The sequence below is a fragment of the Spea bombifrons genome, chromosome 1 (assembly GCF_027358695.1).
Source record: "Spea bombifrons isolate aSpeBom1 chromosome 1, aSpeBom1.2.pri, whole genome shotgun sequence".
In the NCBI taxonomy this organism is placed as follows: domain Eukaryota; kingdom Metazoa; phylum Chordata; class Amphibia; order Anura; family Pelobatidae; genus Spea; species Spea bombifrons.
In genome coordinates, this window is record NC_071087.1 from 121,411,616 (window position 1) to 121,483,704 (window position 72,089).

Below are 72,089 nucleotides of genomic sequence, written 5' to 3' on the forward strand. Positions count from 1 at the left end.
TGTCTTTATAAAGCGACCCAAGTCAAATTAAGCTTTAGGGGAGAAGTTGGTATTCGGTATCACACTATATAATAGGCAATAGCTGGGATGCAATGACATCATTTGAATAAAGTGAACTTGTGAACAGAAGATGTTTCCTACTTATAGGTACAATTTCTTTTTTCTGAGGTTTGGGTTTCCCTTCTTTCAAGCGCTACAAGCTTTTCAGGGGAATCCAGAACATGGGACATCTTCACCCTCAGTGAATAGTGTTTAGGGAGCACTTGTATGCTACCTTGAGTTGAATTTTACTTGTCCATGTTTGTGCAAAAAGAAAGCTTGACTTTAAAAGTCCACGGACAGCCTGGGGAAAGTGGGAGGACAGTTTTACCAATATTCTGATAAATCTGCCATCTTCCATAAGGACAGCACTATTTCAGTAAGAGGACACATGCATGAAGCAAAGATAAAACAAAACCACACTGCAAACCAGCTGCTTCTTTGTGTCGTGTTTTTCTGCTTCAGTTATCGTTCCTATCACAGCTGTGACTGTCTTTCCTGACCGCACATCCAGTGTATTAATTCTTCCATTGTGCCCGACTGGGTTTTACTGGGATGTTGCAACAGGTTTCACTAAGTTCACGTCATATGGTTTTGCGACACCCTACCCACACAGGATTATATTACAAGACTAAATGTGCCGAATCCAAAGCTCTTCTTATTGAATGCTTATCAGGTGTATCTTATGAATAAACAGGATCTCCCACTTTTATATCCTTATGAAATGTGACCTTCTTGGTAATACCAACTGCCACACAAGTTGGTGTGCAGCCACCAAAGGTGGCCACAATATATGGTAGGCAAAGGCTGTCACCCTTTCATGTTGTGAGATAATTAAAAGAAGCATGTCCCAACACGATGAACTGGAAGCACGGGTCTTTCCACAGCTGGCTGACTCACAGAACTGTCACTGCATGGCTCTTCTGGCACCTCAGTGTCATGTACAGAAATCTTCCTGTAGCACTCTGAAAGCCAGAAAAGGGGCTGGAGTCTGAAGAGCAGCTGGACTTACGCACAAATGCTATTCTGTAGTGCGTACAGTCTGCGCTCAATGCAAAGTTTGCCTTCAAGGAAAGTGAAAGAAAACATACCGTTAGCAGGTAATATGACGGACACAATAAACTATATGGTTTTGTCATAAAAAATTAACTTGTTTCATAGCTACCACCCATATGTAAAGTGAATAATGTAAACATGTACACTGTGAACATTCAATGATTAAATGGGAAAATACTGGTTGCACTCTGATATATATCTAGTAACTCGTACTCAAATATTTGCTGCTGTCAGGTACGGATGCAGTCTGAGCAGATGCCTTCTTTAGCCTGCTGTCTCTGTACCTGAGTTTCAGAATAATGAGTGTGAGCTACGTCAATCATTTTTGTCTGTCAAAGAAATAGAATGCTTGACTTAAGGAGGGAGAATCCTGTGCGTGCATCATATAATTGACACAAAGTGACCAAGCTGATCAACTGAAGCTGCAGGGCAACATGCATAAACTGAATATGTTCTAAAACGTTTCAGTCATATAAACCAAAATACTTAACATACAATAGCAGCATTGTTACTATACTCAGAGAAGATACACTTGAAATAGAGCAAGCCTCTTGTGAGACGTACACAAATACTATGTTGCTAAGTAGTGAATTCCTATTGGCTCCCATCATTGTTTGTTTTGGGATAGTGAGCTCATCATAACACAGGCCAGCCAGTTCATCCTAGACCCCTCAGTTGATCAATCTTACTGGACAACACAAGTTCTGACAGAATGTTCTCTGCTTGAGAACTGGATGGGAGTAAATATCTTTATTGGCATAACTTAAAATATCCAAAATAGTTTGCTGTAACTATTTTTATCCATAGTAAGTGTAATAATAGTTCTTACACTTGGTGATGTTGTCTACGTCAGCTTGCTCAGTCATGTAATTTAGCAATCCATCCATAAGAAGCAGAGCTTTATGGTATCGATGAATACAGTCCTCTCGGTGGTGAAACATCTCATCCAAGGCTGCTGACTGCACCTATGGATACACAAGTAAAAAATATATTTCTTGTTTGTAACAGTAATAAACAATTAATACTGGTACTGTGCGTAAGGAAATGGACATGGCTGTCTTGGTCCAAATGAAAACCAAGTCTTTAGTTGGAGGTGATAACGTTTGTTACAAATACATTGAAAATAGAGTCATGTTAGCTTTCATGATCTCATATGTCTCCTCTCCACATACTTTACTAAGTTGGCCCAATAAAAGGTACCACCTTCAACGTTTTTTATTTATAGAAGCTGCAAAAGAATATATTTGTATTTGCCCGGAGAAATATACTTTGAGATGTGTTCATGATAGGCTGAGCTGCTCTAAAATACAAGAGTAAGTTCTGTCCCTCAAGGACACCTTATATTAGTTCCTATTTGACACTCATACAAAACAGTAGCAAGGTTAGCTTTGCACATTGGTGGGAGTTTTCTCTGCACTCTGAGGTGAAGATTGACCACTGAAGATCAGGTAAATTATAATACAAAGATATAGATTTTAAAGATCCTGTGGTATCTTTGGGTCTCACCATCTGGACAGCATAGCTAAAGATCAGTCTCTCTGCAGTGATGCTGTTGATTCGATCCATCAGCTTTTGCTTGTCAGCAAAGAACTTCTGGAGCTGTAAGTTCAGGCAGTGGCATGAAGACACGCTGGATTTGTACAGCTCATTTAGCTTCTTCACAACTAAGGAAAGAACAAATGTTCATGCAACACAGTTAATAACTGTTACATGCCTTATTACAGGTTTTAACATAGTAATAAAGGTTGGAAAAAAAGAAGATGAAAACCGCTGTTTTCATAAGTTTCAAATCCAGAACACATTTTCTCAAAAATACCTATATTACTGAAAAAATAGGAATTAATGTGGTGAAGAAAATATTTACTTTAGAATACTAGTTGATAATGTTTTAATTGTAGGAGTAAATCAATATTTTCCCCTCACGGTAAAGCTTTATAAGTCTGATTTGATATTGGAGACTTCCTCAACCCAAGACAGGTTAGAGAACAGCAGTGAATCCAAATATTGTTGAAATTTTCCATATTTTCTAAAAAAAAATTCTACCTCTTTGTAGTTCTGTTCTTTAGACAATACAATAATATATAGAATATTCAACTCTTAAAATATGCAAAACTTGAAACAAATCCCCCCAAAAGTATTTGAAACTCCAAGCCATGTTCATACAAACTAGAACATGAAATCATTACGTAAGGGGCTTCTGTCCTGATTTTGTGCTTAAACATTACTTCCAGTCAATCTCTCACCCTGTTTTACTGTGGAGGAGAGGCACAATTTGCCTGACTTGACTTGCTCCATGGCAGTCTGTAAACCAGAGGAAAGAAGTTCTGCCGCCTTGAGGTAGAGTACCAGCTGTTCTGCGTAACTGGAGAGGCAAAACATACATGCTTTAAGATTTATATAAAATATATAGAGAGAAATGCATGAAAGGGAGTGGCTCATAGAGAAAGACTGAGACAGATGCCCTGCTCACGACGAGACTGTCCCTCAGTTGGGCTCAGCTGGTCTGGCATAGGTTTTAGTGGGTGCACAACCAGGAGTGGTTCAATTGTGCAAGCTCACCTCCATTCTCGGCTCAGCAGACTGATTTGATCAGCAACAACACTCTCTTGCATCTGGTATTCTGAAGTCACTGAAGCATTTACATCCACTGAGCTCCCTTTGAGAATTGCAATCTCGATGACAGACTGGGCGAAGGCCAGCGTGAACCTCAGGCTGCGCAGCGTGTCGGTGTGCTCCTGCTGCAGATATAGAACAAAATATAAATGTTACAGACAACATCCATCAGGACAAAAAAAAATGCGGTATGGATTACCCAGTTTGGATAAATGTCAAAGGGTAGACAGGACATAACTATTAGTGAATAACATTAAAAAAAAACAACAACAGGTGAGAAGGGCCCTACTAAAATTAGCTTACAATCTATCAATGACACTCAATCATGAAATCAAACGATTAAACTATTAAACACAAAAACAAGGATCAGTTTAATTGATCAAGCTGGTTTTCCCCATCATCGTATAGCTTCACTGCTACCTGAGCTTTAAATTGGCTAATTCAATCTCACAGAATATCAGTAAACCAAAAGGAAGTTTCCACAGCCCAGCAAAAAAACAATAAAAACACAGAAAAGCCGTACGACTATGTAAAGCACATTTAAGTTAAGAGGCTAAGAGCAGAACTGGAACAGGAATTGTTTAACCCCTTAAGGACAATGGGCGGTCCCTAAACCCATTGAAAACAATGCATTTTGAGCCTGTACATGTACGGGCTTTGTCATTAAGGGGTTAATAAAGCAAAACAAATAATTATGTAAAATTGTCCGACTGTAAATAAATAGTATGCAGATTTCTTAACCAATAGCCATAAAATGTATTGCCTATCAAATTCTAACACTTTGTGTATAGCAATACAAAGAAGCCATAGATCCAAGTTCTGCCAGAAGTCTAAGTTCTGTAGAACATGTCCATTGTGTTAGTATAGTCACATTCTTATACATATCTGATCTGTTTTTTACACTACATCAAGACATGATAGTAAGGCAATAGCAGCAACTTGCATGAACCAGACTGGCTTATAAATTTGACTGATAACCAGTTTCATTAAAACCTCAAATTGAACGTTTTTAAGCCTCACCTCCATCAGAGTCTCTTCGGGTAACTCTGGAACTTCAAACACCACCACTCCTTCAACATTGGTAGCTTGGTCAGGGAAGGCACACCTGAGACTTGATGGAGCTTCAAAAGCTTCCCCACCAGCTCCAACCATAAGATGTCTACCAGTGAATGAACATACCGGACTCTGGGAGCTGGACGATCCCACTGCAGGAGGAGAAAAAAAACATTGGGAAGGGAGAAAGGTTTGTAAGACACGGCAAGAAAGGTCTATGCATCAGGAAGTCACACAATATAATTTATTTTCACATATACAACATCATAAATACAAAGAACAGAAATTACAGAATGAAGGGCAAACGTACTGTTAATAAAAGGCTTAATAAAAAAGTCACCTGAAAACAGCAGTGTCCGTGTGGTTTGGTGCGGTGTTGAGCCATCAGGAGGAGAACCAACCGTGAAGACCACTGGAGATGGGCTGATAGAGACCCCAGCTTGTGTCCCACAATGCAGAGTACCGCCAAAACCAATTAAGGGAGCTACAAGGATTAATGACATACTTAATTCATCAGGGTCATCTGATCCAAACAGCTTCACATTGTGACCAGACTGTGTGATATTATGTAAGTAATCGGCACTAATATCCAGGGACACAGCCTTGACTCTAATATCCAGGGACACAGCCTTGACTCCCCCCTGTCAGCAGAAGCCAGCATCGCTGGCTTTCTGCTGTCTGATCTCCTGTAACAGACTCTGGCGTGAATGCCTGAAAACTGTTACAGTTTTAAATGCCCGATCAGGTATTCCCTTCTGGGTCACATCACTGCTGATGTCATCCAGAAGGTCTGAATGCTGCATAAAACTATTATATATTGCCCCTCTAGATCTGTATTTACTTTAAATATGGAAAGGTCAAGATGACAGTGGAACAGGATAAACACCCCCTACCCCTATTTGGGCTCGATATTCCCACTACCTTCTGCACCCACACCCTTTGAAGTTTACTATGTTGCCCGAATCTGACCAAATCTCTTGGAGCCCCAAATGGGCCCAAAATGACCCTAAGTGATGAAGAACTTTAGTTGTTCTTACAGGATTAGAAATACCCTTCACATTCCTCAAATCATTCCATTTTCATCTCTTGGGAGAGTAACCTGGGACCCAAGAAGGAGGACATAAAGTCAGTGGTTGGTGGTGTAAGAGTTTGTATGCCTGTGCTGATGCCAAAGAATATAACAAAGCCACCAACTCTCCCAGCAAGGAGGCGATAGCTCGGTTCCTGCGTACTAGTGCCACTGATGAGAAGAGATGACTAATTTCCAGTGCAGCTTTTATCAAACTAATTTTGAAGGAGAAAGCAATAAGGACTATTCATTGTTTACCCCGCAGAGCATTAGGACATTGAGGATCCTGTAAATGGAGGGAAAGGCACACTATTGTAAAATACAAAAAACAAACTTTTATTGAATATATTCGTATTGGGTAATACAAATTGAAAGTATTAATTAAACTTCACACAGAGCATGCTTGATTACTCTATGTTAAATAAATGCAATACAAGTTATATTTTAAAGGTAGATTCAATAAAAGATGTTTAAATTCTGCATTAGTGAGACCTTTCCTGCCACTTATAGGATGTGATCCTCAATGTCCTGCAGAGTAAATCAACTGAAGATATACCCTCATAGAACGTAATTTACTATAATTAAAAGTAAACATTATTAAAGGAAACATTATTTACTTTTAATTTTTTATATATAAAATAAGAGTTTGTGTGTATTTTATGGCGAGGATACTGTAGATCTGTCATCTACTGTTTGATTTACTTGCTCTGATGCATATTTGTGTATATGAACATATGTAGCAATTTCCTGGCTACAAAAAATCATGTGACAGTAAAGAAACTTGTCTTTCATACAAGAGAGCAGGTAGTCATGCAATATTTTGGATGTTAGGTTGTGTGTGCTTTATTGTTGAGTTAAGTTGCATTACAGTGCAAGCTTTATTGATGATCTGTATTACACTAGAGTGCAAGCTTAATTGGCAAAATGAATTGTGAGCAGTGTGAGCCTTACTGGTGAAATGAATTGCATTACAGTGTGAGCTTTATTGGTGAATTCCATTACAGTGTTTCTAGTAGTGAGACACTAGAGGGTGTGGTGCTGCAGTTTTGTAATTGTACTGGGTGCAGCATAAAGGGAAACATGTTAAATAAACACCCTTTGTTTCTGTTATTCTCTGCCTGTGGTTACAATAATTACACTGGTGTAATCAACTAGCAAGCATGTCTCCTTCACACGTCTTGACTAAGGCTAAGCTAGAGCCTACCCTTACAGGATGCGGCCAGGACTGCCCACTAGCAATGGGCGTTCCTGCTGATGTCACTGGGCGTTCCCAAGTGGGGCGTACTAGGACACTGGTCCCATTACCCCGAGGATTCAAGTGTTGGAGAGTTCCCAGGTATGGACATAAGATAAGGCCAGGGACTAAGGAAATTATTCAGAGGTTGAGCAGACTAGATGGGCCAAATGCTTCTTATCTGCCGACCCTTTCGATGCCTCTATGTTTCTTGCCAACGTCTGGTAAAATGCATACCCAAATGTAATGAATCTACTTACACAGGCCATCAGTAGCATAGCAAAATGATACTGGAGACAAATATATGATTATTCGGTAGGGCTGCCTCATTTACAGTCTCATGTGAGAGCTCAAGGTGGTCTAAGAAGACCCCCACACACACACATGCAAGTGCAGAAAGCACTACCATTGATTTCAGTGGGAAATAATAGTGTTCATACAACTCACAGGGTTCATCAAAATTTACACCACAATTACTAAGCTCAGCAATCAGAGATAGGCACTCACTGAAGAACTCAAGTGTTTATAGACTTGTGTTGTCAACACAGGCACTCACACAACTTACATGTCTATATGATCCTTTTGCAGTATCAAGTACATGTTTTCGTATTCATAGACAACTCGCAGAGCACACACAAATGACAACATGGGCAAGAACTCACACAACAACACAATTCATAACACCCACAGATATAACTTACAATACTTTCACAATTCACGAACATTCCCACAACACATAACGATCAGGACATGTAAGAACACAATTCTGGAAGGGATCAGGTAAGCAGGTCAGGTAGGAGCCCAGTTGCAGGGTATACCAGAGGCTCAGTTTGTACCCCACAATGCATCCTTTATAGAAGGAAGGTACAGACAGTCAAAATGAAACACAAAGCAGGCTGGATCTTAATATGAGATGGTCTGTACTGAAGAAGCTAGCAAGACAGGGAAGCACAGACACTACCAAACAAGTCACAGGCACAAAGGCAGATGTACAGCGCGATAGCCCCTAGTCGGGCACAAGATAGTACGCTGTAGCTGGACTGGAGGGACTCGCTCTCTGAAACATGGCTGGAAGTCCTCAGGCAGAGTACTGGAAACACGGCATGGAGCCCTCAGGCAGAGCAGACGTAGTCAGGCAGGCCGGGTCAGAACCAGAAGGACGGTATTAATGCCAAATCGCAATCCAGGAGGAGAGTCAGAGCAAGCTGGGTCAACACGGTCACTGGAAGAGCTAAACCAGGAACCACAGAACAAAGTCGGAAGGAAGCCAGGTCACAACGGGCTAATCCAAATACTGCTAGCAGTAGAACAGGGCCAGATAAGCTGTAATGCAAAGGCCCAGAATGGAGGAATAAGCAGGTATTTAAGGGGAGGGCTGCAGGTGAGCAGATGCAGCTGGTCAAGGCCGTTAGCAAACACAGTACTGCGATCTTACAGGTGACTTCTTGAGGCTGCAACGGACAAGACATCTATTAAATAAATACAGAGTCCGGGCTGACGGGGGAACCCTGACTGATTATTTCCGTGGGCTAAGACCTTCCTTCTTGCGTATGATAACTGCCTTTTCCAGCTTACAAGACTTCACTTGCAATCCTGGTACCTTGCAATATCTCTCGGCATTCGTGCTGGTGAACAGACGGTATGCTCACTTGAAAGTGAGCTCTACACAATGTAGTGAGCACTTATATTGCCACTATATTTTTAACAAGTTACAGTATATGTATTGTTATATTTTTTATGGATATGAATATTCTACTAAATAAATCAACCATATATACGGAATATAATTATATTTTGGTTTTTTACACATTTTACACATAACGTGTAAAAACACGTGTATTTTTCCTTGTTTAGACAAACATATGTACCAATTTAACATGAATTAAATAAAAAATGACCTGCATTTTGCACTGTGACCACTGGATGTCCCCAAATCTCAACCCACTGTACTCAGTAGACTCCCTAAAACAAGGTATAAGAGGGAACACTTTAGTAATATGATCAGACCATTCACCTGTTGGCCAGACATTCTTCTTCAGGATTTTCTGCTAGGGAGCAAAATGTATTGTTCCATCAGCTATGACAAATCACCCAGATCCTGAAACAGCCCCAGACCATCAGACTACCACCACAGTATTTTACTCTTGGTGCGATGTTCTTATTGCGGCATGATGTGTTAATTTTATGCCAGATGTAACAGGACCCCCAACAGATGTAACAGGTCTTCCCAACAATTGTCACTTTTGACTCATCAGTCCACAGTATAGTATTCCAAAAGTCTTGGGGGTCATCAAGATGTCTTTGGCAAACATAAGACGAGCCTTTGTGTTCATTTTGGTCAGCAGTGGTTTTTGCCTTGGTATTCTCCGATAGACGCCATTTTTGCAGTCTCCTTCTTTTTGTGGAATTGTGAACACCGACTTTTACTGAGGCAAGTGAAGCCTGCAGTTCTTTACATGTTAGTTTGGCTTCTTTTGTGACCTCCTGGACGGCCCCTCCTGGGAAGGTTCACCACTCTTCCGTGTTTTTTTCCGAGGACCAGATAAATCAAGTATCCTTGAATGTAAATTCTCTAAATTGTGATTGAATCTCTGATCCAGATTAATTAGACTTTTGTGGCACTAGAATGCCACATAAATCAGCTATATTCACTGCACTTTACAGGGTTACTTCGCTAATGCTGGAGGATTTTATGGACTGCAGGCATGTTGCTGCTTGAACTCCCCAACTTCACTGACTATGATGATGGATCAGCCCTGACAAGCTTCTCTTGCACAAAATGTTGAAAGAGCTTTTTTTCTTTTCTTTTCCAGAAAACTGATTTATTTATCCACCCAAGCTCTATAAGTGTAGTTTACTTGGATTGAACCTTTAAAGTGCATAGTAAATCTGTGGATTAAACCTGCCTCTCTCTCTCTTTAGTGGATAAACCATTGAGTTTCCCCAAGATCATACAAGTTGAACGAAACTCTAATATTGTTCAGTGAAGTCTACACCAACTCTACTGGGCTACTTTACTCAAGATCCTTCAGAAGCATTGTGAAGTTTAATGTTAATTCTATGGAAAGGTGCTGGATTTCAAAGACTATCACAGTTCTTCTTGAAGCTTATTTGATCTTAAGGATACAAAAGTAGCAAATGTTATTCCTTGCGATTTTTCTGGTAGAGATCAGTCCCTCTGGATCTATATGGCCTAGTTTTAGTTACCTAAGAGCTCTTTTAATTTACCAAAATTTATATAAAGCTTCCATATAGGAGATTAAAGTTTAACCATTTGAGCAGTGTGTTTGCACATGCAAAATATCAATTAGATCTATGCATACATTTAGCCCCCCTACACCCCATGTTCAGGTAATCCCTACTTTTGGGCTGTCCTTTCATAGAGACAGACTTTGGTTCCTAACAGACTTGAAATAAGTGACGAGTGGACAGGACTGCTTTAACGTGACTGCTGTGCTGCATCTGAGAATTTTAGAGTGAGATTCTTCTGTGTGAGAATTGGTGAGCCTCAGTCTGTCATTTCTCACAGTGTCTAAGACTCTCTAGAGTTTTGATTTAATTAAGATCATTAATTAAGATCATTGAACCAGTCCACTATTATCCTTAGTCTTGATCCTATAACTCTAAGCTAATTTTGACCCTCTTTCTTCCATCAATTGGTCTCAAATTCCCTATTGAACTTCTTGTTTCCATGGTAAGCAGACAAACGAAGATGTCGGCCGAATTTTGTTGAATATGGACAAATTTCTTTGAATCCTAAGAAAATTTTTCCCACAAAAATGAACCGATAAGAGATCAATGAAATGACAGAACCGCCTCCTTCTATCTGCCTATATAGCTATACAGCTCAGCACCTTGTTTTTGCTTTTAGAAACTTCGTCTTCCTACCTTTGCATTTTCACAAACCATGACTGCAGAGTTCCTCTTCACTGGTCTCCCCGCTCCTAGAGTTAAATGTCCTTACGACTGACCAACAGAGTCGCTCATAAGGACCTTTAACTCTTGGAGTGGGGAGACTCAGGCCAAGATCCCCCACCAGGAGTTAACGGGAGCAGAAATCCGTAGGTTCGCCGCCAGGAGTTAAACTGGTTGATGCCAGAGGAGGCCCCTGCAGGCGACCAATAGAGTCGCTTGCACGGCCCTTTAACTCCTGACGGGGAACTTGGCCTGTCTCCCCACTCCAAGAGTTAAAGGTCTTTCCGCTCCCATTATCTACGCAGCTTCGCAGGGGTTAATGGGAGCAGAAATCCATAGGTTCGCTGTCAGGAGTTAAAGAGCCGTGCGGGCGACTCTATTGGTCGCCTGCAGGGGCCTTCTCTGGCATCAACCAATTTAACTCCTGGCGGCGAATCTACGGATTTCTGCTCCCGTTAACCCCTGCAATCCTGCGTGGATAAGGTAGGCTAGATGGGGAAGGGACCAGGGAGATAAGTAAACGAAGACGAACACGAAGATTCTTCTTGTTGTGTGTCTTCGTCTTTGTATTGCTGTCGCCATGTTTGGCATTTGGGCTGAACAACGAAAACGCACCCTGGTGTTGCTGCAATGTCGACATTGAGGCATCTAGCAACACCCAATTTGTTTTTTAAATGTAGGGGCCCGTATGATCGCTCCTAGGAGCGGTTGTAGTCACCATAATGAAAGGCTATATGCCTTTCAATTATGGCAGTGTCTGGCGGGTGAAACAAAAGTACTTAGGAGGCGGTTAATAATGTGCCTTTATAAAAAGTCAGGGGCCCCGTTAGATTGCTCCTAGGAGCATTTCAAACTGCCAACTAATGCCTCTAACAATATGGCGTTACCAAGTGTATGGAGAGGCGTGTGTATGGACAGGTGTGTCTAAAGGCTGTGTGTAAGGGTCCTGGGAGGGAGGCTAACATTAGCCTTTTTTTTTATTAAAAAAACATCTTTGCTGTTGTTGACTACTCCTCCAATGATACTCAGTCAGCATTATGGTAGACACCTGCCTGGCTGAGAGTCATAGGAATTGTAGTTCACAACTAGCATCTGCAGCTTTGTATTATACACAGGGACCGGCTCGCCAGTATATGTAAAGGAATAGCTGGCAGTCTTTAGTATTAACTATTCCTCATCTCCAAATTGTCCTTAAAATTTGGGTTCTGACGCGTATGTATAACACAAATACAATGTAAAATTAAAAAAAGAAACCAGCTATAAGCGGCAGCAGCAGCAGCAGCATTATCTTCAGCAATGTCTTTATTATGATGATGAAACAGCAATGTCTTATTATGTCATAGTACTGACTTTCTGTTAGAGTGTCTCTGAAATAATTTCCTGCACACAGACACGCCGGGAGCCCAACATATACACAGCTCTCTGTAACACACATACACTATTCATCTTCCAGAGAAAACACAGAGCGCTGACTCTTTGTAACAGTCTCAGTTATAATCTACACCTTATGTGCAGGGAGTCCAACATATATGTAGATCTGTCTGATCTTCAGGTAAAACACATTAGAACACATTTTAGGATTCATCTTACACACCGCTTAAAACATACAAACACTGCTTAACATTATACTCCATGACAGTTAAGGACAGCGATGGAGACTGATAAGGTACAGGTCGCAGCAGTTGGAGGCGGTTGAAAGTTACTTTAGCCAGTGTGAGCAGAATTTGCAGGGGTAGATGGAGTGATGATATGAGGATAATAATGAAAATGTTTAATAAAAAAACTCATAGGTATATCTTTAGACAAAGTGAGGTCTCTTAAATATATAGAATACATGTATTAGAATAAAAACATGGAAATGTCATATGAAGTTTTGGTAACGTGACAGGAATCCTATATCCATGTGTAATGTTATGTCCATAATTAATGCTATCTCTATGTGTAATGCTGTGTCCATGTTTAATGCTATGCGCATGTTTAATGCCATCTTCATGTTTAAAGCCATATCCATGTTTAATGCTATGTACAAGTTTAATGCTATCTCCATGTGTAATGCTATGTCCATGTTTAATGCAATCTCCATGTTTAATGCAATCTCCATGTTTAATGCTATATCCATGTTTAATGCTATATCCATGTTCAATGTTATCTCTATGTTTAATGCTACCTCCATGTTTAATAGTATGTCCATCAGTAGTGCTATGTCCATGTTTATTGCTATTCACATTTTTAATGCAATCTCCATGTTTAATGCAATCTCCATGAGTAGTGCTATATCCATATTTAATGCTATCTCCATGTGTAATGCTGTGTCCATGTTTAATGCAATATCCATGTTTAATGTTATCTCTATGTGTAATGCTATATCCATGTTTAATGTTATCTCTATGTGTAATGCTATGTCCATATTTAATGCTATAGACATGTGTAGTGATATGTCCATGTTAAATACTATACCTATGTTTAATGGTATTTCCACTTGTAATGCTATCTCTATGTTTAAAGCTCTCTCCGTGTTTAATGTTATGTCCAAGAGTAGTGCTATGACCATTTTTAATGCTATTTCCATGTTTAAAGCTATGTCCATGTTTAATGCCATATCTATGTGTAATGCTATGTCCATGTTTAATGCTCTGTCCATGCGTAATGGTATCTCCATGTGTAGTGCTTTGTCCATGTTTAATGTTATCTCTATGTTTAATGCTATGTCCATATTTAATGCTATATCCATGTGTAATGTTATATCCTTGTTTAATGCTATATTCATGTGTAATGCTATGTCCATTTTTAATGATATATCCATATTTAATGCCATCTCCATGAGTGGTGCTATGACCATGTTTAATGCTATGCCCATGATTAATGTTATGTTCATGTTTAATGTAATCTCTATGTGTAATGCTATGTCCATGTGTAACGCTTTATCCATTTTTAATGCTATATCCTGGCTTAATGCTATCTCAATGTGTAATGGTATCAGGGCCGGCCCAAGACATAATGCCGCCTGGGGCGAAGTTTAAAATGCTGCCCCCCCACTATCTACCCTCTCCCTCCCTCCCTATTATCTACCCTTCCTCTCCCTCCCTATTATCTACCCTTCGTCTCCCTCCCTATTTATGTTTAATGCTATATCCATGTTTAATGCTATGTCAATGTTTAATGCTATGCCCATAGTTAATGTTATCTCCGTGTGTAATGCTATGTCCATATTTAATGCTATATTCATGTTTTATGCTATCTCCATGTTTAATGCTATATCCATGTTTAATGTTATCTCCATGTTTAATGCTATATCCATGTGTAATACTATGTCCATGTTTAATGTTATCTCTATGTGTAATGCTATCTCCATGTTTAATGCTATCTCTATGTGTAATACTATGTCCATGTTTAATGTTATCTCTATGTGTAATGCTATGTCCATGTTTATTGCTATGTCCATGTTTAATGTTACCCTATGTGTAATGTTATCTCCATGTTTAATGCTATGTCCATGTTTAATACTATCTCTGTGTAATGCTATATCCATGTTTAATGTTATCTCCATGTGTAATGCCATCTCCATGTTGAATTCGATGTCCATGTTTAATACTATCTTCATGTTTAATGATAGATCCATGTTTAATGCTATCTCCATGAGTAGTGCTATGTCCATGTTTAATGCCATGTCCATGTTTAATGCCATATCCATGTGTAATGATATATCAATATTTAATGATGTGTCCATGTTTAATGCTATGTCCATGTGTGATGAAATCTCTATGTTTAATGTTAACACTATGTTTATTGCTGTCTATGTTTAATGATATTTCCACTTGTAATGCTATGTCCATGTTTAATGCTATGCCCATGTTTAATGCCATATCTTTTTGTATTGCTATATCCATGTTTAATGTTATCTTTATGTGTAATGCTATGTCCATATTTAATGCTATATCTATGTTAAATGTTATTTCCACTTTTAATGCTATGTTCATGTTTAATGTTATCTCCACGAGTAATGGTATGTCCATGTTTAATGTTCTGTCCAAGAGTAGTGCTATGACCATATTTAATGCTATATCTATGTGTAATGCTATGTCCATGTTTAATGCTTTCTCTATGTGTAATGCTATGTCCATGTTTAATGCTTTCTCTATGTGTAATGCTATGTCCATGTTTAATCCTGTGTCCAAGCGTATTGGTATCTCAATGTGTAGTGCTATGTCCATGTTTAATGCTTTCTCTATGTTTAATGATGTATCCACGTGTAATGCTATGTCCATGTTTAATGCTATCTTCATGTTTAATGCGATGTCCATATTGAATGGCATCTCCATGAGTAGTGCTATGACCATGTTTAATGCTTTGCCCATGATTAATGTTATGTTCATGTTTAATGTTATGTCTATGTGTAATGCTTTGCCCATGATTAATGTTATGTTCATGTTTAATGTTATCTCTATGTGTAATGCTATGTCCATGTTTAATGCTATGTCCGTGTTTAATGCTATCTCAATGTGTAATGCTATCACAGAGTGCTGACTCTGTCTCAGCTTTAATCTTCAACACATGTATGTGCAGGGAATCCAACATACATGTAGCTCTCTCTATCACATGTATTACTGATCTTTTGGGCAAAACACATTAGAACACATTTTAGGATTCATCTTACACACCGCCCAAAACATACAAACACTGCTTAACATTATACTCCATGACAGGGGTTAAGGACAGCGATGGAGACTGATAAGGTACAGGTCTCAGCAGTTTAAGGCGGTTGAAAGTTACTTTAGCCAGTGTGAGCAGAATTTGGAGGGGTAGATGGAGTGATGGTGTGAGGATAATAATGAAAATGTAAAAAAAAAAACTTATACGGATATCTTTCGACAAACAAAGTGAGGTCTCCTAAATATATAGAATACATGTATTAAATTAAAAACATGGAAATGCCATATGATGTTATGGTAACGTGACAGGAATCCTATATCCATGTGAAATGTTATGTCCATTTTTAATGCTGTATCTGCCTGGTAAGAAATAAATATTGGGGATTTCTTCATACTATATGGCCATATCTAAGGCTAGTTAGACAGCACTCGCCCACCTCGATGTACTACAAGGCCGCACGGTGAGCATCATCCTCTCTCCGCTAATACGTTGTAACACAAACCCGATAATAAACACACAACGTCCGGGAATTCATAAAACTATTTATTACACACAAACACACATTACAATATTGAATAATGTTTTAACTATTTATGTGCCTTGTGGAAAATTACTTCATGGGTATCCAGCAGGCTGATCTCCAGCAACTCTCATGATGCTCATCCAGGATGACCTGATGATGTCTCCATAAATAGGACGGATGAAGGACGGAAAACTACCTGCTGCCCCCCAGTGATGTATTTACATTCAGTGCTGACTTAGGCCTAAGTGGGATAGTGTTTCCTGCCACCCCTTCCCCTTCTGGGCACCAGGGTATGACATCATATCCTGGTGCCCCACTTTTAACAGAATCCAGGAAACTATGGAGGCCTGTGCCTAGGCCATAACCCGTCGGTGTGCCCCCCTCTGCTTTGTATTATATATAGGGACCGGCTTGCTGGTATATGTAAAGGAATAGCTGGCAGTCTATAGTATTAACTATTCCTCATCTCCAAATTGTCCTTAAAACTTGGGTTCTGACGCGTATGTATAACACAAATACAATGTAAAGTTAAAAAAAGAAACCGATTATAAGCGGCAGCAGCAGCAGCAGCATTATCTTCAGCAATGTCTTTATTATGATGATGAAACAGCAATGTCTTATTATGTCATAGTACTGACTTTCTGTTAGAGTGTCTCTGTAATAATTTCCTGCACACAGACACGACGGGAGCCCAACATATACACAGCTCGCTGTAACACACATACACTATTCATCTTCCAGAGAAAACACAGAGCGCTGACTCTTTGTAACAGTCTCAGTTATAATCTACACATGTATGTGCAGGGAGTCCAACATATATGTAGATCTCTCTAACACATGTATTACTGATCTTTCGGGTAAAACACATTTTAACATTCATCTTACACACCGCTTAAAACATTATACTCCATGACAGTGGTTAAGGACAGCGATGGAGACTGATAAGGTACAGGTCGCAGCAGTTTAAGGCGGTTGAAAGTTACTTTAGCCAGTGTGAGCAGAATTTGGAGGGGTAGATGGAGTGGTGGTGTGAGGATAATAATGGAAATGTTCTAAAAAAAAACTCATACGTACCAAACAAAGTGAGGTCTCCTAAATATATAGAATACATGTATTTGAATAATATATATATATATATATATATATATATATATATATATATATATATATATATATATATATATATATATCCAATGCTAATACTATGTCCATGTTTAATGCTATCTCTTTGCAATGCTTTATCCATGTTTAATGCTATATCCATGTGTAATGTGATCTCCATGTTTAATTCGATGTCCATGTTTAATGCTATATCCATGTGTAATGCGATCTCCATGTTTAATTCGATGTCCATGTTTAATGCTATCTTCATGTTTCATGATATATCCATGTTTGATGCTATCTCCATGAGTAGTGCTATGTCCATGTTTAATGCCATGTCCATGTTTAATGCCATATCCATGTGTAATGATATCTCCATGTTTAATGCAATATCCACATTTAATGCTATATCCATGTTTAATGCCATCTCCATGTGTAATGCTATGTCCATGTTTAATGCTATATCTACGTGTAATGCTATGTCTATGTTTAATGTTACCTCTATGTGTAATGCTATGTCCATGTTTAATGCTATGTCCATGTTTAACGTTAACACTATGTTTAATGCTATGTCTATGTTTAATGCTATATCCATGTGTAATGCCTTGTCCATGTTTAATGCCATGTCCATGTTTAACGCTATGTCCATATTTAATGTTATGCCCATGTTTAATGCTATCTTCATGTGTAATGCTATATCCATGTTTAATGTTATGTCTATGTGTAATGTTATGTCCATGTTTAATGTTATGTCCATGAGTAGTGCTATGTCCTTTTTAATGCTATATCCATGTTTAATCCTATGTCCATGTTTAATGTTATGTTTATGTTTAATGCTATCTCCATGTTTAATGCTATGTTTATGTTACATCCTATCTCTATGTGTAATGCTGTGTCCATGATTAATGCTATGTCCATGTTTAATGTTATCTCTTAGTGTAATGTTATGTCCATTTTAATGCTATGTCCATGTTTACTGCATATCTATGTGTAGTACTATCTCCATGTGTAATGCTATGTTCATGTTTAATGCTATATCCATGTTTAATGCTATATCCATGTTTAATGCTGTGTCAATGTTTAATGCTATGCTATGTCCATATTTAATGCTATATTCATGTTTAATGCTATCTCCACGTTAAATGCTATCTCCATGTTTAATGATATCTCCATGTATAATGCTATATGCATGTCTAATGCTATATGCATGTTTAATGTTATCTCCATATTTAGTGCTATATCCATGTTTAATGCTCTCTCCATGTTTAATGTTATGTTCATGAGTAGTGCTATGTCCTTGTTTAATGCTCTTTGTTTAATGTTATGTTTATGTTTAATGCTATCTCTATGTGTAATGCTATATCCATGTTTAATGTTATCTCTATGTGTAATGCTATGTCCATGTTTAATGCTATCTCTATGTGTAATGCTATGTCCATGTTTAATGCTATATCCATGAGGAGTGTTATAACTGTGTTTAAAGCTATATCCATGTTAAATGTCATATCCATGTGTAATCCTATCTCTATGTGTAATGCTATGTCCATATTTAATGCTATGTCCATGTTCAATGCTATATCCATGTTTAATGACATGTCCATGTTTAATGCTATCTCAATGTGTAATGCTATCTCCATGTTTAATGTTATGTTTATGTTTAATGCTATCTCTATGTGTAATGCTATATCCATGTGTATTGCTATATCCATGTGTAGTGCTATGACCATGTCTAATGCTATATCCATTTTTACTGCCTTATATATGTGTAATGCTATGTTCATGTTTAATGCTATATCCATGTTTAATGCTATGTCAATGTTTAATACTAGGTCCATGTTTAATGCTCTCTCCATGTTTAATATTATGTTAATGTTTAATGCTATATCCGTGTTTAATGATATGTCCATGTTTTATGCCATATATATTTGTAATGCTATGTCCATGTTTAATGCTATGTCCATGTTTAATGTTATCTCTATGTGTGATGCTGTCGGTTTAATTCTATTTTCTATATGTAATGCTATGTCCATGTTTAATGTTATCTCTATGTGTATTGCTATGTCCATGTTTAATGCTATGTCCATGATTAATGTTATCTCTATGTGTGATGCTGTCGGTTTAATTCTATTTTCTATATGTAATGCTATGTCCATGTTTAATGTTATCTCTATGTGTATTGCTATCTCCATGTTTAATGCTATATCTATGTTTAATGCCATGTCCATGTTTAATGTTATCTCAATGTGTAATGCTATGTCCATTTTTCATACTATATCCATGTTTAATGCTATCTCCATGTTTAATGCAATATCCATGTTTAATGCTATATCTATGTTTAATGCTATCTACATGTTTAATCTTATCTCCATGAGTAGTGCTATGGACATGTGTAATGTTCTCTCCATGTTAAATGCTATGTCCATGAGGAGAGCTATGTTCATGTTTAATGCTATATCCTTGATTAATACTATGTCCATCTTTAATGCCATATCTATGTGTAATGCTATATCCATATTTAATGCTATATCCATGTTTAATGTTGTCTCTATGTGAAATGCCAAATCCATGTTTAATGCTATCCCCATGTTTATTGCTATATCAATTTTTAATTCACTATATATGTTTAATGCTATCTCCATATGTACATGTTTCATGCTATATCCATGTTAAATCTCCATGAGTAGTGCTATGACCATGTCTGATGCTATATCCATTTTTACTGCCATATCTATGTGTAATGCTATGTTCATGTTTAATGCTATCTCCATGTTTAATGCAATATCCATGTTTAATGCTATATCCATGTTTAATGCTATCTACATGTTTAATCTTATCTCCATGAGTAGTGCTATGGACATGTGTAATATTCTCTCCATGTTAAATGTTATGTCCATGAGGAGTGCTATCTTCATGTTTAATGCTATATCCTTGATTAATAATATGTCCATCTTTAATGCCATATCTATGTGTAATGCTATATCCATATTTAATGCCATGTCCATGTTTAATGTTGTCTCTATGTTAAATGCCAAATCCATGTTTAATGCTATCCCCATGTTTATTGCTATATCAATTTTTAATTCACTATCAGGGCCGGACTGGGACTGAAAAGCAGCCCTGGAAAAATTTGGAGACCAGCCCCATATAGTTTATCTCACGGTCGCGCTCTTTAACCACACGCAACCCTTATACACACCCGAGTCACACTATTTGCCATTCTTTTTATCTCATTATTTGTATTAAAATGCCAGAAAGCAAAAGTGTTAAAAGGCCCTAATAAATTAAATACATTACACATAATGGGATCAAAACATTTGCTACAGCGAACATTTTAGATGAAAAAGTTCAGTGGAACAAAACAGTGATCACATTATTCTTCACGATATTCTGGTAAGAAACTTTTGTTTCTTCATTAATTCATGTAGACTGTTTTTTTCATATTTAATATAAGCTATGATTGAGACATGTTTGTTTTTTTCCCTTTTATTTGCCAACCATCCCCCGAGTTATGCACATCTGCCCCCAGGCTTGCCACTCTGCCCCCTGATATGCCTTCTAACCCCCTATATGCCACTCTGCCTCCAGAAATTCCTTATACCCCCTATATGCCACTCTGTCCCATGATATGCCTTTTAACCCCCTGTATGCCACTCTGCCATATAGGGGTCAAAAGGCATATCATGGGACAGAGCGGCATATAGGGGGGTATAAGGCATTCCTGGAGGCAGAGTGGCATAAAGGGGGTTAAAAGACATATCATGGGGCACTCTGCCTCCAGAAAAGCCTTATGCCCTCCTATATGCCACTCTGCCTCCCCGATATGCTTTATACCCTCCTATATGCCACTCTGCCCCATGATATGCCTTTTAATCCCCTATATGCCACTCTGCCTCCCTGATATGCCTCAATCCTCCTATATGCCCCTCTGCCCCGTGATATGCCTTTTAACCCCCCTTTTGCCACTATACCTCCAGATATGCCTTTTGACCTCCTCTATGTCACTCTGCATCCAGAAATGCATTATACCCCTCTATGCCACTCTGTCTCATGATATGCCATCTAACCTCCTATATGCCACTCTGCCATATAGGGGTTAAAAGGCATATCATGGGACTGAATGGCATATAGGGGGGTATAAGGCATTTCTGGAGGCAGAGTGGCATAAAGGGGGTTAAAAGGCATATCATGGGGCACTCTGCCTCCAGAAAAGCCTTATGCCCCCCTATATGCCACTCTGTCCCATGATATGCCTTTTAACCCCCATATGCCACTCTGCCTCCCTGATATGCCTCAACCCTCCTATATGCCCCTCTGCCCCGTGATATGCCTTTAACCCCCTTTTTGCCACTATACCTCCAGATATGCCTTTTGACCTCCTATATGTCACTCTGCATCCATAAATGCCTTATACCCCTATATGCCACTCTGTCCCATGATATGCCTTTTAACCCCCTATATGGCAGTGGCATATAGGGGGTTAGAAGGCATACCATGGGACAGAGTGGCATATATGGGTATAAGGCATTTCTGGAGGCAGAGTGGCATAAAGGGGGTTAAAAGGCATATCATGGGGCACTCTGCCTCCAAAAAAGCCTTATGTTCCCCGATATGCCACTCTGTCCCATCATATGCCTTTTAATCCCCTATATGTCACTCTGCATCCAGAAATGCCTTATACCCATATATATGCCACTCTGGCATATAGGGGGTTAAAAGGCATGTCATGGGACAGAGTGGCATATAGGGGGGTAAAAGGCATTTCTGGAGGCAGAGTGGCATATAGGGGGACACACTTACATACACACATGCTGATTTTTTTTGTTTTTAACACATACAAAAAAATATTATACATTTTGTACAAAAAAATACATTACTTTACTCACCTTCTACTTCTCTTGACTTCCGTGCTCTGGTAGCCGCACACTGTTCTCTTCTCTCTCCTGACAGGATGTCGCTGACACGACATCCGGTGCTGCAGCGAGGGGGCGGAGCTTTCACCCTTCACGCTGCTCCCATCACTCTGCGGCATCAGATTGCTGGGAATGTAATCTAAACGGCCGGTGCGTGCTGATGCCCCCGGCCGGAGCTACTTTAACACTTTTTTTTAATTTATATGGTAAGCTGGATCGGCTCGCCATATAAAGTAAAAAAAAGTATTAAAGCAGAGGCGGCCGGCGGCATCAGCACGCACCGGCCGTTCAGATTACATTCCCAGCAATCTGATGCCGCAGAGTGATGGGAGCAGCGTGAGGGGTGAAAGGTCAGTGCGAGGGGGCGGAGCTTTCACCCCTCACGCTGCTTCCATCACTAGGCGGCCATCGCACACGGCTGCTGGGTGCCGATGCGGCCGGCCGGCGACACTGTAATACATTTTTAAAATTTAATATGGCAAGCCGGACCAGCTTGCCATATTAAATTAAGAAAAAAGTATTATAGTAGTGCTGGCCGGCCGCATCAGCCCGCCCCTGGTCCCAGCCCACGGACCTGCCGGCCCACCGGGAAATTTCCCGGTATCCCGGTGGGCCAGTCCGGCCCTGTTCACTATATATGTTTAATGCTATCTCCATATGTACATGTTTCATGCTATATCCATGTTAAATCTCCATGAGTAGTGCTATGACTATGTCTAATGCTATATCCATTTTTACTGCCATATCTATGTGTAATGCTATGTTCATGTTTAATGCTATATCCATGTTTAATGCTATGTCAATGTTTAATACTAGGTCCATATTTAATGTTATCTCCATGTGTAATGCTATGTCCATATTTAATATTATATTCATGTTTAATGGTATCTCCATGTGTAATGCTATATCCATTGTTAATGCTATCTCCATGTTTAATGTTATCTTCATGAGTAGTGATATGTCCTTGTTTAATGCTCTCTCCATGTTTAATATTATGTCCATGTTTAATGCTATACCCGTGTTTAATGATATGTCCATGTTTTATGCCATATATATTTGTAATGCTATGTCCATGTTTAATGTTATCTCTATGTGTAATGCTATGTCCATGTTTAATGTTATCTCTATGTGTGATGCTATGTCGGTTTAATTCTATTTCTATATGTAATGCTATGTCCATGTTTAATGTTATCTCTATGTGTATTGCTATCTCCATGTTTAATGCTATATCTATATTTAATGCCATGTCCATGTTTAATGTTATCTCAATGTGTAATGCTATGTCCATGTTTCATACTATATCCATGTTTAATGCAATATCCATGTTTAATGCTATATCCATGTTTAATGCTATCTATATGTTTAATCTTATCTCCATGACTAGTGCTATGTCCATGTGTAATGTTCTCTCCATGTTAAATGTTATGTCCATGAGGAGTGCTATGTTCATGTTTAATGCTATATCCTTGTTTAATGCTATGTCCATCTTTAATGCTATATCCATGTTTAATGCTATATCCATATTTAATGCTATATCCATGTTTAATGTTGTCTCTATGTGAAATGCCATGCTATATCGATTTTTAATTCAATATATATGTTTAATGCTATCTCCATATGTCCATGTTTCATGCTATATCCATGTTAAATGCTGTCTCCATAATTAGTGATATGTCCATGTTTAATGCTATATCCACGTTTAATTCTATCTCCATGTTTAATTCTATATTCATGTTTAATGCTATGTCCATGCTTTATGCTATCTCCATGTGTAATGCTATGTCCTTGTTTAATGCTATGTCCATGTTTAATGTTATCTATTTGTGTAATGCTATGTCCATTTTTAATGTTATATCCTTGTGTAGTGCTATGTCCATGTTTAATACAATGTCCATGTTTAGTGCTATATACATGTTAAATGCTATATCCATGTTTAATGCCATATCCATGTTTAATGCTGTGTCAATGTTTAATGCTATGTCCATATTTAATGCTATATTCATGTTTAATGCTATCTCCACGTTAAATGCTATCTCCATGTTTTATAATATCTCCATGTATAATGCTATATGCATGTCTAATGCTATATGCATGTTTAATGTTATCTCCATATTTAGTGCTATATCCATGTTTAATGCTCTCTCCATGTTTAATGTTATGTTCAGGAGTAGTGCTATGTCCTTGTTTAATGTTATATTCATGTTTAATCCTATGTCTATCTTTAATGCCCTATCCATGTGTGATGCTATCTCCATGTCTAATGCTATTGATGCTATCTCCATGTCTAATGCCTTGTTTAATGTTATGTTTATGTTTAATGCTATCTCTATGTGTAATGCTTTGTCCATGTTTTATGCTATATCCAATGCTAATGCTATTTCCATGTTTAATGCTATCTCCATGGGGAGTGTTATGACTGTTTTTAAAGCTATATCCATGTTAAATGTCGTATCCATGTGTAATGCTATGTCCATGTTTAATGCTATGTCCATGTTCAATGCTATATCCATGTTTAATGACATGTCCATGTTTAATGCTATCTCAATGTGTAATGCTATCTCCATGTTTAATGTTATGTTTATGTTTAATGCTATCTCTATGTGTAATGCTATATCCATGTGTAATGCTATGTCCATGTTAAATGCAATCCCCATGTTAAATGTACTCCCTATGTGTACTGCTATCTCCATGAGTAGTGCTATGACCATGTCTAATGCTATATCCATTTTTACTGCCATATCTATGTGTAATGATATGTTCATGTTTAATGCTATATCCATGTTTAATGCTATGCCAATGTTTAATACTAGGTCCATATTTAATGTTATCTCCATGTGTAATGATATGTCCATATTTAATGTTATATTCATGTTCAATGCTATCTCCATGTTTAATGCTATATCCATTTTTAATGCTATCTCCATTTTTAATGCTATCTCCATGAGTAGTGATATGTCCTTGTTTAATGCTCTCTCCATGTTTAATATTATGTCTATGTTTTATACTATATCCGTGTTTAATAATATGTCCATGTTTTTTGCCATATATATTTGTAATGCTATGTCCATGTTTAATGTTATCTCTATGTGTAATGCTATGTCCATGTTTAATGCTATGTCCATGTTTAATGCTATCTCCATGTTTAATGCAATATCCATGTTTAATGTTATCTCCATGTTTAATGCTATATCCATGTTTAATGCTATCTACATGTTTAATCTTATCTCCATGAGTAGTGCTGTGTCCATGTGTAATGTTCTCTCCATGTTAAATGTTATGTCCATGAGGAGTGCTATGTTCATGTTTCATGCTATATCCTTGTTTAATGCTATGTCCATCTTTAATGCCATATCTATGTTTAATGCTATATCCATATTTAATGCTATATCCATGTTTAATATTGTCTCTTTGTGACATGCCATGTCCATGTTTAATGCTATCCCCATGTTTATTGCTATATCAATGTTTAATTCAATATATATGTTTAATGCTATCTCCATATGTCCATGTTTCATGCTATATCCATGTTCAATGCTATATCCATGTTTAATGACATGTCCATGTTTAATGGTATCTCAATGTGTAATGCTATGTCCATGTTTAATGCTATCTCCATGTTTAATGTTATGTTCATGAGTAGTGCTATGTCCTTGTTTAATGTTATATCCATGTTTAATCCTATGTCTATCTTTAATGCCCTATCCATGTGTGATGCTATCTCCATGTCTAATGCTATATCCTTGTTTAATGTTATGTTTATGTTTAATGCTATCTCTATGTGTAATGCTTTGTCCATGTTTAAAGCTATATCCAATGCTAATGCTATTTCCATGTTTAATGCTATCTCCATGGGGAGTGTTATGACTGTGTTTAAAGCTATATCCATGTTAAATGTCATATCGATGTGTAATGCTATGTCCATGTTTAATGCTATGTCCATGTTCAATGCTATATCCATGTTTAATGACATGTCCATGTTTAATGCAATCTCAATGTGTAATGCTATCTCCATGTTTAATGTTATGTTTAATGCTATCTCTATGTGTAATCCTATATCCATGTGTAATGCAATGTCCATGTTAAATGCAATCCCAATGTTAAATGCAATCCCTATGTTAAATGCAATCCCCATGTGTACTGCTATCTCCATGTGTAGTGCTATGACCATGTCTAATGCTATATCCATTTTTACTGCCATATCTATGTGTAATGCTATGTTCATGTTTAATGCTATCAATGTTTAATACTAGGTCAATATTTAATGTTATCTCCATGTGTAATGCTATGTCCATATTTAATGTTATATCCATGTTTAATACTATCTCCATGTTTAATGTTATCTTCATGAGTAGTGATATGTCCTTGTTTAATGCTCTCTCCATGTTTAATATTATGTCCATGTTTAATGCTATATCCGTGTTTAATGATATGTCCATGTTTTATGCCATATATATTTGTAATGCTATGTCCATGTTTAATGTTATCTCTATGTGTAATGCTATGTCCATGTTTAATGCTATGTCCATGTTTAATGCTATCTCCATGTTTAATGCAATATCCGTGTTTAATGTTATCTCCATGTTTAATTCTATATCCATGTTTAATGCTATATCCATGTTTAATCTTATCTCCATGAGTAGTGCTGTGTCCATGTGTTATGTTCTCTCCATGTTAAATGTTATGTCCATGAGGAGTGCTATATTCATGTTTAATGCTATATCCTTGTTTAATGCTATGTCCATCTTTAATGCCATATCTGTGTTTAATGCTATATCCATATTTAATGGTATATCCATGTTTAATGTTGTCTCTATGTGAAATGCCATGTCCATGTTTAATGCTATCCCCATGTTTATTGCTATATCAATGTTTAATTCAATATATATGTTTAATGCTATCTCCATATGTCCATGTTTCATGCTATATCCATGTTCAATGCTATATCCATGTTTAATGCTATGTCCATGTTTAATGCTATCTCCATGTTTAATGTTATGTTTATGTTTAATGTTATCTCTATGTGTAATGCTATATCCATGTGTAATGCTTTGTCCATGTTAAATGCAATCCCTATGTTAAATGCAATCCCCATGTGTACTGCTATCTCCATGAGTAGTGCTATGACCATGTCTAATGCTATATCCATTTTTACTGCCATATCTATGTGTAATGCTATGTTTATGTTTAATGCTATATCCATGTTTTATGCTATGTCAATGTTTAATACTAGGTCCATGTTTAATGCTATCTCCATGTGTAATGATATGTCCATATTTAATGTTATATCCATGTTTAATGCTATCTCCATGTTTTTTTTATTATTTAATAATTTATTACTGTTTTAGAATATATAAAAAAGACATACATTAACAAGCAATACCATACAAAGTTTGGAAAATATTTGCAGCATACAATATCGTACAGAAACGTACAAGGCGTAAAAAATATATACAAAATCAAGATTTACATCTCTTTGTATATTAAATTAATAATTGTACAATACCATACAAAGTAAAACGATATACCAAACGGAACCATTCACTACACTGACGAGGACGCATTCACACACATGTGGCGGTAAAATGGAGCAACAGAACATGGACATCGATAGCTATGATAGATTTCAAGACACTATACCCATTGGGGTCTTACAAGGTACACAGATAAATATAAATTAATGTGTAAAAATCAAGAGGAAACGTATACAACAATAGTATATGTAATGCCGAAAGAGAAATAATTGCTAAGAAGAGGAGTCAAAATTATCTAAACAAGACTCCACAATGTACTTAAACTATGGGGACCATACATGATTATATTTGGAGATCTTTTGGTTTTTCAAGTAGAAATATTTTTCCATCTTAGCCTGATGATTTATTTGCTCAATTATTTCCTTCCAAGTAGGAGGTTCGGCTTTCCTCCAAGCTCTCGCTATACATAATTTAATAGCCAATAAAATATTGACTGTTAATAATTTATGTGCAGTCTCTGGGAAGGGGAGGGACAAATGAAAAAGCCAGATATAAGAATGAATAACAAATTTATATTTAAATATATAAGAAAAAAGTTTCTCAACTTGCATCTTGATATTCCCCAGCTTAGAGCAGGCCCACCATATATGGAATTGAGTCCCCTCCTCATATCCGCACCTCCTACATAGATTAGAATTTAAATTGGAGAATTTGTTTAAGCGGGACGGAACTAAGTACCAGCGATGGAGAAGCTTAAAAAACATCTCTTGAATATTAATCGCGTGTACCGCGTTCCTAACTTGCAACCAAGTATCCACCCATTTTTCCATAGGAAAAGTAACATTGCAATCATTTTGCCATTTCCTTACTGAGAGAGGTAATACATCAATTTCTTGAGTATCTAAATATGATGATATCGAAGATATTAATTTTTTTTTATAATGCTTATTAATAAATATATCAAGTTCTAAAGGTGGGTAAACTATTTGAGTATTCAAAAAATGCATCACTCTAATATACGTGAATAATTCATTCTCAGGAAGTTTAAATTTAGATTGAAGCTCAGAAAAACTAAGGAATAAATCATTTGATTTTAGATCACCAAGTGTACAAATATTACTTAAAGTCCATTTATTAAGATTAATATTCTGAATATAATAATTAAGGACCTTTAAAGGTGTAAAAACCGTAAAATGCACATCTGGTTTTTCGGACCTTCTAAATTTATAGCTTGTTTTTAAGGCATCCAATATAACTTGGTTCGTAAAGTTTAATTTTTTCCAATTAGATGGTCCAAGCCAAAAAAGATTAAATAGATCTTGTTCATTTGTTGATTCCGTTCGCAGTATAACCAACCTAAATTGAGGTTCTTTTTAATATTCCAATGTAATACATGTGTAAACATTACAATTTCATGTAATCTTCTAATATCTGGGAACCCCAAACCCAAATGTCTATAACTTCTCTTAATTATTTTCTGGGTTATCCTAGCTCTGCCCGCTTTCCAAATAAAGGATAGGAGCATTCTTGAAAGTTTATCCAAAATTTACGCCGGGACCCGAAGTGGTATTATCCTAAGAGGATATAAAATTTTAGGAATTAAATAAGATTTAACCATGTTAACTCTACCCAGCCAGGAAAGTTCTATTGATTTCAATTTGCCTATTAAATTAACAAGATTATTCACTACAATCTCATAATTAATAGAAATTATTTTTTTTAAATTAAACATTAACTTAATTCCGAGGTAGTCCAAGGACTCCTTTAAACAATCCAGATGATGTTGTTCCTTAAGATAGGTCTTTTGAGAAGTTGACATATATGCTGAAATCGCCTGTGTTTTCTGAAAATTTAGTTTATAATTAGAGTATAAGCTAAACTCTCGAATAGCTGACAGAGCTGCAGGGACTGATACCTCTGGATTAGTCAAAGTGAGTAAAATATCGTCTGCGTATAATGTTATTTTAAAAATTTGCTGATTAATATTAACCCCTTCAATCTCTTGCACAGATCTAATTTGAATCGCCAAAGGTTCAATAGTTAGCGCGTAGAGTAAGGGAGCTAGCGGGCATCCCTGCCGAGTACCGTTAGCATTATTAAAGAATGTGGAATTCAAAGCAGGGCCTGTGACCTTAGCAGTAGGTATACTATATAAGGCCATTGTGCTTGATTTAAAGAAACCCGAAATCCCTACTGCATCTAAAGTTGCACTCAAAAAGTTCCAACTTACCCTATCGAATGCCTTCTCGGCGTCTAAGGCCAAGAAAACTGAAGGAGTACGAGTATAATGTATCTGGGCGATTAGATCTAATAATTTCCTGGTATTATCTTCCCCATTTCGACCACTAATAAATCCTGATTGATCAGGGTGTATCAGATCTGTTATTACTTTACTTAATCTTTTTGCTAAGATTTTAGAATAGATCTTTGTGTCAACATTTATCAACGAAATCGGCCTATAATTGGAAATAAATCAAGGATCTTTCCCTGATTTTGGGATTGGGCAAATAGACGCTTGAAGAAAATCTTTAGTAGCAGCACCCAATTCTCCAATCTTATTAAAAAATCTCAACAAAAGAGGGGAGATCAAAGGGTCTAAAACTTTATAAAACATTGCTGTGTAACCATCTGGACCAGGAGATTTCCCATTCTTTAAATTTAGAATAGCTTCTTTTATTTCACTTAATAGAAAAGGTCTATTGATCTCTTCTGCTTTTTCTCTAGATAATTTTGGTATTGGAAGCTTACTAAGAAAAAACTTAATGCGAGTAAGTGAAACATCTCTTGATCTAAGGTTGTATAAGGATTTATAGTAATCTCTAAATGCTTCTGCAATTTGTGAAGGGTCCAAAATTACTTCCTTATTTACTATTAATTTTTTTATTTTGTATCTTGGGACTACTGACTTAATTTTGTTTGTTATCCACTTATTCGGGCGGTTACTGTCGTAGTACCACCTCTGTTTAGTATTCAAGATAGTTCGTTCCAATCTCTCATCTAATTTAAGTTTGATCTCATTCTGAATTGATGTTATTTCTTTAGAAAGATCCGAGGTAGGATTTAATTTATTAATACGTTCAATCTTTGCAAGTGCTATGTATAGTTCAGCAATAGGTTTGCCTTTCTGTTTATTAATAAAGGCATCAGTTTTAATTAAATATCCCCTTAATGTACATTTAAATGCCTCCCATAGAGTAGATTCTTGCATGAGTCCGTTATCATTTATCTGAATAAATTGCTGCGCTTCTTTAAGAAGATTTTGTTTACATAAGTCAGATTTTAGATTAAATTCATTTATTCTCCATCCCGGTCTAGTTTTATAGTTAGATTGATCGTTTAGAGAGAAAATAACAGGTGCATGGTCAGACCAAGAGATATTTCTAATAAAGGAAGAATTGCAGTTTTTTAAAGATGATAAGTTAGTATAAACTGCATCAATCCTTGAGTATGATAGATGTCTTTTATCTTTTTTGGAGGGATGTTGCGTCCTCCATATATCAAATAGATAATAATTTTCAATAAGTGTAGACAATCTCCGGGCTATGGTCCCTGCAGCTCTGTCATAGGATCTACTATCGCTTGATCTCCTATCCAAATCGACATTTGGAACACAGTTCAGATCCCCACCAAATAATAGAATGCCCCTTTTGACTTCCTCAGTTCTTCTAATAAGTGACTTTAAAAAATTTTCCGGGTAGTCATTTGGGGCATAAAAATTAACCAATGTATAGACCATGTTGTTTAGTTTACATATAAGTATAACACATCTGCCTAATGGATCACATTCATGAAAAATATATTCAAAATTAATCTCGGCAGACAGGATTATCGCTGCACCCCTTTTCTTTTTAGATGGTAAATTAGATGAGTAGACAATGGGATAGTTTTTAAATTTCCAATAAGTATAACCCTTATGATCCTAATGAGTTTCCTGAACAAAACAGATCGATATTTTTTCTCTGACTAACATTTCAAATAGATATAACCGCTTTTGAGGTGTATTTAAGCCTTGAGTATTTAAAGTCACTAAGTTGATTTTTACCATTTTATTTTAAACTTTGCCCCATAGTGTCTATTCAGAAACGAAAAATTACCATAGTCCATCCATCTACCGCCACAGAAACTAACATAATTCACACTCATACACGAGAGATACAGCAATCTATGCATCTCCAGCTCTGATGCCAAAATAAAATCAGAGCACAATCAAGTGGAGGCGTAAGGGGGAAAGAGATAGGCGCAAAAAAAAAAAATAAAAAAAAAAATTAATCTCTATCATCTAAATTTAATATCATCCAAAGTTAGTAAAGCCTAATAACTAACTATTAATATGTCCAATATGTGTAGCATCCGTTCTAAGTATATTATGTAAAGTGCAATTGTCTAATCAAGATTTCATCATATCTTCTATAGTAAAGTAATATCATAAGGTCCCTAGTGCTCATGAATTGACAATAATAATACACTCTATTACTTAAGTGCTTAATTGTCAAAAAACAATAAATATATAAGAAAGTGCGTATTTATCAAGTGTAGGTAATATCCATTTTAAAGGTGCTAAAAAAAAAAATATTCTAAACTGTGAAGATTTAATCACATAAAACAGCAATCTTTTTCGGTTTCAGTGGCTGCTTTTGCAAAAAAAAAAAAAAAAAAAAAAAAGAAGCTATATATTTAAGAAATATACTATAATGAAAACATGTTTAGAATATAGTGCTTAATTTGTCAAGTGTATATGATATCCATTCTAAACATGCAGTATAATTAAATATATTCTAATGAAAAAAAAATGTTTTAGTGAATCATCAATCCTCAAATAATATGCTCTAATAATCGTGGAATATCAGTATGTATGCTATCCATTCTAAACGTATCATATAGTTATATAATGTTCAAAAAAAAAAAAAAAAACATTAAATACTATTGGAATCCATCAATAGAATAATAAAGGGAATTAAATATTCCGAAAAAAAAATAGAAGTAAATAGGCTCAATTGATTAAATAATTAGGTGCGAGCTCTTTTATGGACAATACAATATATTGAATGCATTTACCAATTGTTTGGTTGCCTTAATGCATATAATTTTACAATATATTCTCCATTCTAAGCATTATAATAGATTATATACTATATGAAAAAAAAAAAATGTAAATTAGTCAGGTGGTTGCGTATGTGTAATGCTATGTCCATGTTTAATGCTATGTCCATGTTTAATGTTATCTCTATGTGTGATACTATGTCGGTTTAATTCTATTTCTATATGTAATGCTATGTCCATGTTTAATGTTATCTCTATGTGTATTGCTATCTCCATGTTTAATGCTATATCTATGTTTAATGCCATGTCCATGTTTAATGTTATCTCAATGTGTAATGCTATGTCCATGTTTAATGCTATCCTCATGTTTATTGCTATATCAATTTTTAATTCAATATATATGTTTAATGCTATCTCCATATGTACATGTTTCATGCTATATCCATGTTAAATGCTGTCTCCATAATTAGTGATATGTCCATGTTTAATGCTATATCCACGTTTAATTCTATCTCCATGTTTAATTCTATATTCATGTTTAATGTTATGTCCATGCTTTATGCTATCTCCATGTGTAATGCTATGTCCATGTTTAATGTTATCTATTTGTGTAATGCTATGCCCATTTTTAATGTTATATCCTTGTTTAGTGCTATGTCCATGTTTAATACAATGTCCATGTTTAATGCTATATACATGTTAAATGCTATATCCATGTTTAATGCTATATCCATGTTTAATGCTGTGTCAATGTTTAATGCTATCTCCATGTTTAATGATATCTCCATGTCTAATGCTATATGCATGTTTAATGTTATCTCCATATTTAGTGCTATATCCATGTTTAATGTGCTCTCCATGTTTAATGTTATGTTCATGAGTAGTGCTATGTCCTTGTTTAATGTTATATCCATGTTTAATCCTAAGTCTATCTTTAATGCCATATCCATGTGTGATGCTATGTCCATGTTTAATGCTATCTCTATGTGTAATGCTATGTCCATGTTTAATGCTATATCCAATGCTAATGCTATTTCCATGTTTAATGCTATCTCCACGAGGAGTGTTATGACTGTGTTAAATGCAATCCCTATGTTAAATGCAATCCCCATGTGTACTGCTATCTCCATGAGTAGTGCTATGACCATGTCTAATGCTATATCCATTTTTACTGCCATATCTATGTGTAATGCTATGTTCCTGTTTAATGCTATATCCATGTTTAATGCTATGTCAATGTTTAATACTAGGTCCATATTTAATGTTATATTCATGTTTAATGCTATATCCATTTTTAATTCTATCTCCATGTTTAATGTTATCTTTCTGAGTAGTGATATGTCCTTGTTTAATGCTCTCTCCATGTTTAATATTATGTCTATGTGAAATGCCATGTCCATGTTTAATGCTATCCCCATGTTTATTGCTATATCAATGTTTAATTCAATATATATGTTTAATGCTATCTCCATATGTCCATGTTTCATGCTATATCCATGTTCAATGCTATATCCATGTTTAATGACATGTCCATGTTTAATGGTATCTCAATGTGTAATGCTATGTCCATGTTTAATGCTATCAACATGTTTAATGTTATGTTTATGTTTAATGCTATCTCTATGTGTAATGCTATATCCATGTGTAATGCTATGTCCATGTTAAATGCAATCCCCATGTTAAATGCAATCCCCATGTTAAATGCAATCCCCATGTTAAATGCAATCCCCATGTTTAATGCTATCTCCATGAGTAGTGCTATGACCATGTCTAATGCTATATCCATTTTTACTGCCATATCCATGTGTAATGCCATGTCCATATTTAATGTTATATCCATGTTTAATGCTATCTCCATGTTTAATGTTATCTTCATGAGTAGTGATATGTCCTTGTTTAATGCTCTCTCCATGTTTAATATTATGTCCATGTTTAATGCTATATCCGTGTTTAATGATATGTCCATGTTTTATGCCATATATATTTCTAATGCTATGCCCATGTTTAATGTTATCTCTATGTGTAATGCTATGACCATGTTTAATGCTATGTCCATGTTTAATGTTATCTCTATGTGTGATGCTATGTCGGTTTAATTCTATTTCTATATGTAATGCTATGTCCATGTTTAATGTTATCTCTATGTGTATTGCTATCTCCATGTTTAATGCTATATCTATGTTTAATGCCATGTTCATGTTTAATGTTATCTCAATGTGTAATGCTATGTCCATGTTTCATACTATATCCATGTTTAATGCTATCTCCATGTTTAATGCAATATCCATGTTTAATGCTATATCCATGTTTAATGCTATCTGCATGTTTAATCTTATTTCCATGAGTAGTGCTATGTCCATGTTTATTGCTATATCAATGTTTAATTCAATATATATGTTTAATGCTATCTCAATATGTCCACGTTTAATTCTATCTCCATGTTTAATTCTATATTCATGTTAAATGCTATGTCCATGCATTATGCTATCTCCATGTGTAATGCTTTGTACTTGTTTAATGCTATGTCCATTTTTAATGTTATCTATTTGTGTAATGCTATGTCCATTTTTAATGTTATATCCTTGTGTAGTGCTATGTCCATGTTTAATACTATGTCCATGTTTAATGCTATATACATGTGTAGTGCTATGTCCATGTTTAATGTTATGTACATGTTTAATGCTATATCCATGTTTAATGCTATGTCCATGTTTAATGTTATGTACATGTTTAATGCTATATCCATGTTTAATGCTATGTCCATATTTAATACTATCTTGATGTGTAATGCTATGTCCATGTTTAATGCTATATCCATGTTTAATGCCATCTCCATGAGTACTGCTATGTACATGTTAAATGCTATATCCATGTTTAACGCTATGTCCATGTTTAATGCTATTTCCACATGTAATGCTATATCCATGTGCAATCATATGTCCATGTTTAATGCTATATCAATTTTTAATGCCATATCTATCTGTAATTCTATAGCCATGTTTAATTCTATGTCCTTGTTTAATGCTATGTCCGTGTTTAATGTTATGTCCATGTGTAATGCTATATCCATGTTTAATGTTATCTACATGTTTAATGCCATATCTATGTGTAATGCTATGTCCACGTTTAACTCTGTCAATTTTTTACGTTATCTCTATGTGGAACGCTATGTCAATGTTTAATTCTATCTCTATGTTGAATGCTATGTCAAAGTTTAATTCTATCTCTATGTGTAATGCTATGTCCATGTTTAATGCTATCTCTATGTGTAATGCTATGTCCATGTTTAATGTTATCTCTATTTGCAATGCTATGTCCGTGTTTATTGCTATACCTATGTTTAATGCTATATCCACGTGTAATGCTATGTCCATGTTTAATGCGATATCCATGTGTAATTCTATGTCCATGTGTAATGCTATGTCCATTTGTATGGAACTGAGGATGTTAAGGCAGCCTATGCAAGGGAATGAGCTTGCGGTGGAGGCATTATTTTCCACTGAGGCTTTGTGCTTCTCTGTTGAGGAATTTGTCAATTACGTTTTGCCATTTCTTCTCTGCAGGTATAAATACACAGTTAACCTCTTAGTGTCCAGAGGGAAGGACAATCTTTCGAGCCATGGTTCCCCAGAGGTTTCCCCCTAAGGGGGTTTTTCCTCTCCTGTGTGCTGAAAGGTGACTCTTCGTGAGTCTAGAGGTCGCTGTCATCATGATCAGTTCTTTGTGGCCTAATTAATTGGACTATTCATTAATGTTGTAACAAAAAATGAATAAATAAAATTAAATGACCATTTTGTCTGTTGTGGTTTTTGATACTATTGACTAAATGTAGCTGTAACCATATGCAATAACAAAAAAAGAAGGGCGTTTATCCAGACCAATAGATGGGGCGCAACTAGTGTGTACGCTAAAGAGCTGCAGGGCTGGCTTCATTAGGGCCCTTTGCCAGGAATTTCATGCTTCTCACTGAAAAACACCAATGCACAATTGTACAAAAAGGACAATGTATGAATTTAAAAGGTTACAAAGTTGTATCAGTGCGTCTCACTAAATCAGTTAAATTGACAGAACCTATGCCCAACAACAATTCAGGTGTCCATATTTTATATGCATTTTGAGCATTTTAATAGCGCTTATACAACATGCGGCCTGCGGGACCTTGAGGTTCGGCCCACGTGAGATCGGCAGCCAGGGCAACCGGGATCACAAGGGCCCTGCTTACCTGTGGGAGGGTATTTTGTACTGCACAGAGGAAGCGGAACCTAGCAGAGTCACGTGAATGTACGTGACATCACATGACTCTGCTCCATACCTGTGCAGTACAAGAGAACGCAGAGGGAGGCCGCAGCCCCTACTGAAGTCTGAACGGCGTCGAGAGAGCTGCAGTGCAGGTAAGGGGATGGGGGAGGGTGTTTGAATGTGTATGCGTGATTGAGGGAATTAATCTGTGAATGAATGAGTATATGAATGAATATGTGTGCGATAGCATGGATGTGTAAGTGGGGGGGCATGGTACAGGGTGGCTGTAAGTGATGTGCATACCCAATATTGCTGGCAGCATCAATACACAAGGGGGCAGCTAGCCAGGTTGCAGTATGTACTTGCTGACTTGGCATGATAGAGTGTGATTGCTAACAGCTATCACAGTCCCATCATGCCTAGGTTCCAGCATTTACTCGTTGCCTGGGTATGATAGGAGTGTGATTGCTGTTAGCAATCACACTACTATCATGCCAAGCCATATTGTTGAATTTTTTGTCCAATTGTGGTGTTACTGACTTTTAATAAAAGTGTGGTTAACACACCAAAATTGGACAAAAAAAATACAATACAACAATATTAATTTATATATGATTGTTGACACCAATCACACTCCTATCATGCCCAGCCAACCAGTGCATGCTGGAATCTGAGTATGCCTGAGATTGCTGTTAACAATCATATATATATTGTATTTACATTTTTTGTACAATTTTGATGTGTAACTTACTTTTATTAAAAGTGTAGTTAAAGGTGTGGGGGGCATTTTCGGTTTCGGCTAAGTGAACCCTGAATTTTCTGTTTTGGGCCAGAACTTTCATTTCGGTGCATCCCTAGAATAAATAGAACTATTTCATTTTTACTTATCCAGAATCCTGGTCACAAAACTTTCTAGGCCCAGAAATCAGTGAGAGGAAAAGTAAAGGTTTTGTGTCATTTACTTTATTTTAATCTGCATATCTTATTAACCCCTTAATGACAAAGCCCGTACATGTACGGGCTCAAAATGCATTGTTTTCAATGGGTTTAGGGACCGCCCATTGTCCTTAAGGGGTTAAAGGCTATATTTTCTCACAGTGAAAAATGAGTGCGGCCCTCACACGTATACAATTCTGATGAAGTGGCCCACTGCAGAAAAAACTTGGACACCCCTGGCTTATACGGTGTATATTGCTCTTTTGGAACAGTTGTTTTTTACATTTAGTATGTTGGGTTTGTAATTGGAAATTTTAAAAAAAAAAAGGAGCCAAAAATACCACCCAATCTAGGATATGTCACTAGTGGCTTTGGGACACACATGCCAGGCAGCCATTTGGCCACCAATCACTGCCAAAGTTATCTATAGAAATAATTTCCTGACCTATTTTCATCAACGCTTCTGTGTTGTTTAGGTGTTACGGCAGAGAAACATGTTTTGGTTTTTTTTGGAATTTCCCTGGAACAAAGTTTTTGATAGCTGCTTAGAGTTTTTATGCAGCTTATGTGCCATCAAAATACCCCAACTTTTCCTCTTGTTTTACTAAGTTGCAACAATCCTACTGTTAAAGCAAAAACAGAACAATATATATTATTGAAAACATTTCCAATTCCCTACTTTTGTATGATACTCCGTGAAAAACAATTCTCAATACAGAGTTGTGGTAGAGTGGGGCAGGAAGGGCAGTGGTACCTAAGGAGTCTGTCCTAATACCTTTTTTAAAGCAGATTTTTTGTGCGTTTGGTGGGAGGATTGTACAAGGAAAATGCCCACCAGTAAGATATGACATTTTTCAAAAATATGGTTTGATGAGGGTAAATTGAACTGACCAGCTTAAAATAGCACATGGTTGCAAAATGACCAGTTTTGAAATACCTATATATTACTTGTTTTTATTGCCCTATATCTTGCAAAAAATAGCAAAAAACCCAAAACATAAACAACATTTGATATTTCGAAACTATTACCAGGTTTTCTGATTAGATTTTGTAGATGAGTAAAAGATTTTTCAAGTAAAAGTTAAAAAAGACCTTTTTGTCTCTATTTTTGCACCTCATTTTATACTTAAAAAATAATAAATTATATGATACAATCAAAATAATGGTATCTAAAGAAAGCCCTTCTTGACCTTAAACTGCGTACAGTAAATGAGAAAGAAGAAAATTACAGCTTAACACGAGCACCGCAGAAATGTTACGAAATTGTCACAAAGGGGTTAAAAAAAAACTGCAGAGGATTTCCCACGAAGAAAAGCTCTATATTTTTAGGGTGATCTGCTGTTAATACTTTGGCGTATGTTTACAAAGATTTCAATAAATACATGCAAAATAAACAATGGGCTATAACCCAAGATATATTTTTATATTTTTTTTATTTTTATTTAAGGTATACAAATAAAGAAAATATCAACACACAGAACAATGATAAAAACAATGAACTGGGAGGAAAAACACAAACAAAATATAAGCATTCCTATTAGCTCTCAAACACACTCCTCTGTGATCCTTTGGGTTTATTAATTGTATTAAGAATAATAATAATAAAAGCATACATCCTAACTAAATAATTTCAAATTTTCAACAGTTTTATGGAAAAAAGCCATAGATAGGCATTAGCAACTTGTAATTGTCTGCAGATTTTCTATGTTTGCATCATGGTTAGCCCTCGCACTAAAGAGGAACCCTCAACATAAGGCTGAAAGGGTCACATAGAAACTCAGGCCAGCAGAGTTTTTTTGTGTCTAGTCTATATGATAAAAGCAGAAAGCATTTGCATTGCATGTAGCAGGCTGAGGTTTTTTTTAACCACTGAATTAGCAGACAACATAACGTCCCGCATTATACTGCAAACTTGTATTCAATTGGCTTAAAACCTGTGTAGTCCTAGCCACAAGCTTTTGAGTAATAATTTTCAATAGGAGAAACTCACACAATACACACATTCACACCAAACAGACTGGCTAACCTTTGCAGAAACCTCTTGTCCATGAGGTTTGTATAACATTGCTTTAATGCATCTGCAATACTAAGCTAAAAAGGGCACTTTTTTACTTTAAGGTGTTTAGTAATTATTTTTGTGTGTGTGTGTGTGTGTTTTTGGCTATCAAGCAATAAATAGGCATTTGCAGAAGTATTCTTTTCAAAATTAAAATGTGATAAAATACGGTACATTCCAGCAGATGGTTGACAAAACATAACTAAAAAGACCTTTAGATGCTCCGTAGAGCCACAAAACTCCTTGATTCCTGGAAAATCGATCGCAAGGTCTCCAAATAGCATCAAAATATTTAAAGAGAAAGTATCACCTAATTAAATATATATGCATCAAGATATATTTGGGGTATACATTGGAGCGGCATTTCTGAAAGTATGTGACTGTAAAATTTGCAAATTTGCCTGCATCACTGACATCACAGCAACTGTGTTAATGCTACTATGTGCCAAAAAGACAGCATGGTCCTTGAATCAAACTTTACTAATCAAACATAGTAGATTTATCCCAATAGTATAAAGTAAAGCATTCCTGCTGAGCTGGAAAAGTCACAAGAACAACATTTTAAATGTTCACATTTTTTTTCCAATCAAGGAAACCCATTGTGACAAAACACTCACAGGATGCACTAAGAGGGATATTGAGACATCTTTAACATGTTCGTTTTTAGGGATACTTTCCAAGAAAACAACATTTCAATTATTGATAAGCAAAACAAATTTGTTAAAACAGCCATACATGTTCAGAGGGCTCAAATAAATAGCAATGGAAGGCAGTGGCGTGCTGAGCTCCACCTGACGGAAACATTAACAAACACAAATTATGAGGAGGTGCCACTAATATATTATATAATATATAGAAATCTTACGATTCGTTTTATCCCATAAAGATAAGGAAGATTCCTCAAGGAATATTTTCTCTCTTTCTCGCCTTCTGAACGTGACTAGCTGCTTTAAAAATAAAATTGTAAACCATGATTGATGGATTAATACTTCAGAAACTTCAGCCAAGAGTTAGCTGTGGCAGCTGATTCTACATCAATCCCACTATTTAATTTTATTGCACGCATGCTTTTTTAATGGGCTATAATAAAGTGGCCGTGAGCTGCGTCTTCTTGCACATGAGGTTCTCCATACTTGGAGTGTCCAAGCCTTGAAATGTAGGGGGGGGGCATGAAAAAGGAAGGGTGGCGACACAAACACTGATGGTAAATGTCCTCTGTGCCACAAGGAACTCTGTACGGTGTATTGTACCTGTGAAGACAGGCCCATGGTTATAGATCATTCACTTACTTTTAAACCTCAAGTCAGGAGTGGACTGGAAGAACATCTCGATACTTCTAATATAAGTTCCAATACTGCTGACAGCTGAAGAGTTACCAGCTAGCAATGCCACCACGCTTGTTACATCCAAATTATGTATTTTTATGTTGACATGCAAACAAAAGTGGGGAATGATTCAAACGACCGAATGACCCAAAAGTCACAATGAAACTGCTTGATGCGGGGAAGACAAGGCAGTAAAGTATATAAGGACAGCCACTCAGTCAAGGCTGCTTTCTTTTGTTGTTTGCTATGTAGCAATAGACAGTCCTGGGTAATGTACAATATATACATACCTATTTATATATACACAGACGTATATACATGTAGTGCAGTATAAAAACAAAGAAGATGGAACATAACCTTGACTGTTCATTTATCAAACTGGCACAGTTCAGAGACTCCACCTCCAGGAGTGGAATTATATTCATATATTTCCATCTTAAACGCTTTGCTGCACCAGTCTTTATGCGGATGTTCTCCTAACCATCACAGTCAGTAAAGTGCAGTTTGAAACTAAAATCAGTTTGGTTTCCTCAAGATAAACATGCAGCAGTGCAGAACTTTTCCAATCACTGTTGCACTGTGTAACCCATTAGTGCCCATAGAGTCAAGATAAAAAAAAAAAACTTCCACAGGAAAGTGATTTTCTTCAATTGATGCACCAGGGAGGCAAACACATTCTTCAGCTACCTTTATGGTAAAAATATAAACAAAAAGAGTAATTCCACAGACTTCAAGATCAGAACTGTGGTTTCACCTGTCTTTATAAAGCGACCCAAGTCAAATTAAGCTTTAGGGGAGAAGTTGGTATTCAGTATCACACTATATAATAGGCAATAGCTGGGATGCAATGACATCATTTGAATAAAGTGAACTTGTGAACAGAAGATGTTTCCTACTTATAGGTACAATTTCTTTTTTTCTGAGGTTTGGGTTTCCCTTCTTTCAAGCGCTACAAGCTTTTCAGGGGAATCCAGAACATGGGACATCTTCACCCTCAGTGAATAGTGTTTAGGGAGCACTTGTATGCTACCTTGAGTTGAATTTTACTTGTCCATGTTTGTGCAAAAAGAAAGCTTGACTTTAAAAGTCCACGGACAGCCTGGGGAAAGCGGGAGGACAGTTTTACCAATATTCTGATAAATCTGCCATCTTCCATAAGGACAGCACTATTTCAGTAAGAGGACACATGCATGAAGCAAAGATAAAACAAAACCACACTGCAAACCAGCTGCTTCTTTGTGTCGTGTTTTTCTGCTTCAGTTATCGTTCCTATCACAGCTGTGACTGTCTTTCCTGACCGCACATCCAGTGTATTAATTCTTCCATTGTGCCCGACTGGGTTTTACTGGGACGTTGCTACAGGTTTCACTAAGTTCACGTCATATGGTTATGCGACACCCTACCCACACAGGATTATATTACAAGACTAAATGTGCTGAATCCAAAGCTCTTCTTATTGAATGCTTATCAGGTGTATCTTATGAATAAACACGATCTCCCACTTTTATATCCTTATGAAATGTGACCTTCTTGGTAATACCAACTGCCACACAAGTTGGTGTGCAGCCACCAAAGGTGGCCACAATATATGGTAGGCAAAGGCTGTCACCCTTTCATTTTGTGAGATAATTAAAAGAAGCATGTCCCAACACGATGAACTGGAAGCACGGGTCTTTCCACAGCCAGCTGACTCACAGAACTGTCACTGCATGGCTCTTCTGGCACCTCAGTGTCATGTACAGAAATCTTCCTGTAGCACTCTGAAAGCCAGAACAAGGGCTGGAGTCTGAAGAGCAGCTGGACTTACGCACAAATGCTATTCTGTAGTGCGTACAGTCTGCGCTCAATGCAAAGTTTGCCTGCAAGGAAAGTAAAAGAAAACATACAGTTAGCAGGTAATATGACGGACACAATAAACTATATGGTTTTGTCCTAAAAAATGAACTTGTTTCATAGCTACCACCCATATGTAAAGTGAATAATGTAAACATGTACACTGTGAACATTCAATGATTAAATGGGAAAATACTGGGTTGCACTCTGATATATATCTAGTAACTCGTACTCAAATATTTGCTGCTGTCAGGTACGGATGCAGTCTGAGCAGATGCCTTCTTTAGCCTGCTGTCTCTGTACCTGAGTTTCAGAATAATGAGTGTGAGCTACGTCAATCATTTTTGTCTGTCAAAGAAATAGAATGCTTGACTTAAGGAGGGAGAATCCTGTGCGTGCATCATATAATTGACACAAAGCGACCAAGCTGATCAACTGAAGCTGCAGGGCAACATGTATAAACTGAATATGTTCTAAAACGTTTCAGTCATATAAACCAAAATACTTAACATACAATAGCAGCATTATTACTATACTCAGAGAAGATACACTAGAAATAGAGCAAGCCTCTTGTGAGACGTACACAAATATTATGTTGCTAAGTAGTGAATTCCTATTGGCTCCCATCATTGTTTGTTTTGGGATAGTGAGCTCATCATAACACAAGCCAGCCAGTTCATCCTAGACCCCTCAGTTGATCAATCTTACTGGACAACACAAGTTCTGACAGAATGTTCTCTGCTTGAGAACTGGATGGGAGTAAATATATTTATTGGCATAACTTAAAATATCCAAAATAGTTTGCTGTAACTATTTTTATCCATAGTAAGTGTAATAATAGTTCTTACACTTGGTGATGTTGTCTACGTCAGCTTGCTCAGTCATGTAATTTAGCAATCCATCCATAAGAAGCAGAGCTTTATGGTATCGATGAATACAGTCCTCTCGGTGGTGAAACATCTCATCCAAGGCCGCTGACTGCACCTATGGATACACAAGTAAAAAATATATTTCTTGTTTGTAACAGTAGTAAACAATTGATACTGGTACTGTGCGTAAGGAAATGGACATGGCTGTCTTGGTCCAAATGAAAACCAAATCTTTAGTTGGAGGTGATAACGTTTGTTACAAATACATTGAAAATAGAGTCATGTTAGCTTTCATGATCTCATATGTCTCCTCTCCACATACTTTACTAAGTTGGCCCAATAAAGGTACCACCTTCAACTTTTTTTTATTTATAGACGCTGCAAAAGAATATATTTGTATTTGCCCAGAGAAATATACTTTGAGATGTGTTCATGATAGGCTGAGCTGCTAAAATACAAGAGTAAGTTCTGTCCCTCAAGGACACCTTATATTAGTTCCTATTTGACACTCATACAAAACAGTAGCAAGGTTAGCTTTGCACATTGGTGGGAGTTTTCTCTGCACTCTGAAGTGAAGATTGACCACTGAAGATCAGGTAAATTATAAAACAAAGATATAGATTTTAAAGATCCTGTGGTATCTTTGGGTCTCACCATCTGGACAGCATAGCTAAAGATCAGTCTCTCTGCAGTGATGCTGTTGATTCGATCCATCAGCTTTTGCTTGTCAGTAAAGAACTTCTGGAGCTGTAAATTCAGGCAGTGGCATGAAGACACGCTGGATTTGTACAGCTCATTTAGCTTCTTCACAACTAAGGAAAGAACATATGTTCATGCAACACAGTTAATAACTGTTCCATGCCTTATTACAGGTTTTAACATAGTAATAAAGGTTGAAAAAAAAGAAGATGAAAACCGCTGTTTTCATAAGTTTCAAATCCAGAACACATTTTCTCAAAAATACCTATATTGCTGAAAAATAGGAATTAATGTGGTGAAGAAAATATTTACTTTAGAATACTAGTTGATAATGTTTTAATTGTAGGAGTAAATCAATATTTTCCCCTCACGGTAAAGCTTTATAAGTCTGATTTGATATTGGAGACTTCCTCAACCCAAGACAGGTTAGATAAAAGCAGTGAATCCAAATATTGTTGAGATTTTCTAAAAAAAATTCTACCTCTTTGTAGTTCTGCTCTTTAGACAACACAATGATATATAGAATATTCAACTCTTAAAATATGCAAAACCTGAAACAAATCCCCCCCAAAAGTATTTGAAACTCCAAGCCATGTTCATTCAAACTAGAACATGAAATCATTAGGTAAGGGGCTTCTGTCCTGATTTTGTGCTTAAACATTACTTCCAGTCAATCTCTCACCCTGTTTTACTGTGGAGGAGAGGCACAATTTGCCTGACTTGACTTGCTCCATGGCAGTCTGTAAACCAGAGGAAAGAAGTTCTGCCGCCTTGAGGTAGAGTACCAGCTGCTCTGCGTAACTGGAGAGGCAAAACATACATGCTTTAAGATTTATATAACATATATAGAGAGAAATGCATGAAAGGGAGTGGCTCATAGAGAATGACTGAGACAGATGCCCTGCTCACAACGAGACTGTCCCTCGGTTGGGCTCAGCTGGTCTGGCATAGGTTTTAGCGGGTGCACAACCAGGAGTGGTTCAATTGTGCAAGCTCACCTCCATTCTCGGCTCAGCAGACTGATTTGATCAGCAACAACACTCTCTTGCATCTGGTATTCTGAAGTCACTGAAGCATTTACATCCACTGAGCTCCCTTTGAGAATTGCAATCTCGATGACAGACTGGGCGAAGGCCAGCGTGAACCTCAGGCTGCGCAGCGTGTCGGTGTGCTCCTGCTGCAGATATAGAACAAAAATATAAATGTTACAGACAACATCCATCAGGACAAAAAAAAATGCGGTATGGATTACCCAGTTTGGATAAATGTCAAAGGGCATAACTATTAGTGAATAACATAAAAAAAAACAACAGGTGAGAAGGGCCCTACTAAAATTAGTTTACAATCTATCAATGACACTCAATCATGAAATTAAACGATTAAACTATTAAACACAAAAACAAGGATCAGTTTAATTGATCAAGCTGGTTTTCCCCATCATCGTATAGCTTCACTGCTACCTGAGCTTTAAATTGGCAAATTAAATCTCACGGAATATCAGTAAACCAAAAGGAAGTTTCCGCAGCCCAGCAAAAAAACAATAAAAACACAGAAAAGCCTTACGACTATGTAAAGCACATTTAAGTTAAGAGGCTAAGAGCAGAACTGGAACAGGAATTGTTTAATAAAGCAAAACAAATAAAGATGTAAAAGTGTCTGACTGTACATAAATAGTATGCAGATCTCTTAACCAATAGCCATAAAATGTATTGCCTATCAAATTCTAACACTTTGTGTATAGCAATACAAAGAAGCCATAGATCCAAGTTCTGCCAGAAGTCTAAGTTTTGTGGAACATGTCCATTGTGTTAGTATAGTCACATTCTTATACATATCTGATCTGCTTTTTACACCATATCAAGACATGATAGTTATAACCAGACTGGCTTATAAATATGACTGATAACCAGTATCATTAAAACCTCGAATTGAAAGTTTTTAAGCCTCACCTCCATCAGAGTCTCTTCGGGTAACTCTGGAACTTCAAACATCACCACTCCTTCAACATTGGTAGCTTGGTCAGGGAAGGCACACCTGAGACTTGATGGAGCTTCAAAAGCTTCCCCACCAGCTCCAACCATAAGATGTCTACCAGTGAATGAACATACCGGACTCTGGGAGCTGGACGATCCCACTGCAGGAGGAGAAAAAAAGCATTGGGAAGGGAGAAAGGTTTGTAAGACACGGCAAGAAAGGTCTATGTATCAGGAAGTCACACAATATAATTTATTTTCACATATACAACATCATAAATACAAAGAACAGAAATTACAGAATGAAGGGCAAACATACTGTTAACAAAAGGCTTAATAAAAAAGTCACCTGAAAACAGCCGTGTCCGTGTGGTTTGGGGCGGTGTTGAGCCATCAGGAGGAGAACCAACCGTGAAGACAACTGGAGATGGGCTGATAGAGCCCCCAGCTTGTGTCCCACAATGCAGAGTACTGCCAAAACCAATTAAGGGAGCTACAAGGATTAATGACATACTTAATTCATCAGGGTCATCTGATCCAAACAGCTTCACATTGTGACCAGACTGTGTGATATTTTGTAAGTAATCGGCACTAATATCCAGAATCAAAGAGTAGTTATGTCATATGGTGAGGCTTGGCTAACTGAGTGAACACTCTCACCATTAACATGAAGAACCCCTCCAATTAATCTTCAATGGATTTCAAACAGTTGAGCATTCAACTGTATGTATGATGACAAAACTAAGTCATCCACACATTTAGTCAACAGAGGTCAGTTTTCTAAATATCTAGCAATCAGTGTACTAATGAGACTATTTCAAGATAATGACTTCAACAAAATCTGTCAAAAGCATCTACGTCACAACTCATATAATCAGTTTAATAACCATAGGTGTTGTATTCCCGTAACAAGTCAAGTGCCACTGAGATTTCCCCAGAGTGATCTGGTAACACCCTGCTCTCTCTGCAAATACTCCCTGTCCAAAACCATTGCATTGTTCAAGTCTTATGTTAAAGGAGAACTCCCACAAAATTGTTTTATTACGCGCATCAGATTTTTTTTATGATGCAATTTTCTTTATTAAAACAGTTTTAGCATAGATGCATATTAGCCACTGGTATGTGATCTAGCTGTGCCAAGACAAATATCCCGGCTCCTTATCATACTGCCCGTGGTAAACAATATAATGACTCAATCATCCAGCTAGATACTCTAATTTAAGTCTATGGAGGAAAAGACTTAATTAGCATTGCCATAAAGCGTTAGCTCAGTGTGGTGTTTGATCACCTGACACTTTACACACAACCTATGTAAAGGGAGAAGAAATGTTACTGTAACATCTGTAATATGAAAGCCAGTAGTAGGCATTTATTGTGTCCTAATTAATCCTTAATAAGCAACATACCCATACACTACATCACAACTTATATAGTTCTGTTTTCAACATATTTCTGTAATTAAAAAAAATAAAAGCTGTCTGCGCTTCTTACCCTAATAAAGTTGGCAACAAATATATAAACATAATATAAATGAGAGGTTTTGCTTATATGAATTGGCCAAAGCATAATTAAGCTCACCCGCCACGTCAAGGCACACTCTCAATAGGGCGAGATCCTACTCTCACCTCCTACATAGTGGGCACACAAAGCAGTTTATACTGCTACCAAAACCTTATTAATGTGTTGGGGGAGGTGCAATTAAACCTCCTCCCTATTAACCCCTGGACAGCAAGCTGCAACCAGACTGATGAGGAGCCAACAACCTCAAATATGTGCAAACAGGGAAAAGAAAAGATGTCGGTGTGCTAAGCTAGTCTCAGGCTCAAATAATACAAATGTATAATATGAGGCCTACCAAACAGTGTGAGCATGCTGCAAATACAGTGTGTTGGCTGTACAATGTATACAAAAAACAAAATACTGTCTGCGCTTCTCACCCTAATAAAGTTGGCAACAAATATATAAACATAATATAAATGAGAGGTTTTGGTTATATGAATTGGCCAAAGCATAATTAAGCTCACCCGCCACGTCAAGGCACACTCTCACCTCCCCCAACACATTAATAAGGTTTTGGTAGCAGTATAAACTGCTTTGTGTGCCCACTATGTAGGAGGTGAGAGTAGGTTCTCACCCTATTGAGAGTGTGCCTTGACGTGGCGGGTGAGCTTAATTATGCTTTGGCCAATTCATATAAGCAAAACCTCTCATTTATATTATGTCTATATATTTGTTGCCAACTTTATTAGGGTAAGAAGCGCAGACAGTTTTTGTTTCTTGTATACATTGTACAGCCAATACACTGTTTCTTGCAGCATGCTTACACCTGTTTGGTAGGCCTCGTATTACACATTTGTATTATTTGAGCCTGTGACTAGCTTAGCGCACCGACATTTTTTCTTTTCCCTGTTTGCACATATTTGAGGTTGTTGGCTCCTCATCAGTCTGGTTGCAGCTTGCTGTCCAGGGGTTAATAGGGAGGAGGTTTAATTGCACCTCCCCCAACACATTAATAAGGTTTTGGTAGCAGTATAAACTGCTTTGTGTGCCCACTATGTAGGAGGTGAGAGTAGGATCTCGCCCTATTGAGAGTGTGCCTTGACGTGGCGGGTGAGCTTAATTATGCTTTGGCCAATTCATATAACCAAAACCTCTCATTTATATTATGTTTATATATTTGTTGCCAACTTTATTAGGGTGAGAAGCGCAGACATTATTTTGTTTTTTGTATACAGAAGTTGTTTTAATAAAGATCAAAACTTTTAACACTTGCATTTCTTTTTTTCACCAATAAAATTATGCCCCTACCATTTCCATGAATTATTTTAGCAGACGTGAGCAGTTTTAAGTTCTTTAGTACTTTGTTATTATTATTATTATGTTGTATCTTCATGTTATATAAATATTAGGGTGCAGGTATCCCTTAAGTATGAGACTTTACTTTCAAGTAACTAAGCAGCACTAGCTTTTCTAGTTCTACCCATGATTCTCAATGCATCTGAACACTTGTTTTCACCAGGGGGGGGTCTTCAAACCAAGATGCTTGCAAGTTCTTCAATCTCCGTGTAAATGCTTGTAGCAGAGATTTAGAGGTCAGGAAAATGTCTCGAGAGGATTCTGTCCTAATTGAAAACCTTTTTGTGTGGGTAGAATCTATAGGCTTTATTGAGTGTAGATATCAAGACTTTACGCAGTTTTGTTTTTGGGGTGGATGTATGTTATGTACAGTTGTGGCCAACGGTTTTGAGAATGCTGCCTGAGTTTAGATGATGGCTATTTGCATATACTCCAGAATTTGCATATACTCGTGATATGAAAAGTGATCAATTGCAAAGTATCTCCTCTTTGCCATGAAAATGGGTAATCCCCAAAAAAAACATTTCCACTGCATTTCAGCCCTGCCCCAAAAGGACCAGCTGACATCACATCAGTGATTCTCTCGTGAACACTCTCGAGATCACTCTGTTATGCTGATTGAGTTCGAATAACAGAATGGAGGCTTTAACCCCTTCAGTCCCAGGGGTTTTTGGTACCTCAAGTCCTGGAGCAATTTTGCCATTTTTGTCGGTTCAGCGATTATTCACTTTTCCTGTGAATAGTGTACCCATGTAAACTATATATTGTTTTTTCAAGGAGAGATAGAGCTTTCTTTTGATACCATAGTTAGATGATTAGCTGAATGAGAAATTTAGTAAAAACTAGCAAAAATTAGAAAAACCCAATTTTTTATAAATTTTCCCTCTGAATCCTCACCAAATTAGGTAAAGTAATGGAAAATCCCCTCCAAGTTTATCAATTCAGGTGTCCTGATTTCAGAAATACCTAATTTATATAGAATTTCCATACTTTCTCAGCACTTATAGGGAACATACTAGAAGGTGTAATTTTTTTTTTTGTAGAATTTTTATGCTTATCTATTTTATATTTAATTTTTGTATTTTTATATATATTTAAATGGTTAGAGGTCCTCTAGTGAATTTTTTTTTTTTTTTTAAATAATTAACCTTTTTTTTTTTTTTTTTTTTTCTCTTTTTGTTTTTCAGCATGGGAGGAAGGTGAGAGACATGGTTTCTCACTATCCTCCCTGCACCAATCACACTGTGATCTCTGTACAAGTCCCCACAGAGTGGAATGTTGGCGCTATATAAAAAAAAAAAAAGATAATAAATACGTCATGTTTTTTTCATTATAGGTGCGGTAGAAATTTATGTGGGTCCAGAAAACCCTAGTGGGTTTTGCCCTGGTTGCACATTAGCTTGTTTTTTTTTTTGCCAAATGTACATAATAGGAAATTCTAACAAGACTTCGATGTTCTCTAATCATACCGTTTAGGACCCTACTGATCATCATCTGAAGACCAGATACTTATGGCACACAACAGTTTTCCATTTTTTAGTTAAATCACTGTAATATTTAATATACCATATTGGTCCGATTATAGGCTGCACTAACACCCCCCCCCCTATAATCGGGGTTTAGCACAGGGATTTGCAATTCCTATCACACAAAGCCCGGGCAGGTGGTTTTTATTATTTAGCCTTGCTGCAGGTAGGGTTAGGATCCAGGTCCCCCAGCGCTGCTAGGGAACTGGATCCTCCTCTCTGGCAGCCAGTGGACTTCTGCGCGATGCACACAGCCCCTGCTGCGGCTGCCGCTGCATTGGTAAGTATAGGAGGCAGACTGGCATATCAGGGGGGCAAATGGCATATCTATAAGTAAAGTGCGTTATGATTTAAGGGGGGACCTTAACCCCTTCAGTCCCTTATAGCTGTACCGGTACTTCCATTAACCGCATCTGAAGAAACACATGTGGACGTACTGGTACCTTCTTTCAGCAGCAGGGACACAGTCTTGACTCCCCCCTGTCAGCAGAAGACCGCATCGCTGGCTTTCTGCTGTCTGATCTCCTGTAACAGCTTCTGGCGTGAATGCCGGGAAACTGTTACAGTTTTAAATGCCCGATCAGGTATTCCCTTCTGGGTCGCATCACTGCTGACATCATCCAGAAGGTCTGAATGCTGCATAAAACTATTATTTATCGCCCCTCTAGATCTGTATTTACTTTAGATATGGAAAGGTCAAGATGACAGTGGAACAGGATAAACACTACCCCTATTTGGGCTCGATATTCCCACTACCTTCTGCACCCACACCCTTTGAAGTTTGCTATGTTGCCCGAATCTGACCAAATCTCTTGTAGCCCCAATTGACCCTAAGTGTTGTCTTCAACGGTGTTGTCTAAGTTGTTCTTACAGGATTAGAAATACCATTCACATTCCTCAAATCATTCCGTTTTCATCTCTTGGGAGAGTAACCTGGGGACGCAAGAAGGAGGACATAAAGTCAGTGGTTGGTGGTGTAAGAGTTTGTATGCCTGTGCTGATGCCAAAGAATATAAGAAAGCCAACAACTCTCCCAGCAAGGAGGCGATAGCTCGGTTCCTGCGTACTGGTGCCACTGATGACACAGTACAGCTTTTATCAAACTAATTTTGAAGGAGAAAGCAATAAGGACTATTCATTGTTTACCCTGCAGAGTATTAGGATCCTGTAAATGGAGGGAAAGGCACACTATTGTAAAATACAAAAAACAAACTTTTATTGAATATATTCGTATTGGGTAATACAAATTGAAAGTATTAATTAAACTTCACACAGAGCATGCTTGATTACTCTGTTAAATATATTCAATACAAGTTATATTTTAAAGGTAGATTCAATAAAAGATGTTTAAATTCTGCATTAGTGAGACCTTTCCTGCCACTTATAGGATGTGATCCTCAATGTCCTGCAGAGTAAATCAACTGAAGATATACCCTCATAGAACGTAATTTACTATAATTAAAAGTAAACATTATTAAAGGAAACATTATTTACTTTTAATTTTTTATATATAAAATAAGAGTTTGTGTGTATTTTATGGCGAGGATACTGTAGATCTGTCATCTACTGTTTGATTTACTTGCTCTGATGCATATTTGTGTATATAAACATATGTAGCAATTTCCTGGCTACAAAAAATCATGTGACAGTAAAGAAACTTGTCTTTCATACAAGAGAGCAGGTAGTCATGCAATATTTTGGATGTTAGGGTGTGTGTGCTTTACTGTTGAACTAAGTTGCATTACAGTGCAAGCTTTATTGATGATCTGTATTACACTAGAGTGGAAGCTTAATTGGCAAAATGAATTGTGAGCAGTGTGAGCCTTACTGGTGAAATGAATTGCATTACAGTGTGAGCTTTATTGGTGAATTGCATTACAGTGTTTCTAGTAGTGAGACACTAGAGGGTGTGGTGCTGCAGTTTTGTAATTGTACTTGGTGCAGCATAAAGGGAAACATGTTAAATAAACACCCTTTGTTTCTGTTATTCTCGGCCTGTGGTTACGATAATTACACTGGTGTAATCAACTAGCAAGCATGTCTCCTTCACACGTCTTGACTAAGGCTAAGCTAGAGCCTACCCTTGCGGGATGCGGCCAGGACTGCCCACTAGCAATGGGCGTTCCTGCTGATGTCACTGGGCGTTCCCAAGTGGGGCGTACTAGGACACTGGTCCCGTTACCCGGAGGATTCAGGTGTTGGAGAGTTCCCAGGTATGGACATAAGATAAGGCCAGGGACTAAGGAAATTATTCAGAGGTTGAGCAGACTAGATGGGCCAAATGCTTCTTATCTGCCGACCCTTTCGATGCCTCTATGTTTCTTGCTAACGTCTGGTAAAATGCATACCCAAATGTAATGAATCTACTTACACGGGCCATCAGTAGCATAGCAAAATGATACTGGAGACAAATATATGATTATTAGGTAGGGCTGCCTCATTTACAGTCTCATGTGAGAGCTCAAGGTGGTCTAAGAAGACCCCCACACACACATGCAAGTGCAGAAAGCACTACCATTGATTTCAGTGGGAAATAATAGTGTTCATACAACTCACAGGGTTCACCAAAATTTACACCACAATTACTAAGCTGAGCAATCAGAGATACCAAACAAGTCACAGGCACAAAGGCAGATGTACAGCGCGATAGCCCCTAGTCGGGCACAAGATAGTACGCTGTAGCTGGACTGGAGGGACTCGCTCTCTGAAACATGGCTGGAAGTCCTCAGGCAGAGTACTGGAAACACGGCATGGAGCCCTCAGGCAGAGCAGACGTAGTCAGGCAGGCCGGGTCAGAACCAGAAGGACGGTATTAATGCCAAATCGCAATCCAGGAGGAGAGTCAGAGCAAGCTGGGTCAACACGGTCACTGGAAGAGCTAAACCAGGAACCACAGAACAAAGTCGGAAGGAAGCCAGGTCACAACGGGCTAATCCAAATACTGCTAGCAGTAGAACAGGGCCAGATAAACTGTAATGCAAAGGCCCAGAATGGAGGAATAAGCAGGTATTTAAGGGGAGGGCTGCAGGTGAGCAGATGCAGCTGGTCAAGGCCGTTAGCAAACACAGTACTGCGATCTTACAGGTGACTTCTTGAGGCTGCGACGGACAAGACATCTATTAAATAAATACAGAGTCCGGGCTGACGGAGGAACCCTGACAGATTATTTCCGTGGGCTAACACCTTCCTTCTTGCGTATGGTAACTGCCTTTTCCAGCTTACAAGACTTCACTTGCAATCCTGGTACCTTGCAGTATCTCTCGGCATTTGTGTTGGTGAACAGATGGTATGCTCACTTGAAAGTGAGCTCTACACAAGGTAGTAAGCACTTATATTGCCACTATATTTTTAACAAATTACAGTATATGCATTGTTATATTTTTTATGTATATGAATATTCTACTAAATAAATCAACCATATATACGGAATATAATTATATTTTGGTTTTTTACACATTTTTACACATAACGTGTAAAAACACGTGTATTTTTCCTTGTTTAGACAAAAATATGTACCAATTTAACATGAATTAAATAAAAAATGACCTGCATTTTGCACTGTGACCACTGGATGTCCCCAAATCTCAACCCACTGTACTCAGTAGACTTCCTAAAACAAGGTATAAGAGGGAACACTTTAGTAATATGATCAGACCATTCACCTGTTGGCCAGACATTCTTCTTCAGGATTTTCTTCTAGGGAGCAAAATGTATTGTTCCATCAGCTATGACAAATCACCCAGATCCTGAAACAGCCCCAGACCATCAGACTACCACCACAGTGCTTTACTCTTGGTACGATGTTCTTATTGCGGCATGATGTGTTAGTTTTATGCCAGATGTAACAGGACCCATGTCTTCCCAACAATTGTCACTTTTGACTAATCAGTCCACAATATAGTATTCCAAAAGTCTTGGGGGTCATCAAGATGTCTTTGGCAAACATAAGACGAGCCTTTGTGTTCATTTTGGTCAGCAGTGGCTTTTGCCTTGGTATTCTCCGATAGACGCCATTTTTGCAGTCTCCTTCTTTTTGTGGATTTGTGAACACTTTTTACTGAGGCAAATGAAGCCTGCAGTTCTTTACATGTTAGTTTGGATTCTTTTGTGACCTCCTAGACGGCCACTGCTGGGAAGGTCACCACTCTTCCATGTTTTTTTCCGAGGACCAGATAAATCAAGTATCCTTGAATCTAAATTCTCTAAATTGTGATTGAATCTCTGATCCAGATTAATTAGACTTTTGTGACACTAGAATGCCACATAAATCAGCTATATTCACTGCACTTTACAGGGTTACTTCGCTAATGCTGGAGGATTTTATGGACTGCAGGCATGTTGCTGCTTGAACTCCCCAACTTCACTGACTATGATGATGGGTCAGCCCTGACAAGCTTCTCTTGCACAAAATGTTGAAAGAGCTTTTTTTCTTTTCTTTTCCAGAAAACTGATTTATTTATCCACCCAAGCTCTATAAGTGTAGTTTACTTGGATTGAACCTTTAAAGTGCATAGTAAATCTGTGGATTAAACCTGCCTCTCTCTCTCTCTTTAGTGGATAAACCATTGAGTTTCCCCAAGATCATAGAAGTTGAACGAAACTTGTTCAGTGAAGTCTACACCAACTCTACTGGGCTACTTTACTCAAGATCTTTCAGAAGCATTGTGAAGTTTAATGTTAATTCTATGGAAAGGTGCTGGATTTCAAAGACTATCACAGTTCTTCTTGAAGCTTATTTGATCTTAAGGATACAAAAGTAGCAAATTGTATTCCTTGCGATTTTTCTGGTAGGGATCAGTCCCTCTGGCTCTATATGGCCTAGTTTTAGTTACCTAAGAGCTCTTTTAATTTACCAAAATTTATATAAAGCTTCCATAAAGGAGATTGAAGTTTAACCATTTGAGCAGTGTTATTGAGCTATTATTCTTAGTCTTAATCCTATAACTCTGAGCTAATTTTGACCCTCTTTCTTCCATCAATTGGTCTCAAATTCCCTATTGAACTTCTTGTTTCCATGGTAAGCAGACAAACGAAAATGTCGGCCGAATTTTGTTGAATACGGACAAATTTCTTTGAATCCTAAGAAAATTTTTCCCACGAAAATGAACCGATAAGAGATCAATGAAATGACAGAACCGCCTCCTTCTGTCTGCCTATATAGCTATACAGCTCAGCACCTTGTTTTTGCTTTTAGAAACTTCGTCTTCCTACCTTTGCATTTTCACAAACCATGACTGCAGAGTTCCTCTTCACTGGTCTCCCCGCTCCTAGAGTTAAATGTCCGTACGACCGACCAACAGAGTCGCTCATAAGGACCTTTAACTCTTGGAGTGGGGAGACTCAGGCCAAGATCCCCCGCCAGGAGTTAACGGGAGCAGAAATCCGTAGGTTCGCCGCCAGGAGTTAAACTGGTTGATGCCAGAGGAGGCCCCTGCAGACGACCAATAGAGTCGCTTGCACGGTCCTTTAACTCCTGACGGGGAACTTGGCCTGTCTCCCCACTCCAAGAGTTAAAGGTCTTTCCGCTCCCATTATCTACGCAGCTTCACAGGGGTTAATGGGAGCGGAAATCCATAGGTTTGCTGTCAAGAGTTAAAGAGCCGTGCGGGCGACTCTATTGGTCGCCTGCAGGGGCCTTCTCTGGCATCAACCAATTTAACGTATTTCTACAGATTTCTGCTCCAGTTAACCCCTGCAATCCTGCGTGGATAAGGTAGGCTAGATGAAGAAGGGACCAGGGAGATAAGTAAACAAAGACGAACACGAAGATTTTTCGTGTTGTGTGTCTTCGTCTTTGTATTGCTGCCGCCATGTTCGTATGTTTGGCATTCGGGCTGAACAACGAAAACGCACCCTGGTGTTGCTGCAATGTCGACATTGAGGCATCTAGCAACACCCAAATTTCTTTTAAAAATGTAGGGGCCCGTACGATCGCTCCTAGGAACGGTTGTAGTCACCATGATGAAAGGCTATATGCCTTTCAATTATGGCGGTGTCTGGCGGGTGAAACAAAAGTACTTAGGAGGCGATTAATAATGTGCCTTTATAAAAAGTCAGGGGCCCCGTTAGATTGCTCCTAGGAGCATTTCAAACTGCCAACTAATGCCTCTAACAATATTGCGTTACCAAGTGTATGGAGAGGCGTGTGTATGGACATGTGTGTCTAAAGGCTGTGTGTAAGGGTCCTGGGAGGGAGGCTGACATTAGCCTTTTTTTTTATTAAAAAAACATCTCTGCTGTTGTTGACTACTCCTCCAATGATACTCAGTCAGCATTATGGTAGACACCTGCCTGGCTGAGAATCATAGGAATTGTAGTTCACAACTAGCATCTGCAACTTTGTATTATACACAGGGACCGGCTCGCCAGTATATGTACAGGAATAGCTGGCAGTCTATAGTATTAACTATTCCTCATCTCCAAATTGTCCTAAAAATTGGGTTCTGACTCGTATCTTTAACACAAATACAATGTAAAGTTAAAAAAAGAAACCGGTTATAAGCGGCAGCAGCAGCAGCAGCAGCATTATCTTCAGCAATGTCTTTATTATGATGATGAAACAGCAATGTCTTATTATGTCATAGTACTGACTTTCTGTTAGAGTGTCTCTGAAATAATTTCCTCCACACAGACACGCCGGGAGCCCAACATATACACAGCTCTCTGTAACACACATACACTATTCATCTTCCAGAGAAAACACAGAGCGCTGACTCTTTGTAACAGTCTCAGTTATAATCTACACATGTATGTGCAGGGAGTCCAACATATATGTAGATCTCTCTAACACATGTATTACTGATCTTCAGGTAAAACACATTAGAACACATTTTAGGATTCATCTTACACACCGCTTAAAACATACAAACACTGCTTAACATTATACTCCATGACAGTTAAGGACAGCGATGGAGACTGATAAGGTACAGGTCGCAGCAGTTTAAGGCGGTTGACAGTTACTTTAGCCAGTGTGAGCAGAATTTGCAGGGGTAGATGGAGTGATGGTGTGAGGATAATAATGAAAATGTTTAATAAAAAAACTCATACGTATATCTTTAGACAAAGTGAGGTCTCTTAAATATATAGAATACATGTATTAGAATAAAAACATGGAAATGTCATATGAAGTTTTGGTAACGTGACAGGAATCCTATATCCATGTGAAATGTTATGTCCATAATTAATGCTATCTCTATGTGTAATGCTATGCGCATGTTTAATGCCATCTTCATGTTTAATGCCATATCCATGTTTAATGCTATGTACAAGTTTAATGCTATCTCCATGTGTAATGCTATGTCCATGTTTAATGCTATATCCATGTTCAATGTTATCTCTATGTTTAATGCTATCTCCATGTTTAATAGTATGTCCATGAGTAGTGCTATGTCCATGTTTATTGCTATGCACATTTTTAATGCAATCTCCATATTTAATGCTATCTCCATGTGTAATGCTATGTCCATGTTTAATGCAATATCCATGTTTAATGTTATCTCTATGTGTAATGCTATGTCCATATTTAATGCTATATACATGTGTAGTGCTATGTCCATGTTAAATACTATATCTATGTTTAATGTTATTTCCACTTGTAATGCTATCTCCATGTTTAAAGCTCTCTCCGTGTTTAATGTTATGTCCAAGAGTAGTGCTATGACCATTTTTAATGCTATTTCCATGTTTAAAGCTATGTCCATGTTTAATGCCATATCTATGTGTAATGCTATGTCCATGTTTAATGCTCTGTCCATGCGTAATGGTATCTCCATGTGTAGTGCTTTGTCCATGTTTAATGCTATCTCTATGTGTAATTCTATATCCATGTTTAATTCTGTATCCACGTGTAATGCTATGTCCATGTTTAATGATATATCAATATTTAATGCCATCTCCATGAGTGGTGCTATGACCATGTTTAATGCTATGCCCATGATTAATGTTATGTTCATGTTTAATGTAATCTCTATGTGTAATGCTATGTCCATGTGTAATGCTATATCCATTTTTAATGCTATGTCCTGGCTTAATGCTATCTCAATGTGTAATGGTATCAGGGCCGGCCCTGGGGCGAAGTTTAAAATGCTGCCCCCCCACTATCTACCCTCTCCCTTCCTCCCTATTATACACCCTTCCTCTCCCTCCCTATTATCTACCCTTCATCTCCCTCCCTGTTCATGTTTAATGCTATATCCATGTTTAATGCTATGTCAATGTTTAATGCTATGCCCATAGTTAATGTTATCTCCGTGTGTAATGCTATGTCCATATTTAATGCTATATTCATGTTTAATGCTATCTCCATGTTTAATGCTATATCCATGTGTAATGCTATCTCCATGTTTAATGCTATCTCTATGTGTAATACTATGTCCATGTTTAATGTTATCTCTATGTGTAATGCTATGTCCATGTTTATTGCTATGTCCATGTTTAATGTTACCCTATGTGTAATGTTATCTCCATGTTTAATGCTATGTCCATGTTTAATACTATCTCTGTGTAATGCTATATCCATGTTTAATGTTATCTCCATGTGTAATGCTATCTCCATGTTGAATTCGATGTCCATGTTTAATACTATCTTCATGTTTAATGATATATCCATGTTTAATGCTATCTCCATGAGTAGTGCTATGTCCATGTTTAATGCCATGTCCATGTGTAATGATATATCAATATTTAATGATGTGTCCATGTTTAATGCTATGTCCATGTGTAATGCAATCTCTATGTTTAATGTTAACACTATGTTTATTGCTGTCTATGTTTAATGATATTTCCACTTGTAATGCTATGTCCATGTTTAATGCTATGCCCATGTTTAATGCTATCTTCATGTTTAATGCTATATCCATGTTAAATGCCACATCTTTTTGTACTGCTATATCCATGTTTAATGTTATCTTTATGTGTAATGCTATGTCCATATTTAATGCTATATCTATGTTAAATGTTATTTCCACTTTTAATGCTATGTTCATGTTTAATGTTATCTCCACGAGTAATGGTATGTCCATGTTTAATGTTATGTCCAAGAGTAGTGCTATGACCATATTTAATGCTATATCCATGTTTAATGCTATGTCCATATTTAATGCCATATCTATGTGTAATGCTATGTCCATGTTTAATGCTTTCTCTATGTGTAATGCTATGTCCATGTATAATGCTATGTCCATGTTTAATCCTGTGTCCATGCGTATTGGTATCTCAATGTGTAGTGCTATGTCCATGTTTAATGCTTTCTCTATGTTTAATGATGTATCCACGTGTAATGCTATGTCCATGTTTAATGCTATCTTCATGTTTAATGCGATGTCCATATTTAATGGCATCTCCATGAGTAGTGCTATGACCATGTTTAATGCTTTGCCCATGATTAATGTTATGTTCATGTTTAATGTTATGTCTATGTGTAATGTTTTGCCCATGATTAATGTTATGTTCATGTTTAATGTTATCTCTATGTGTAATGCTATGTCCATGTTTAATGCTATGTCCGTGTTTAATGCTATCTCAATGTGTAATGCTATCACAGAGTGCTGACTCTCTATAACAGTCTCAGCTTTAATCTTCAACACATGTATGTGCAGGGAATCCAACATACATGTAGCTCTCTCTATCACATGTATTACTGATCTTTTGGGCAAAACACATTAGAACACATTTTAGGATTCATCTTACACACCGCCCAAAACATACAAACACTGCTTAACATTATACTCCATGACAGGGGTTAAGGACAGCGATGGAGACTGATAAGGTACAGGTCTCAGCAGTTTAAGGCGGTTGAAAGTTACTTTAGCCAGTGTGAGCAGAATTTGGCGGGGTAGATGGAGTGATGGTGTGAGGATAATAATGAAAATGTAAAAAAAAAAACTTATACGGATATCTTTCGACAAACAAAGTGAGGTCTCCTAAATATATAGAATACATGTATTAAATTAAAAACATGGAAATCCCATATGATGTTATGGTAACGTGACAGGAATCCTATATCCATGTGAAATGTTATGTCCATTTTTAATGCTACCTCTATGTGTAATGCTATGTCCATTTTTAATGCTGTATCTTCCTGGTAAGAAATAAATATTGGGGATTTCTTCATACTATATGGCTATATCTAAGGCTGGTTAGACAGCACTCGCCCACCTCGGTGTACTACAAGCAGGGCCGGACTGGCCCACCGGGATACCGGGAAATTTCCCGGTGGGCCGGAAGGTCCGTGGGCTGGGCGGCCATGAAGACAGCCGCTGAGCTGCCCCCCAGGCTGCCCGAAATCTAATCAAAGCGGCCGCTGGGTGCTGATGCGGCCGGCCGACATCAGCACCCAGCAGCCGTGTGCGATGGCCGTCTAGTGATGGGAGCAGTGTGAGGGGTGAAAGCTCCGCCCCCTCGCACTGACCTTTCACCCCTCACGCTGCTCCCATCACTATGCGGCCATCAGATTGCTGGGAATGTAATCTGAACGGCCGGTGCGTGCTGATGCCGCCGGCCGCCTCTGCTTTAATACTTTTTTTTTTTTACTTTATATGGCAAGCCGATCCAGCTTACCATATAAATAAAAAAAAAAGTGTTAAAGTAGCTCCGGCCGGCGGCATCAGCACGCACCGGCCGTTTAGATTACATTCCCAGCAGTCTGATGGCTGCATAGTGATGGGAGCAGCGTGAGGTGGAAGCTCCGCCCCCTCGCGCTCAGACTGCTGCAGCACCGGATGTCAGGTCAGTGGCATCCTGGCTGTCAGCATAGGGGAGAACGGTGTGCAGCTACCAGGAAGTCAAGAGAAGTAGAAGGTGAGTAAAATAATGTATTTTTTGTACTGTATGTTTTTTGTATTTGTTAAAAACAAAAAAAATCGGCATGTGTGTGTATGTAAGTGTGTCCCCCTATATGCCACTCTGCTTCCAGAAATGCCTTATACCCCCCTATATGCCACTCTGTCCCATGATATGCCTTTTAACCCCCTATATGTCAGAGTGACATATAGGGGGTCAAAAGGCATATCTGGAGGCAGAGTGGCATAAAGGGGGTTAAAAGGTATATCATGGGGCAGAGGAGCATATAGGAGGGTATAAAGCATATCGGGGAGGTAGAGTGGCATATAGGGGGCATAAGGCTTTTCTGGAGGCAGAGTGCCCCATGATATGCCTTTTAACCCCCTTCATGCCACTCTGCCTCCAGAAATGCCTTATACCCCCCATATGCCACTCTGTCCCATGATATGCGTTTTAACCCCCTATATGGCAGAGTGGCATATAGGGGGTTAGAAGGCACATCATGGGACAGGGTGGCATATATTATTTTTTATTTAATATGGCAAGCTGGATCGGCTTGCCATATAAAGTAAACAAAAATGTCCCATGATATGCCTTTTAACCTCCTATATGGCAGAGTGGCATATAGGGGGTTAGAAGGCATATCATGGGACAGAGTGGCATATAGGAGGGTTGAGGCATATCAGGGAGGCAGAGTGGCATATAGGGGGGTATAAGGCTTTTCTGGAGGCAGAGTGCCCCATGATATGCCTTTTCACCCCCTTTATGCCACTCTGCCTCCAGAAATGCCTTATACCCCCTATATGCCACTCTGTCCCATGATATGCCTTTTAACCCCCTATATGACAGAGTGGCATATAGGAGGTTAGAAGGCATATCATGGGACAGAGTGGCATATAGGGTATAAGGCATTTCTGGATGCAGAGTGACATATAGGGGGTCAAAAGGCATATCTGGAGGTGGAGTGGCAAAAAGGGGGTTAAAAGGCATATCACGGGGCAGAGGGGCATATAGGAGGGTTGAGGCATATCAGGGAGGCAGAGTGGCATATGGGGGGGTATAAGGCATTTCTGGAGGCAGAGTGACATAGGGAGTAAAAGGCATTTCTGGACGCAGAGTGGCATATAGGGGATTAAAAGGCATATTATGGGGCAGAGTGGCATATAGGAGGGTATAAAGCATATCAGGGAGGCAGAGTGGCATATAGGGGGCATAAGGCTTTTCTGGAGGCAGAGTGCCCCATGATATGCCTTTTAACCCCCTTCATGCCACTCTGCCTCCATGAATGCCTTATACCCACTAAATGCCACTCTGTCCCATGATATGCCTTTTAATGTTTTGATCCCATTATGTGTAATATATTTCATTTATTAGGGCCTTTTAACACTTTTGCTTTCTGGCATTTTAATACAAATAATGAGATAAAAAGAATGGCACATAGTGTGACTCGGGTGTGTATAAGGGGTGCGTGTGGGTATAAGAGCTTCACTGTGAGATAAACTATATGGGGCTGGTCTCCAAATTTTTCCAGGGCTGCTTTTCAGTCCCAGTCCGGCCCTGACTACAAGGCCGCACGGTGAGCATCGTCCTCTCTCCGCTAATACATTGTAACACAAACCCGATAATAAACACACAACGGCCGGGAATTCATAAAACTATTTATTACACACAAACACACATTACAATCTTGAATAATGTTTTAACTATTTATGTGCCTTGTGGAAAATTACTTCATGGGTATCCAGCAGGCTGATCTCCAGCAACTCTCATGATCCTCATCCAGGATGACCTGATGATGTCTCCATAAATAGGACGGATGAAGGACGGAGAACTACCTGCTGCCCCCCAGTGATGTATTTACATTCAGTGCTGACTTAGGCCTAAGTGGGATAGTGTTTCCTGCCACCCCTTCCCCTTCTGGGCACCAGGGTATGACATCATATCCTGGTGCCCCACTTTTAACAGAATCCAGGAAACTATGGAGGCCTGTGCCTAGGCCATAACCCGTCGGTGTGCCCCCCTCTGCTTTGTATTATATATAGGGACCGGCTTGCTGGTATATGTAAAGGAATAGCTGGCAGTCTATAGTATTAACTATTCCTCATCTCCAAATTGTCCTTAAAACTTGGGTTCTGACGCGTATGTATAACACAAATACAATGTAAAGTTAAAAAAAGAAACCGGTTATAAGCGGCAGCAGCAGCAGCATTATCTTCAGCAATGTCTTTATTATGATGATGAAACAGCAATGTCTTATTATGTCATAGTACTGACTTTCTGTTAGAGTGTCTCTGAAATAATTTCCTGCACACAGACACGCCGGGAGCCCAACATATACACAGCTCTCTGTAACACACATACACTATTCATCTTCCAGAGAAAACACAGAGCGCTGACTCTTTGTAACAGCCTCAGTTATAATCTACACATGTATGTGCAGGGAGTCCAACATATATGTAGATCTCTCTAACACATGTATTACTGATCTTTCGGGTAAAACACATTAGAACACATTTTAACATTCATCTTACACACCGCTTAAAACATTATACTCCATGACAGTGGTTAAGGACAGCGATGGAGACTGATAAGGTACAGGTCGCAGCAGTTTAAGGCGGTTGAAAGTTACTTTAGCCAGTGTGAGCAGAATTTGGAGGGGTAGATGGAGTGGTGGTGTGAGGATAATAATGGAAATGTTCTAAAAAAAACCTCATACGTACCAAACAAAGTGAGGTCTCCTAAATATATAGAATACATGTATTAGAATAAAATATATATATATACATATATATATATATATATATATATATCCATGTTTAATGCCATATCCATGTGTAATGATATCTCCATATTTAATGCAATATCCACATTTAATGCTATGTCCATGTTTAATGCCATCTCCATGTTTAATGCCATCTCCATGTGTAATGCTATGTCCATGTTTAATGCTATATCTACGTGTAATACTATGTCTATGTTTAATGTTATCTCTATGTGTAATGCTATGTCCATGTTTAATGCTATGTCCATGTTTAATGCTATGTCCATGTTTAACGTTAAAACTATGTTTAATGCTATGTCTATGTTTAATGCTATATCCATGTGTAATGCCTTGTCCATGTTTAATGCCATGTCCATGTTTAACGCTATGTCCATATTTAATGTTATGTCCATGTTTAATGTTATGTCTATGTGTTATGTTATGTCCATGTTTAATGTTATGTCCATGAGTAGTGCTATGTCCTTTTTTAATGCTATATCCATGTTTAATCCTATGTCCATGTTTAATGTTATGTTTATGTTTAATGCTATCTCCATGTTTAATGCTATGTTTATGTTACATCCTATCTCTATGTGTAATGCTGTGTCCATTTTAATGCTATGTCCATGTTTACTGCATATCTATGTGTAGTACTATCTCCATGTGTAATGCTATGTTCATGTTTAATGCTATATCCATGTTTAATGCTATATCCATGTTTAATGCTGTGTCAATGTTTAATGCTATGCTATGTCCATATTTAATGCTATATTCATGTTTAATGCTATCTCCACGTTAAATGCTATCTCCATGTTTAATGATATCTCCATGTATAATGCTATATGCATGTCTAATGCTATATGCATGTTTAATGTTATCTCCATATTTAGTGCTATATCCATGTTTAATGCTCTGTCCATGTTTAATGTTATGTTCATGAGTAGTGCTATGTCCTTGTTTAATGTTATATCCATGTTTAATCCTATGTCTATCTTTAATGCCATATCCATGTGTGATGCTATCTCCATGTCTAATGCTATCTCCTTGTTTAATGTTATGTTTATGTTTAATGCTATCTCTATGTGTAATGCTATGTCCATGTTTAATGTTATCTCTATGTGTAATGCTATTTCCATGTTTAATGCTATCTCCATGAGGAGTGTTATGACTGTGTTTAAAGCTATATGCATGTTAAATGTCATATCCATGTGTAATGCTATGTCCATATTTAATGCTATGTCCATGTTCAATGCTATATCCATGTTTAATGACATGTCCATGTTTAATGCTATCTCAATGTGTAATGCTATCTCCATGTTTAATGTTATGTTTATGTTTAATGCTATCTCTATGTGTAATGCTATATCCATGTGTAATGCTATGTCCATGTTAAATGCAATCCCCAGGTGTACTGCTATCTCCATGAGTAGTGCTATGACCATGTCTAATGCTATATCAATTTTTACTGACATATCTATGTGTAATGCTATGTTCATGTTTAATGCTATATCCATGTTTAATGCTATGTCAATGTTTAATACTAGGTCCATGTTTAATGCTATCTCCATGTTTAATGCTATATCCATTTTTTAATGCTATCTCTATGTTTAATGTTATCTTCATGAGTAGTGATATGTCCTTGTTTAATGCTCTCTCCATGTTTAATGTTATGTCCATGTTTAATGCTATACCCGTGTTTAATGAAATGTCCATGTTTAATGTTATCTCTATGTGTGATGCTATGTCGGTTTAATTCTATTTCTATATGTAATGCTATGTCCATGTTTAATGTTATCTCTATGTGTATTGCTATCTCCATGTTTAATGCTATATCTATGTTTAATGCCATGTCCATGTTTAATGTTATCTCAATGTGTAATGCTATGTCTATGTTTCATACTATATCCATGTTTAATGCTATCTCCATGTTTAATGCATTATCCATGTTTAATGCTATATCCATGTTTAATGCTATCTACATGTTTAATCTTATCTCCATGAGTAGTGCTGTGTCCATGTGTAATGTTCTCTCCATGTTAAATGTTATGTCCATGAGGAGTGCTATGTTCATGTTTAATGCTATATCCTTGTTTAATACTATGTCCATCTTTAATGCCATATCTATGTGTAATGCTATATCCATATTTAATGATATATCCATGTTTAATGTTGTCTCTATGTGAAATGCCATGTCCATGTTTAATGCTATCCCCATGTTTATTGCTATATCAATTTTTAATTCACTATATATGTTTAATGCTATCTCCATATGTACATGTTTCATGCTATATCCATGTTAAATCTCCATGAGTAGTGCTGTGACCATGTCTGATGCTATATCCATTTTTACTGCCATGTGTAATGCTATGTTCATGTTTAATGCTATATCCATGTTTAATGCTATGTCAATGTTTAATACTAGGTCCATATTTAATGTTATCTCCATGTGTAATGCTATGTCCATATTTAATGTTATATCCATGTTTAATGCTATCTCCATGTTCAATGTTATCTTCATGAGTAGTGATATGTCCTTGTTTAATGCACTCTCCATGTTTAATATTATGTCTATGTTTAATGCTCTCTCCATGTTTAATGATATGTCCATGTTTTATGCCATATATATTTGTAATGCTATGTCCATGTTTAATGTTATCTCTATGTGTAATGCTATGTCCATGTTTAAGGCTATGTCCATGTTTAATAATATCTCCATGTTTAATGCAATATCCATGTTTAATGCTATCTACATGTTTAATCTTATCTCCATGAGTAGTGCTGTGTCCATGTGTAATTTTCTCTCCATGTTAAATGTTATGTCCATGAGGAGTGCTATGTTCATGTTTAATGCTATATCCTTGTTTAATGCTATATACATGTTTAATCTTATCTCCATGAGTAGTGCTGTATCCATGTGTAATGTTCTCTCCATGTTAAATGTTATGTCCATGAGGAGTGCTATGTTCATGTTTAATGCTATATCCTTGTTTAATGCTATGTCCATCTTTAATACCATATCTATGTTTAATGCTATATCCATATTTAATGCTATATCCATGTTTAATGTTGTCTCTATGTGAAATGCCATGTCCATGTTTAATGCTATCCCCATGTTTATTGCTATATCAATTTTTAATTCACTATATATGTTTAATGCTATCTCCATATGTCCATGTTTCATGTTATATCCATGTTAAATGTTGTCTCCATAATTAGTGATATGTCCATGTTTAATGCTATATCCACGTTTAATTCTATCTCCATGTTTAATTCTATATTCATGTTTAATGCTATGTCCATGTGTAATGCTATGTCCTTGTTTAATGCTATGTCCATGTTTAATGTTATCTATTTGTGTAATGCTATGTCCATTTTTAATGTTATATCCTTGTGTAGTGCTATGTCCATGTTTAATGCAATGTCCATGTTTAATGCTATATACATGTTAAATGCTATATCCATGTTTAATGCTATATCCATGTTTAATGCTGTGTCAATGTTTAATGCTATGTCCATATTTAATGCTATCTCCACGTTAAATGCTATCTCCACGTTAAATGCTATCTCCACGTTAAATGCTATCTCCATGTTTAATAATATCTCCATGTATAATGCTATATGCATGTCTAATGCTATATGCATGTTTAATGTTATCTCCATATTTAGTGCTATATCCATGTTTAATGCTCTGTCCATGTTTAATGTTATGTTCATGAGTAGTGCTATGTCCTTGTTTAATGTTATATCCATGTTTAATCCTATGTCTATCTTTAATGCCATATACATGTGTGATGCTATCTCCATGTCTAATGCTATCTCCTTGTTTAATGTTATGTTTATGTTTAATGCTATCTCTATGTGTAATGCTATGTCCATGTTTAATGCTATATCCAATGCTAATGCTATTTCCATGTTTAATGCTATCTCCATGAGGAGTGTTATGACTGTGTTTAAAGCTATATCCATGTTAAATGTCGTATCCATGTGTAATGCTATGTCCATGTTTAATGGTATGTCCATGTTCAATGCTATATCCATGTTTAATGACATGTCCATGTTTAATGCTATATCCATGTTTAATGTTATGTTTATGTTTAATGCTATCTCTATGTGTAATGCTATATCCATGTGTAATGCTATGTCCATGTTAAATGCAATCCCCATGTTTAATGCAATCCCTATGTGTACTGCTATCTCCATGAGTAGTGCTATGACCATGTCTAATGCTATATCCATTTTTACTGCCATATCTATGTGTAGTGCTATGTTCATGTTTAATGCTATATCCATGTTTAATGCTATGTCAATGTTTAATACCAGGTCCATATTTAATGTTATCTCCATGTGTAATGATATGTCCATATTTAATGTTATATTCATGTTTAATGCTATATCCATTTTTAATGCTATCTCCATGTTTAATGTTATCTTCATGAGTAGTGATATGTCCTTGTTTAATGCTCTCTCCATGTTTAATATTATGTCTATGTTTAATGCTATATCCGTGTTTAATAATATGTCCATGTTTTATGCCATATATATTTGTAATGCTATGTCCATGTTTAATGTTATCTCTCTGTGTAATGCTATGTCCATGTTTAATGCTATCTCCATGTTTAATGCAATATCCATGTTTAATGCTATCTACATGTTTAATCTTATCTCCATGAGTAGTGCTGTGTCCATGTGTAATGTTCTCTCCATGTTAAATGTTATGTCCATGAGGAGTGCTATGTTCATGTTTAATGCTATATCCTTGTTTAATGCTATGTCAATCTTTAATGCCATATCTATGCTTAATGCTATATCCATATTTAATGCTATATCCATGTTTAATGTTGTCTCTATGTGAAGTGCCATGTGCATGTTTAATGCTATCCCCATGTTTATTGCTATATCAATGTTTAATTCAATATATATGTTTAATGCCATCTCCATATGTCCATGTTTCATGCTATATCCATGTTCAATGATATATCCATGTTTAATGACATGTCCATGTTTAATGCTATCTCCATGTTTAATGTTATGTTTATGTTTAATGCTATCTCTATGTGTAATCCTATGTCCATGTGTAATGTTCTCTCCATGTTAAATGTTATGTCCATGAGGAGTGCTATGTTCATGTTTAATGCTATATCCTTGTTTAATGCTATGTCCATCTTTAATGCCATATCTATGTGTAATGCTATATCCATATTTAATGCTATATCCATGTTTAATGTTGTCTCTATGTGAAATGCCATGTCCATGTTTAATGCTATCCCCATGTTTATTGCTATATCAATTTTTAATTCAATATATATGTTTAATGCTATCTCCATATGTCCATGTTTCATGCTATATCCATGTTAAATGCTGTCTCCATAATTAGTGATATGTCCATGTTTAATGCTATATCCATGTTTAATTCTATCTCCATGTTTAATTCTATATTCATGTTTAATGCTATGTCCATGCTTTATGCTATCTCCATGTGTAATGCTATGTCCTTGTTTAATGCTATGTCCATGTTTAATGTTATCTATTTGTGTAATGCTATGTCCATTTTTAATGTTATATCCTTGTGTACTGCTATGTCCATGTTTAATACAATGTCCATGTTTAATGCTATATCCATGTTTAATGCTGTGTCAATGTTTAATGCTATGTCCATATTTAATGCTATATTCATGTTTAATGCTATCTCCACGTTAAATGCTCTCTCCATGTTTAATGTTATGTTCATGAGTAGTGATATGTCCTTGTTTAATGTTATATCCATGTTTAATCCTATGTCTATCTTTAATGCCATATCCATGTGTGATGCTATCTCCATGTCTAATGCTATCTCCTTGTTTAATGTTATGTTTATGTTTAATGCTATCTCTATGTGTAATGTTATGTCCATGTTTAATGCTATCTCCATTAGGAGTGTTATGACTGTGTTTAAAGCTATATCCATGTTAAATGTCATATCCATGTGTATCCATGTGCTATCTCAATGTGTAATGCTATCTCCATGTTTAATGTTATGTTTATGTTTAATGCTATCTCTATGTGTAATGCTATATCCATGTGTAATGCAATCCCCATGTTAAATGCAATCCCCATGTTAAATGCAATCCCCATGTGTACTGCTATCTCCATGAGTAGTGCTATGACCATGTCTAAAGCTATATCCATTTTTACTGCCATATCTATGTGTAATGCTATGTTCATGTTTAATGCTACATCCATGTTTAATGCTATGTCAATGTTTAATACTAGGTCAATATTTAATGTTATCTCCATGTGTAAAGCTATGTCCATATTTAATGTTATATCCATGTTTAATGCTATCTCCTTGTTTAATGTTATCTTCATGAGTAGTGATATGTCCTTGTTTAATGCTCTCTCCATGTTTAATATTATGTCCATTTTTAATGCTATATCCGTGTTTAATGATATGTCCATGTTTTATGCCATATATATTTGTAATGCTATGTCCATGTTTAATGTTATCTCTATGTGTAATGCTATGTCCATGTTTAATGCTATGTCCATGTTTAATGTCATCTCTATGTGTATTGCTATCTCCATGTTTAATGCTATATCTATGTTTAATGCCATGTCCATGTTTAATGTTATCTCAATGTGTAATGCTATGTCCATGTTTCATACTATATCCATGTTTAATGCTATCTCCATGTTTAATGCAATATCCATGTTTAATGCTATATCCATGTTTAATGCTATCTACATGTTTAATCTTATCTCCATGAGTAGTGCTGTGTCCATGTGTAATGTTCTCTCCATGTTAAATGTTATGTCCATGAGGAGTGCTATGTTCATGTTTAATGCTATATCCTTGTTTAATGCGATGTCCATCTTTAATGCCATATCTATGTTTAATGCTATATCAATATTTAATGCTATATCCATGTTTAATATTGTCTCTATGTGAAATGCCATGTCCATGTTTAATGCTATCTCCATGTTTAATGTTATGTTTATGTTTAATGCTATCTCTATGTGTAATACTATATCCATGTGTAATGCTATGTCCATGTTAAATGCAATCCCCATGTTAAATGCAATCCCCATGTTAAATGCAATCCCTATGTTAAATGCAATCCCCATGTTTAATGCTATCTCCATGAGTAGTGCTATGACCATGTCTAATGCTATATCCATTTTTACTGCCATATCTATGTGTAATGCTATGTTCATGTTTAATGCTATATCCACGTTTAATGCTATGTCAATGTTTAATACTAGGTCCATATTTAATGTTATCTCCATGTGTAATGCTATGTCCATATTTAAAGTAATATCCATGTTTAATGCTATCTCCATGTTCAATGTTATCTTCATGAGTAGTGATATGTCCTTGTTTAATGCTCTCTCCATGTTTAATATTATTTCCATGTTTAATGCTATATCCGTGTTTAATGATATGTCCATGTTTTATGCCATATATATTTGTAATGCTATGTCCATGTTTAATGTTATCTCTATGTGTAATGCTATGTCCATGTTTAATGCTATGTCCATGTTTAATGTTATCTCTATTAGTGATGGGAAGTTCGGATCATTAAAGTG

At 37.1% G+C, this 72,089-nt stretch overlaps 1 protein-coding gene across 1 annotated transcript; it reads right to left on the reverse strand.

Annotated features, from left to right (window-relative positions):
* Positions 1 to 1,021: 1,021 nt before the first annotated feature.
* LOC128471868 (serine/threonine-protein kinase ULK1-like) lies at positions 1,022 to 41,231 on the reverse strand. The gene is made up of 8 exons (XM_053453892.1): positions 41,195 to 41,231; positions 5,102 to 5,245; positions 4,729 to 4,913; positions 3,655 to 3,833; positions 3,339 to 3,457; positions 2,602 to 2,759; positions 1,925 to 2,060; positions 1,022 to 1,103 (listed from the first exon to the last, which is right to left on the reverse strand). Exons 1-8 carry the CDS (start codon positions 41,229 to 41,231, stop codon positions 1,048 to 1,050), a joined length of 1,014 nt encoding a protein of 337 aa, XP_053309867.1. The 3' UTR covers positions 1,022 to 1,047.
* Between the last annotated feature and the right edge of the window lie 30,858 nt (positions 41,232 to 72,089).

Excerpts from the sequence above, each read along its gene's own strand:
- LOC128471868 (XM_053453892.1), bottom strand. The coding sequence starts at position 41,231 with ATGTTCTTCCAGTCCACTCCTGACTTGAGGTTTAAAA. Across the intron at positions 3,834-4,728 it reads CCGAAGAGACTCTGATGGAG|CAGGAGCACACCGACACGCT; the intron begins GTGAGGCTTAAA and ends CTATATCTGCAG. Across the intron at positions 2,760-3,338 it reads CTCCTCCACAGTAAAACAGG|TTGTGAAGAAGCTAAATGAG; the intron begins GTGAGAGATTGA and ends TTCTTTCCTTAG.